General features: G+C 52.4%; 1 protein-coding gene across 1 annotated transcript; it reads right to left on the bottom strand.

The window, feature by feature from the left end:
• Positions 1-2,083: 2,083 nt before the first annotated feature.
• Positions 2,084-60,225, bottom strand: LOC137358997 (maestro heat-like repeat-containing protein family member 1). The gene is made up of 18 exons (XM_068025142.1): positions 60,143-60,225; positions 39,051-39,401; positions 27,948-28,093; positions 27,291-27,422; positions 24,279-24,441; positions 21,883-21,981; positions 20,259-20,410; positions 17,622-17,762; positions 16,646-16,738; positions 14,464-14,542; positions 13,368-13,481; positions 11,769-11,842; positions 9,835-9,957; positions 8,946-9,056; positions 8,178-8,322; positions 6,202-6,239; positions 4,363-4,504; positions 2,084-2,151 (listed from the first exon to the last, which is right to left on the bottom strand). Exons 2-18 carry the CDS (start codon positions 39,070-39,072, stop codon positions 2,084-2,086), a joined length of 1,842 nt encoding a protein of 613 aa, XP_067881243.1. The 5' UTR covers positions 39,073-39,401; positions 60,143-60,225.
• Between the last annotated feature and the right edge of the window lie 189 nt (positions 60,226-60,414).

Genomic DNA, 60,414 nt, shown 5'->3' with positions numbered 1-60,414 from the left:
TCCGGTTTACTTCTATTTCTGACAACTTTATGAGCCTTTTCTTTTAGTTTAGTTTAGAGATACAGCACTGAAACAGGCCCTTCGGCCCACCGAGTCTGTGCCGACCATCAACCACCCATTTATACTAATCCGACACTAATTCCATATTCCTACCACACCCCCACCTGTCCCTATATTTCCCTACCACCTACCTATACTAGGGGCAATTGCTAATGGCCAATTTACCTATCAACCTGCAAGTCTTTGGCATGTGGGAGGAAACCGGAGCACCCGGAGGAAACCCACGCAGACACAGGGAGAACTTGCAAACTCCACACAGGCAGTACCCAGAATTGAACCCGGGTCGCTGGAGCTGTGAGGCTGCGGTGCTAACCACTGCACCGCCCAAATCTTTTAATCTTATACAATCCTTAACTTCCTTTGTCATCCACAGTTGACGGCCTTTACTTTTGGTGTTTTTAAGCCTTGAAGGAACGTATAGTTGCTGTAAACTATGTAATATTACTTTAAAGACTATCCATTGCCTATGTTCTGTCAGACCTTTTAATGTATTTTCCCAATCCACCTCAGCCAATTTGCCCCTCATACCTTCATAATTTCCTTCGCTCAAATTTAGCACCCTGGCTTCAGATTGAACTACCTCATTTCCAAACATAATGTAACATTCTATCATATTATGGTCACTCATCCCTAAAGGTTCTTTTACAAGATTATTAATTAACCCTATCTCATTACATAATACTAGATCTAAAATAGTCTGTTCTCTAGTCGGTTCCTCAACATACTGCTCTAGAAAGCCACCCTAATACACTCCAGAAACTTGTCCTCCATAGCATTAGTGCTCATTAGGTTTACCCTATATATATGCAGATTAAAGTCACCCATGATTACTGTATTACCCATGCCACATGCTTCTTTAATCTCCTGATTAATACCATGCCCCACACTACCACTACTGTTTGGTGGCCTATAAACAACTCCTTCCAATGTTTGTCGCCCCTTGCTGTTTCTTAGCTCCATCCAAACGTATTCCACATTTTGTTCTTCCGATCTGAGGGGCTCCCTTACTAATACACTGATCCCACCCATCCCTTATCACTGCAACACCACCTCCTTTCCTCTTTTGCCTGTCTTTCCTAAATGTCGAATATCCTTGAATATTCAGTTCCCAGTCTTTGTCACCCTGCAGCCACGTTTCCGTTAAGGCAATTAGAGCACACACATTTACCTCTATTTGGGCCTTTAAATCATCTACCTTGTTGCGAATGCTGCATGCATTTTGGTAGAGTGCCCTTAACCTTGTCTTCTTGACATTATTCTGTATTCTAAGCCTAGTTGATGCTCGCCTTTGGTTTGCCCGTCTTCTAATGTCACTTGTTACTTTCTACCTCCTGTTACCAGCTTTACTTCCTTCCAATTTGAGCTACCCCTCAGGTTCCCATCCCCGACAAGCTAGTTTAAACCCTCCCCAACAGCACTAGCGTAGCCAGCCTTTTTAGTACCACACCCCTCAATTTTTTAACCCTTTCCATTGCCTCTGCTCTCTCCGCTTCTACCGATATTTTGCCAGATTCCTCTTCCTTAGTGAACACTGATACAAAATAGTCATCAAGTATTCTAGCCTAGTCCTGTGCCTCTGAGCATTAGTTACGTCTTTGTCCCTAATAGGCCCCACTCTATCTCTTACTATCCGCTTTCTATTTACATGCTGGTAGAAGATTTTTGGGTTCCCTTTTATGTTGACTACCATTCTATTCTCATTCTCTCTTTGCCAGTTTTATTTTCCTCTTCATTTCCCCTCTCAAATCTCCAGTAATCTCCTTTGCTCCAAGGAGAACAGCCCCAGAACTGTTCGCAGTACTCCAAGTGTGGTCTAACCAAAGTTCTGTAAAAGTTTAACATAACTTCTCTGATTTTCAATTCCCTTCCTCTAAAAATGAACCCCAATGCATTGTTTGCCTTTTTTTAAATGACCTTATTAACTGGCATTGCTACTTTTCATAACTTTTTTTTCCAAAGACTGTGTGTCACTTTTATTCTTCCTATCAAAAAGTACCATATTCACACTTAGCAATATTGAAGTTCATTTGCTAATGTCCATTCTACAGATAACGTCTTCCTGTACTTTGTCACAATCGTCCTTTGTACGAACTACACCCCAATTTGGTATCATCTTCAAATTTTGAAATTGTACTTCCAGTTCTCAAGTCCAAATCGTTCCTGTAAATGGTGAACAATAATCCCAACACCAATCCTTGTGGAACATCACTTCCCACCATTGCCAGTCTGTGGAATTGCCTGTAACTCCCTTCTCTAGTTTTGTTTTGTAGCCAACTTGCTATCAATTCTGTCACTTGTCCTCTGACTCCAAATGTTCTGACCTTAGTCATTATAACATGCAGTACCTTAACAAAGACTTTTGAAAAGCCAAATATATTACATCTACGACATTACCCTTATCTACCCTGTTAATTCTTCAAAGAATTCAATAGGGCTGGTCAAGTCTGACCTTCCCTTTTGGAAACCATGCTGACTGCTCTTTATTATAGTTTTGGTTTCTAGATATTTTCTATTACATTTTTGATTAAAGATCCCATTATCTTTTCTGTTGTTTCAAATCACACCAAAGAAACACAACCAACACCTATTTAGGGCATCTAGGGATGGACAAACTGCCAGCAACGCTCACATCACAATAATGAGGACCAATCATATGAATTAGGAGCAGGAGTAGACCACTCGGCCCCTCAAGCCTGCTCCAGCATTCAATAAGTTCATGGCTGAACGGATTACTCCACATTTCCACCTACTCCCGATAACCTTCCAACCCCTTGCTGATCAGGGTGGTGGTTTACAAGAGGAGTGAAACAACAATTTTTAATCTGACTCTCTCTAAACAGTTCCAATACAATACCATACTTTCAGCATTATGTAACAGCATCAGACATGGCTCAGTGGCAGCTTAGGTTCAAGGCCCACAGCACAGAATTGAGCTTATAACCAAGGCAATCAATCCAGTGCAGTGGCGAGGGAGCGGCACCCGGCCGGTCAGAGGGTGCGCGGTGAAGGAGCGCAGCCCACACCGTCAGAGGGTGCACAGTGAGGGAGCGGCACCCGGCCAGTCAGAGGGTGTGCGGTGATGGAGCGCAGCCCACACCATCAGAGGTACGTGGCAAGGGAGTGCAGCCCGCACGGTTGGAGGTGCCATCTTTCGGGTGAGACTATAAATCAAGGCCCGGGTTACTCTCAGATGGACGTAAAAGATTCCACGGCCACTGTTTCGAAGAGCAGGGGAGTTGGGGACTTTTCCAGCTGTGACATTTCCTAAATTACAACAGCGATGACACTTCAAAAGTACTTCATTGGCTGTAAAATGCTTTGTGACGTCCAGTGGCTGCAAAAGGCATTATAGAATTGCAAGTCTGTCTTTCTTTTGAAATGGACGGCCAGCACAAACACGGCTATATACAGCTGTCAGCTTGTTGAGAGAAGGATGTTGGCCAAATCTCCAGGAGAATTCCCTGCTTTTCTTCCGCCAGCATTGATGGATCTTCTTCCCCTTAGAATTTCACAGCATGGAAGGTGGCCATTCAGCCCATCGTGCCTGCGCTTGCTCTTTGAAAGAGTTTTGGAGTAATTTACAGCATAGCAGGGGGCAATTCGGCCCAACAAGTCTATACCTCTCTCCCAAGAGCAATCCATCAGTTCCATTCCCATTGAAATGGTGATGTCCAAATATAAAAGGAAAAACATTGGCACAAAAACAAGAGCAGCAGGTTTCACTTAATCTCACTCACCTGCTCTTTCCTCCACAACACTGTCAATCTTTCTCCTACATAGTTATTTATCCAATTCCCCGATTGAATTTGCTTCCACTGCCCTTGCAGACAGCACATTCCAAAGCATAACAACTCGCTGTGTAATAAACATTTCTCCACATCTCCCTCTCTGACTCTTTTGCCAATTAATCAGCATCACAGCAGGGCCCTCTGTTTGAAGCATTGGACAGAAACCACACGGACTGCCAGCCTAGATAATGTCCTGGGGAATCCACAAGCTCCTGACCAAGAGCAGCAATGTCATTCCTGTGTGTGCATCTCTTTCCACTCCTGCCCCGATCACGCAGCTCATGTTGCTGTAAAGGTGGAGTCTCTACGACCCCCACGATCCTGACCCAGCTCCTCCCCAGTTAGGCAGCTCCCTTCATTACCTCAAACAAGTGCCTATGCTTCTGCTGCAAACCAAGACAGAGTCCAGTTACCTCCCACACCTGATGATAGAGCGGGAGCTCCAGCATTTGCTGGTTTCTCTCTCCCATCCTTTTTAAACAATGGAGTGCCTCAGCATTCCGGAGACTTGTACCTTCCAAGTGTCGAATGAGTGGGGGAATCTCCTCTGCCCAAATCTGCACCACTCGGGGGTGGACGATGGGAGCCGCGACCTGCAGTAACCTCAGCGCAGGGACTCCTCGACCCCTCCCCCTGTACGGAAACGAAGATACCACCTAGGAGAGACAGGAGGAAAGCAGGGTTAGAGTGATCCTGACTGCTGCACTATCACACAGGGTGTAGACTGGGGAATTGCCAGGCTGATTAAACATCCACTTAGCCTCTCCTGGAAGACAAGGAGAAAATGCTGGAATCTATTAAGGAGGTTACAGCGGGGAACTCAGAAAATCTCAATATAATCAGGCAGAGTCAACATAGTTTTATGAAAGGGAAATCATGTTTGACTAAATTTTTGGAGTTCTTGGACCAAGTAACAAACAACGTGGATCATAGAATGTTTATGGCAAAGAAAGAGGCCACTTGGCCCATCGTGGCTGCACCAGCTGAAAAACGATCGACCCAGTCTAATCCCATCTTCCAGCATTTGGTCCGAAGCCCTGCAGATTACGGCACTTGAGGTGCATATCCAGACTGCTTTTAAATGAGTTGAGGGTTTCTCCCTCAACTACCCTTTCAGGCAGTGAGTTCCAGACCATCACCACCCTCTGGGCGAAAAACATTCTTCATCTCCCCTCTAATATTTGTACCAATCACTTTAAATCTATGCCCCCTCGTCACTAATCTCTCTGCTAAAGTGAATTGACCCTTCACCTCCACTCTATCCAGGCCCCTCAAAATTTTGTATATTTCAATCAGATCTCCCCTCAGCCTTCTCTGTTCCAAGGAGAACAACCCCAGCCTATCCAATCTTCCCTCATAGCTGCATTTTTCCAGTCCTGGCAACATTCTCGTAAATCTCCTCTGTACCCTCTCTAGTGCAATTACATCCTTCCTGTAATGAGGTGACCAGAACTGCACGCAGTACACAAGTTGTGGCCTAACCAATGAGTTACACAGTTCCAGCATAACCTCCCTGTTCTTGTATTCTATACCTCGGCTAATAATGGAAAGGATTCCATATGTGTTCTTAACCACCTTATCGAACTGTCCTGCTACCTTCAGGGATCTGTGAACATTCACTCCAAGGTCCTTCATTTCCTCTACACCTCAGGAGTGTGATGGAATACTCTCCACTTGCCTGGTTGGGTGCAGCTCTGACAACACTCAAGAAGCTCAACAATATCCAGGACAAAGCAGTCCGCTTGATTGTTTGTGGATGAGGTGCCAATCACTTGCTCCACCACCGACGCACAGTGGCAGCAGTGTGGACCATCTACAAGATGCACTGCAGCAACGCACCAAGGCTCCTTAGACAGCACCTTCCAAACCTGCGACCTCTACCAACTAGGAAGGACAAGGGCAGAAGATGCATGGGAACACCACCTGCAAGTTCCCCTCCAAGTCACACACCATCCTGACTTGGAACTATATCGCCGTTCCTTCACTGTCGCTGGGTCAAAATCCTGGAACTCCCTTCCTAACAGCACTGTGGGTGTACCTACGTCAGATGGACTGCAGCGGTTCAAGAAGGCAGTTCACCACCACCTTCTCAAGGGCAATTAGGGATGGATAATAAATACTGGTCTATCCAGTGATGCCTACATCCCATTAAAAAAAACGGTGACTACCAGCAAGATACTCAAATTACATAGGAATCAGAGCACAAACCCCGTCCCTCAATCGGACAGCAACACCTCAGAGGGTGTTCAGCTTACTGTGGGAGCAAGCTCGACACTGAACTAAAGACACAGCCTGCAGAAACACCAGGCCAGTAGCTATCGCACTGGGTGCCTACTTAGAGACATCAACTCACCATCAGCCGGGTCAGCAAGGCCTCGGGTTTGGGCAGATCTAAAGAAAGGAGGAAACAAATAAAAATATAAATGTAGCATCGCATGTTTCACATTAAACAGAGTTTGTACTTCCCACCGTGAAATATTTCACAAAGAACTCAACCCACAAAAAGTGACTCCATTTACTTTGTATCTAATCTGTTAAACTGTATGTTGGCAAATCGATCTCTGCCCGTCACTTTAAGGCTGAGATTTTCCTGAAACAAGCCCTGGAGTTTTATTCACTATTGGCTCCCAGACTTTGCATGTTCATTGAGGGAAGATGTTCTGGGAACAGAAAACTATTACAACTCGTCATCACACACTCCCAGGGCAGGTACAGCACGGGGTTAGATACAGAGTAAAGCACCCTCTATACTGTCCCATCAAACACTCCCAGGACAGGTACAGCACGGGGTTAGATACAGAGTAAAGCACCCTCTATACTGTCCCATCAAACACTCCCAGGACAGGTACAGCACAGGGTTAGATACAGAGTAAAGCACCCTCTATACTGTCCCATCACACACTCCCAGGGCAGGTACAGCACGGGGTTAGATACAGAGTAAAGCACCCTCTATACTGTCCCATCACACACTCCCAGGGCAGGTACAACACGGGATTAGATACAGAGTAAAGCACCCTCTATACTGTCCCATCACACACTCCCAAGGCAGGTACAGCACGGGGTTAGATACAGAGTAAAGCACCCTCTATACTGTCCCATCACACACTCCCAGGACAGGTACAGCACGGGGTTAGATACAGAGTAAAGCACCCTCTATACTGTCCCATCACACACTCCCAAGGCAGGTACAGCACGGGGTTAGATACAGAGTAAAGCACCCTCTATACTGTCCCATCAAACACTCCCAAGGCAGGTACAGCACGGGGTTAGATACAGAGTAAAGCACCCTCTATACTGTCCCATCACACACTCCCAGGACAGGTACAACACGGGGTTAGATACAGAGTAAAGCACCCTCTATACTGTCCCCATCACACACTCCCAGGGCAGGTACAGCACGGGGTTAGATACAGAGTAAAGCACCCTCTATACTGTCCCATCACACACTCCCAGGGCAGGTACAGCACGGGGTTAGATACAGAGTAAAGCACCCTCTATACTGTCCCATCACACACTCCCAGGGCAGGTACAGCACGGGGTTAGATACAGAGTAAAGCACCCTCTATACTGTCCCATCACACACTCCCAGGGCAGGTACAGCACGGGGTTAGATACAGAGTAAAGCACCCTCTATACTGTCCCATCACACACTCCCAGGGCAGGTACAGCACGGGGTTAGATACAGAGTAAAGCACCCTCTATACTGTCCCATCACACACTCCCAGGACAGGTACAGCACGGGGTTAGATACAGAGTAAAGCACCCTCTATACTGTCCCATCACACACTCCCAGGACAGGTACAACACGGGGTTAGATACAGAGTAAAGCTCCCTCTATACTGTCCCATCAAACACTCCCAGGGCAGGTACAGCACGGGGTTAGATACAGAGTAAAGCTCCCTCTACACTGTCCCCATCAAACACTCCCAGGGCAGGTACAGCACGGGGTTAGATACAGAGTAAAGCACCCTCTATACTGTCCCATCACACACTCCCAGGACAGGTACAGCACGGGGTTAGATACAGAGTAAAGCACCCTCTATACTGTCCCATCACACACTCCCAGGACAGGTACAGCACGGGGTTAGATACAGAGTAAAGCACCCTCTATACTGTCCCATCACACACTCCCAGGGCAGGTACAGCACGGGGTTAGATACAGAGTAAAGCACCCTCTATACTGTCCCATCAAACGCTCCCAGGGCAGGTAAGGATTTCATTGTCAGAATGAACGAGTAACTCAGTAGATTATGGGTGAACTAACTGATGAGCAGGATATCACCAGATCTCATCCAGATATAATCACATTACAATTCCCAATGCACAAACCTCTCTCCTGGTAGTCGAGCAGAAATCCTTTGCTGTTGGTTTGCTGTTTCTTAGCTCCCAGATACGCCAGACTGCGACAGACGGGAGCGAGGGCATTGAGGTACTGCACTGGGGTCACAAACTGCAGCAGGAAAGGCCACAGAACCTGTAGAGAGAGAGAGAGAGAGAGAGAGGGACAATGGGGAATGAGCAACAAACTCCGTGACCTCTGCAGAGTTCAGCCTACAGGGGGCAGCAATAGTGGAGCTAGGATTGGACAACTTAGTTTCAGCCTCGATTCAAACTCGCCTGAATCAGAGGGTCAACGGTACAACTCCCACGCCCGAGATGTGAGCACATAACCTGTCCGCGCCGGTGAACCGGCACCGAGGAAGGGCCTCGCCTTCGGAGGGTGGGCACCGAGGGAGTGATGCACTGTCAGAGGTCAGTGTTGGATGTCTCATCTTTAGGCTGAGGCCACATCTGCCCCCGAAGACGAACATAAAAACAGTCCCACAATACTATTGGAAAATCAGGGGCGTTCTCTCCGCTGCCCATTAAAGCATTAATCTAACAAATTTTCTGGTCATCCATCTCATTGCTGTTTGTGGGATCTTGCTGTGTGTAAATTGGCTGCTGCTATTCCTATTGCAACAGTGAGTACACTTCAAAAGTAAATTCAGTGACTGTAAAATGCTTGGGGACATCCTGAGGGTTTGAAGTGTCTGTGGAAATGTAATTTATCTTTTAAACAAATTTGTACGAAATGAAAAGGAGCAAGTTACTGACATCCTCCATTTTCATCACGGTGGTGGTCAGCAGGTTCAGGATGTTGTCACACATGTTCCTCAGATTCTCGTCCGTAACCTCGTCTGGGTCGTAGCTGCGAGGTTTGGGTGTCTGGAGAAGAGGTGAGGAGGTTCTGATTATTAAACAGACCCTCAGGATCAACGTAGCAATCGCAAAAATAAAACACTCCAGTATATTAAAATGTAAACCCTAGGGGATGGGGAAGGAGCTGCGGACGTGGGGTTGGTGGGGGAGGAGGAGGAGCTGCGGACGGGGGGTTTGGGGGGGGGGGGGGGGGGAGAAAAGGAGCTGGGGGGTGGTGGGGGGGGGGGGGGGGGAAGGAGCTGGGGTGGGTGGGGGTGGGAGGAGCGGGGGGGAAAGAGAGAAGGAGCGAAGCGAGAGAGGACGAGTGAGCTGAAGCTAATCCAGGTCTGGACCGGTGACCAGCAGTGCTCAGTGGGATGTGAAATGCAATGTGATGGTTCTGGGTTGATTTGACCCCCTCATTTGCCCTCGAGCAGATGAGGCCAGTTTTAGTAACTTTCCCTCCCTCCCCTGTCCCCCAGGTCAACTGATTCACAACCATCCAGGTGTTGTGGGGTGGGTGGGGGAGGGGGGGGCGTTGCAGCACTGTCGGCCGGGCCATCTTTTCAATGGAATGCTAAACTCGGAGGCTCCACCTGCCCTCTTACATTTGTGTAAAACATCCTACAGTGACTCCATTAAACGTATATTAGTCATTTCAACCACACTATTTGTGGGATCTTGCTGTGTACAAATTGGCTGCCACCTTTCCTACTGTAACAACATGGGCAATAAGGGGATGTCCTGAGACTGTGAAAGGCCCTGTATAACTGCAAGTTCAGCAGGAATTGGCAGTGGTTCGTACCCCCAGTTCACAGGCCAGCGCACACTGCCGAATGATGAATTCCACCATCAACTCCCCTCCCTCCAGCTCCAGGTAATTGTGGTGGGCCATGGCACTGATCACCTGTGCCACCATCCGCTTCACCTGCCGAGAGAGAGAGAGAGAGAGAGAGAGAAACAGCTGTCACTTTCACCAAGAAATCTCACACCAATATTGCGGTCGTCGAGGGGAGCAAGGGTCGTCATGGCAATCAACGGAGAGGGTCAGCGTTTCTGAGCGCTTTGCCCTAAAGAGGACATCAACAACACCAGGGGAAAATGGGGAAAAGCGGGAAGGAATCACGATGGGATTGGGTTGGACGAGGCAGTGAAGAAATGGGGACAAGAGGACAAGGAAATCATTCTGGAAAGTCAGCCTCGATTTCACTCTGCAGTTGGTATTTATCTATCTCAGTTTAGGTTTGTAGAATGATACAGCATAAGAAACCATTCGGCCCATCGTATCTGGACCAGCTATTTGAAAAGGGAATCGGAAAAAATACTTGAATAAATAACTGGATAGTTCTTTCCAAGTTATTATTGAACCTGCTTTCATCGCCCTTTCAAGCAGCAGATCCCCGATCACCAAAACGCACCGTGAAAAAAAATTCTCATCTCCCCCATTGGTTCTTTTTCCAATTATCTTAAATCTGTGCCCTCTGGTTACCGACCCTCCTGCCACTGGAAATATTACTTACTCTATCAAAACCTTTCATGATTTTAAACGCCTCTATTAATTCCCCTCTTAACCTGAAATAAAAACGAAAAGTGCTGGAAATACTCAGCAGGTCAGGCAGCATCCGTGGACAGAGAAGCAGAGTTAACGTCTCGCGTCTGATGAAAGGTCACTGACCTGAAACGTTAACTCTGCTTCTCCCTCCACAGATGCTGCCAGACCCGCTGAGTATTTCCAGCACTTTTTATTTCAGATTTCCAGCATCTGCAGTATGCTGCTTTTACTTTGCTCCTCTTAACCTTCTCTGCTGTAAGGAGAACAATGCCAGCTTCTCCAGTCTCTCCACATTAACTGAAGTCCCGCATCCCTGGAACCATTCTAGTAAATCTCTTCTGCACCCTCTCCAAAACCTTGACATACTTCCTAAAGCACAGTGTCTTGAGTTGAGCAGAATACTCCGTCTGCGGCCTAACCAGTGATTTATAAAGATTTTGTATAATTTCTTTGGTTTTGTACTCCTTGTCACAGTTTATAAAGCCACAGATTCCATATGCTTTTTAAAAAAAGACACAGCCTTAACTTGTCCTGCCAGCTTCAAAGATTTGTGTACACACACACACCCAGGCCTCCCCCCATCCTTGCACTCTTGTTTAAAATTCGTTTATTTTATATAGCCACCCCTCATTCTTCACACATTCCGGAAGTGGAGGGCGAAGGGAGATAGTTGGATTTCATATGTTTTTAAAGAGAGAAACACAACTTTTTTTTTTGTATTCCCTGGAGTTTAGAAGGTTGAGGCGTGATTGGATCGAGGCATTTAGCATGATAAAGGGATTCGGATAGGGTCGATAGAGAGAAACTATTTCCTCTGGTGGAGGGAATCCAGAACAAGGGGACAAAACCTTAAAATTAGAGCCAGACCGTTCAGGGTTGATGTCAGGAAGCATTTCTTCACATAAAGAGGAGTGGGAATCTGGAACTCCCCCCACCCTCCACCCAAAAAAAAAAGCTGTGGATGCTGGGGCTCAACTGGAGCTTTTAGGATTGAGAACATATTTTTATTGGGTTTCAGGGTACCGAGGGATACGGGGCAATGACGGGTAAATGTAGATGAGGTGCAGAGCAGCCATGATCTAACTGAATGGCTGAACAGGATTGAGGGGCTGAATGGCCTCCTCTTGCCCGTGTAGCTTTATAGGCCAAGGTCACTCAGCACTCAAAGGGTTAAGTACGCGGGTTACCTTGTTGTTGCTGTCCTGCATCGTGAGCTTCATGCCAGTCAGTATCAGAGGCTTCTTGCTCTCTAGTTGTGAAGCTGCAAAGATGGAACATGGGAGATAATAAAAATCCTGCCTATGACTGTCACATTTCAAAGTCTCAAAAGTATGTTGTTTAAAAAGAGAGGAAGACAATCATTTCCTGCTGGTTTGGCTGACGCAGATTTGCCAATCAGCAGGACTCAGCTTTCAAGCAGCCACCATCTACGGGTAACTCCTTGCAGCAATTAGCCTCCAACTGACCACAGGACATGCCTATTTTGACCTCCTTCCAAAGGGGGCGCCACAGCAGCAAGCTTAAAGCGACAGGCCACACTTAACACCTCAACGTACAACTAAACAACACACCAAACCTACCTATCAACAATTCCACAGAATTCCACCCAGTATAGCAATTAATGGTTAATTTAATAGAAATTAAATCCACCATCCTTCATATCTATTGTTAAAGAAGGCTGCACTCTAACCCTCCCTGCCCATTCCCCCTCGCCTCACTGTATCCATGCCCACAGTAGGACTGAGTCAGGCGTAACCTGGGAGGCCCAGGATTGAGGAGCTTGCTGACTCGAGCGGGTCCAGCAGCTGTGGACTGTGCTGAGCCCTGCTGATCCTGGATGGAGAAGGGGAAAAAGCAGAGAAGTAGGCAGTGACATTGTACGAGCTCCTTTCACCACCTCAGGATGTGTCAAAACACTTCACAACCAAGGAGCCCTTTAGAAGTGTATTCACAGTTGTAGGAAATGTGGCAGTCAATTTGCATGCAAGGCTCCAGACAGTAATGAAGTAAAAAAAAAATCTTTTTGTGATGTTGGTTAAGGGATAAACATTCGCCAGGATACTGGGATGAACTCCTCTGCTCTTTATCCAAAGATATGGGATGTTTTAACTCCCCACCAAACCAATATCCTACCTCCCCCAACCCCAAGGTGGCAAATGTGGTCTCTACTTCATGTCGCGCTCAGCGCTGCACCTCCGACGGTGCAGCACTCCATCTGCAGTGCCCCACAACAGTGAGGCGTTCCCCTGGCGCTCCCTCAGTACTGACCCTCCGACAGTGCAGCGCTCCCTCAGCACTGACCCTCCGACAGTGCAGCGCTCCCTCAGCACTGACCCTCCGACAGTGCAGCGCTCCCTCAGCACTGACCCTCCGACAGTGCAGCGCTCCCTCAGCACTGACCCTCCGACAGTGCAGCGCTCCCTCAGCACTGACCCTCCGACAGTGCAGCGCTCCCTCAGCACTGACCCTCCGACAGTGCAGCGCTCCCTCAGCACTGACCCTCCGACAGTGCAGCGCTCCCTCAGCACTGACCCTCCGACAGTGCAGCGCTCCCTCAGCACTGACCCTCCGACAGTGCAGCGCTCCCTCAGCACTGACCCTCTGAGCCTTGTCAAGTCTCTGGAATGGGACTTGAATTCAGGACATTCTGAATCAGTGGCGAGTGCGTGTTTCCACCCCCACCCTGAGCCATGGTTGACACCTTGACGGTGCCACCTCCCCAGCAGGCACATGGCCCTGACGCCGGTTACCAGCTGTGTGTTGCTGCACTCGACTGTTTTACATACAGATGGAGTTGATGAGGTGTTTGAGCACAGTCAGCGTCCCGATGCGAGTTCGCTCATTGTTGACCTCCAGCTTCTGGAGGAGGAAAGCGATGAGTCGGTCGGTGTAAGCTCGAGCTGAGAGAAAAAGAGATAAATCACCAGTCAATGCTGCCCCGGCTACCAAGTGCTGAACCTAACCTCTACCCTCGTCTCTGATTTACAACCATCGGCAGCTGAGAACGCTTTGGTTGTCCCCAACGGGCAGAGTAGACTGCAGTGTAGCTCGGGGAAGTTTGGACCTCTGGTTCGCAAAGCTCTCCATCCCTAGGGGTTTTCCTCACCACATGCCTGGGTCTGTTGGAGACTCTGATAGAGATGGATCACTGCGATTCATTAACAACTCCATCATCATTGTATCCTGGGACTATCGAGGTAGTAGGTGAACTGGATGGACTTCAGTCTTTTATTGAGCAGTAATTCCTGTGTTTGAGCCAGCGCGTAACAAGCTGAATTCTAAAAGGAGTGACTCAGCCTAGACACAAGTGCTAAATCTTTTCTCCCTCTCACCCGCTGGCCTCTTCTCTCTCGCACTGTTCTCCCTCTAGTTTATCAACCATGCTATGAATAAACAAACTTGCATTTCTATAGCACCTTTCCCAACCTCAGGACATCCCAAACACTTCACAGCCAATGAAATACTTTTTTTTTTAAAAAGTGTAGTCATTGATGTAATGTAGGGAACGTTGGAGCCACTTTACGCACAGCAAGATCCCGCAAAAAGCAATGCGGTAAATGGCCAGTTGGTTCAGAAGTAAATATTGGTCAAGACAGTGAAGAGAACTCCCCTGCACCTCTTCAAACTAGTGGCCATGGAATCCTTTACATCCACCTGATGGGGGGCAGACGAGCCCTTGGTTTGATGTCTCATCCAAAAGACGGCACCTCAGACAGTGCAGCACTCCTTCAGTACTGCGCTGAGGGGGTTAGCCTGGATTCTGGGTTCAAGTCTCTGGGATGGGTCATGAACCATGACCTTCTGACCCAGAGGTGAGATAGAGCCACCCATGGAGGTGGTGACGCGGGGAAGATTCCCAAGCACAGCCCAAGACGCTCTTACCCAAGACGGTGAAACAACGGAGAGCTTCATTGTGGTTCTTGATTGCCATGTGATTGGTATAATCCAATGGGGCGCAGACCTGCGAAGAGAGAGACAGACAGACAGAGTGACTGGTGTTGGCTGTGGGTAGTATGGGTGCCCCATTATCCTGGGGTGTCATAAGGGAGTGAGGGGGGATGCGCAGACCCCCCCACACCCCATGTGAGAGTGGGGGAGAATGTTGCCCCTTCACCTCAATGATCAGAGTTCCAATCTAACCCAGACCGACGGGCTGACGGTGCCCTCGGTCTGTAAGGGTGCTACACAGATCAGGTTCAGGGCTCCGTACCAACTGGACAAAATCCAGGAGGGGGAAAAATGTCCTTATATAAAAACAAGGAAGTTATGGCATACCTTTATAAACACTTGCTAGGCCCCAGTTGGACGACAGTGTCCAATTCTGGGTCCCACACTTTAGGGAGGATGTGAAGACATTAGAGAGGGTGCAGTGTGATTTACAAGGCGAGTGCAGCGGCTGAGAGTTGAATTACAAATGCCGACTCGAGAAATTGGGATGGTTTTTCTTTTAAGAGAAGGTTAAGGGGAGATTTAACAGGGATGTTCAAAAACAAGAAGAGTTTTGATAGAATAAGGAGAAACTGTTTCCAGTGGCAAGAGGGTCGGTAACCAGACGGACACAGATTTAAGATAATTGGCAAAGGAACTAAAGGTGAGGTGAGCAGACGAGGACAATAGCTTTAATGCAGTGAGTTGTTCAGTCCATTCTGTACCAGTTCCTCCTGCCCCGGATTGCTCACAATTATATGTACTGTGTCTCCCAGTCCCTCAACTGGGCGTGTAATATGTACAGTGTGTCTCCCAGTCCCTCAACTGGGCGTGTAATATGTACAGTGCGTCTCCCAGTCCCTCAACTGGGGGTGTAATATATACTGTGTGTCTCCCAGTCCCTCAACTGGACATGTAATATGTACAGTGTGTCTCCCAGTCCCTTAACTGGGCGTGCAATATGTACAGTGTGTCTCCCAGTCCCTTAACTGGGCGTGTAATATGTACAGTGTGTCTCCCAGTCCCTTAACTGGGCGTGTAATATGTACAGTGTGTCTCCCAGTCCCTTAACTGGGGGTGTAATATATACTGTGTGTCTCCCAGTCCCTTAACTGGGTGTGTAATATGTAGTGTGTGTCTCCCAGTCCCTTAACTGGACGTGTAATATATACAGTGTGTCTCCCAGTCCCTTAACTGGGTGTGTAATATGTAGTGTGTGTCTCCCAGTCCCTTAACTGGACGTGTAATATGTACTGTGTGTCTCCCAGTCCCTCAACTGGACGTGTAATATGTACAGTGTGTCTCCCAGTCCCTTAACTGGACGTGTAATATGTACTGTGTGTCTCCCAGTCCCTTAACTGGGCGTGTAATATGTACTGTGTGTCTCCCAGTCCCTTAACTGGGCGTGTAATATGTACTGTGTGTCTCCCAGTCCCTTAACTGGGCGTGTAATATGTACTGTGTGTCTCCCAGTCCCTTAACTGGGTGTGTAATATATACTGTGTGTGTCCTAGTTTCTTACCTGGGGGTGTAATATATACAGTGTGTCCCCTAGTCTCTTACCTGGGGGTGTAATATATACAGTGTGTCCCCTAGTCTCTTACCTGGGGGTGTAATATATACAGTGTGTCCCCTAGTCTCTTACCTGGGGGTGTAATATATACAGTGTGTGTCCTAGTCTCTTACCTGGGGGTGTAATATATACTGTGTGTGTCCTAGTCTCTTACCTGGGGGTGTAATATATACAGTGTGTGTCCTAGTCTCTTACCTGGGGGTGTAATATATACAGTGTGTGTCCTAGTCTCTTACCTGGGGGTGTAATATATACAGTGTGTGTCCTAGTCTCTTACCTGGGGGTGTAATATATACTGTGTGTGTCCTAGTCTCTTACCTGGGGGTGTAATATATACAGTGTGTGTCCTAGTCTCTTACCTGGGGGTGTAATATATACTGTGTGTGTCCTAGTCTCTTACCTGGGGGTGTAATATATACAGTGTGTGTCCTAGTCTCTTACCTGGGGGTGTAATATATACTGTGTGTGTCCTAGTCTCTTACCTGGGGGTGTAATATATACAGTGTGTGTCCTAGTCTCTTACCTGGGGGTGTAATATATACTGTGTGTGTCCTAGTCTCTTACCTGAGGGTGTAATATGCTGAGCAGATTGTCAATCTGTGTCTCCAGTATTCGACTGCCCATACTGACAGCAGCATCCAGCACGTGACACAGGCTCTGGAGGTGAAAAACAGTTTTATTTTGACTGTTCAGATCATCAGCACAATCCTGACCTTTCGCCAAACCACCATTTTTTAAAACACAACCAGTACGCTTTGATTCCCCTTCCCTCGCGTGCTTGAGAAGCCAGCCGACATTCAAACCCCATGCCCCATTCTTCCTCACCCCTAACCCGGAAAGCACCCCATCGCCTGCCCTTTCCACCACCCACTAACTAACGCTTGACAATCCGAACCAAAAATACCTGGAGATTAAAATGTTTGTCTCAGTAATGGTGCCATGGAACTACCCAATTGTTGCAAAAACCCATCTGGTTCACTAATGTCCTTTAGGGAAGGAAATCTGCCATCCTTACCTGGTCTGGCCGACATATGACTCCAGACCCACAGCAATGTGGCTGACCCTTAACTGCCGTCTGAAATCGCCGAGCAAGGTACTCAGTTGGACAAACCCTCTACCCGTGGTTCATGAAGCCGTCTGCACTGCCAGCTTCTCAACACACTTAGAAATAGTCAATGAATGTCGGCCTTGCCAGCAACGCCCACTTTCCTCTAAATTCCACTGGACTGCTGAGCTGATAGATTTGCCAAGCGTGAAGTGGATGGAAATTGCCGAAACCATTTCACATGGGAGCCTCAAGGAGCAGAGATGGGGAGGGACCTGGACCGCCTCCTCCCATTAGTAGAATAAATCCAGCTGCGTCTCAATCCCCCGCACACTCCAGCGCTCCTACTAAACGGTTGACAGGGAGAGGGTACGTGGGGCGGGGAGCATACACGGGGGTCGGTACACGATCCCAGTTATAGGAACGGAACAGAAACCACTGCGTCTTCGCTGCATGGTCGGGCAGTAGAGGGAAGTGTTTTGAGGAGGTGGTTACCTGGGTGATGTGAAAGTGCTCTGGATGTTTCTTGTACAGGTGCAGGACCCCGGGGATCAGTTTAGGCAGTTGCTCCTCCAGCTTGTCGTGGGGCATCAGGTACGCCATCTGGCCGATGGCATCCACTACACTCATCCTCAGCTGCCGAGGGAAACACAAGAATGAAAACTTAGCCCACAGAAAAACACATAGGCCGATTTATTGAGTGTTTGTCAAGGAGAGAAAAGTCAGTGCTAAGGAATCAAAGGTTGGTCATAGTGTCTGTAACATACAGCACGGGTTAGATACAGAGTAAAGCTCCCTCTACACTGTCCCCCATCAAACACTCTCAGGACAGGTACAGCACGGGGTTAGAAACTGAGTAAATCTCCCTCTACACTGTCCCCATCAAACATTCCCAGGACAGGGACAGTACGGGGTTAGATACAGAGTAAAGCTCCCTCTACACTGTCCCCATCAAACACTCTCAGGACAGATACAGCACGGGGTTAGATACAGAGTAAAGCTCCCTCTACACTGTCCCCATCAAACACTCCCAGGACAGGGACAGTACGGGGTTAGATACAGAGTAAAGCTCCCTCTACACATCGTGCCTGTGCTGGCTCATTGAAAGAGCTCTCCAATTAATCCCACTCTCTTGCTCTTTCCCAAGTATTTATCCAATTCTTTTTGCAAGTTATTATCCAATCTGCTTCCACCGCCCTTTCAGACAGCACATTCCAGATCACAACAACTCACTGTGTAAAAAAAAAGTTCTCAACTTTCCTCTGGTTCGTTTGCCAATTAATTTAAATCCCTCTGGTTACCAACCCTCCTATCACTGGAAATATTTTCTTATTTACTTTATCAAAACCCTGCATGATTTTGAACACCTCAATTTAATCCCCTTCGCCTTCACTGCTGTAAGAACAATCCCAGTTTCTCCACGTACGTTATCATTGGGCCTTTCCTACATCAGCCATTACACTACAAAAGAACTTCACTGGCTTCAGTTTGTGAAAGGCACTATAGAAATGCAATTATTTTCTTTTTAGCACTTGCAGCTCGGTTTGTAAGATTCATAGATTCAGAACAGTTACAGCACAGAACTAGGCCATTCGGCCTGTCCTGGCCGCGCCGGTTCTCTGCAAGAGCAACTCAGCTGGTCCCACTCCCCCACTTCTATCAAATCTCCTCTCAACCTTCTCCAAGGAGAACAACCCCAGCTTCTCCAATCTATCCACGTAACTGAAACTCCTCATCCCTGGAACCATTCGTGTGAATCTTTTCTACAGCCTTCTCTAATGCCGTAACAGACTTTCTAAAGTGGAACTAAACTGGACACAATGCAGTGTTTTATATAACTATCATAACTTAATTTTTGTATTCCATTGCCCCTAAATATAAAGCCCAGAATCCCGTATCCCCTATTAACTGCTTTGTCGCCCTGTCCTGCCACCTTTAAGGAATTATGCACATATGCACCCAGGTCCCTCTGCTCCTGCACCCTTTTTTAGAATTGTACCTTTTATTTTAGGCTGCATTTGCTGACAGGGCAACCACTGTGGGTGAAGTACTGGCACATGAGCAAATGCATGGAAATCGACAGAAACGTCACCGTCTGCGACGTCTCAGACAGCTGCCAGTATTAGAGATGGCGCGGCTCAATTTGTCACAAAGAAAACAAATTGAACCCAAACCCCATCACTGCCTCCACGCACCCCGCCCCCATCAGTTTCCCGTTCCCTTCTGCAATTGCACCTTCTCTTCACCGCTCCCTCCTGAGCCTGTCAGCTCACCGCATTCCCCTTGCTGGTCACTCCCTGCTTCATCCGCAGGGAAGCAGCCAAGGGGGGGGAGTGAGCCGCGAGAGGGGAATGCGGCGAGGGAACCACTGAGCAGTCAGGAGTGGAAGGAGGAATGGTGAAGAGAAGCAGTGAGTGAGGCAACAATCATGGTAGGAGCAGGGTACTGTTGGGTGGTGGGGTGCAAGTGGTGATTGCGGGGGTGGGGGGGGGTGGGGAGCGGGGAAGCAGTGATCGTGGGGGTAGGGGAGGGGGAACTGTTGGGAGGAGGGGGGGGGGGAGCGATGATCGCGGGGGAGGGGTGCTGTTAGAGGGGATGGAAGCGGAATTGTGACCATTGAGGGGTGAGGCAACGCTGACACGTGCTCGGATTCTCAGAGGCAAACGTTGAGACACACTGATGACACTGGCCATCGCTCCATGTTCTGTGTTGTCAGGAGACACTCCGGTATTTTATATCGTCTCTCCTCGTCCTTCCTACCAAAATGAATCACGTCACTTCTCCGCATTAAATCCTATCTGCCATGTGTCTGCCTATTCCACCAGCCTGACTTTATCCTCTTGAGGTTTATCACTGTCCTCCTCACAGTTCACAACACTTCCAAGCTTTCTTAGCCACAAATTCTGAAATCGTGTCTAAGCACATGAATCACCATCAGTGGCCAAGTGATGAACTGGAGTGAAAATAAGGAAACATTCAAATTAAAGTGTCCATAACCTGACTAAACAGGAGCAAGGAGAGCTCTCGCAGCTGGCCAGATGTTACTAGTTTTTTGGGGTACAGTAGGTGGCCTGTGGAACGCTATCCACCCGCACCCCCAAACCCCACCGCCAACAGGGGAGCCCCTCCAACCTTGGCTTCTTTATGCTGCAGCCACACGTTGAACAGAATATCGTAGGAGGCGTAGATCTCACTGGAGAAGGCGTCCTTCCTGACTGTGGGGTCCGGGGCCTTGTCCAGGTTGGCCAGGTACTCCAGGATACTCTCACTGAAATGTCCCAGAGCTACAACAGTGACACAAGGAGAGAAAATCAGCAGCACAACCACCAATAACAGACTGAGAATACAGAGTGAGTGACGCAGTGGTTAGCACCGCAGCCTCACAGCCTCAGCGACCCGGGTTCAATTCTGGGTACTGCCTGTGCGGAGTTTGCAAGTTCTCCCTGTGACCGTGTGGGTTTCCGCCGGGTGCTCCGGTTTCCTCCCACAGCCGAAGACTTGCAGGTTGATAGGTAAATTGGCCATTGTAAATTGCCCCTAGTGTAGGTAGGTGGTAGGAGAATTGAGGGAAGGTGGGAATGTGAGGGGGAAAAACGGGATTAATATAGGATTAGTATAAATGGGTGGTTGATGGTCGGCACGGACTCGGTGGGCCGAAGGGCCTGTTTCGGCGTTGTATCACTCTATGATAATAATACCATTAGGAAACATCTCAGGAAAAGGCTCAATGAACCCATCCCTTTTTCACAGTCATACACTAGCTCCACAAGCACCCAAACACTCCCAGGTACAGCATGGGGTTAGATACAGAGTAAAGCTCCCTCTACACTGTCCCCCATCAAACACTCCCAGGACAGGTACAGCACGGGGGGTTAGATACAGAGTAAAGCTCCCACTACACTGTCCCATCAAACACTCCCAGGACAGATACAGCATTGGGTTAGATAGAGTAAAGCTCCCACTACACTGTCCCCCATCAAACACTCCCAGGACAGATACAGCATTGGGTTAGATAGAGTAAAGCTCCCTCTACACTGTCCCATCAAACACTCCCAGGACAGATACAGCATTGGGTTAGATAGAGTAAAGCTCCCACTACACTGTTCGCCATCAAACACTCCCAGGACAGATACAGCATTGGGTTAGATAGAGTAAAGCTCCCTCTACACTGTCCCCCATCAAACACTCCCAGGACAGGTACAGCACGGGGGGTTAGATACAGAGTAAAGCTCCCACTACACTGTCCCATCAAACACTCCCAGGACAGATACAGCATTGGGTTAGATAGAGTAAAGCTCCCTCTACACTGTCCCATCAAACACTCCCAGGACAGATACAGCATTGGGTTAGATAGAGTAAAGCTCCCACTACACTGTCCCCCATCAAACACTCCCAGGACAGGTACAGCACGGGGGGTTAGATACAGAGTAAAGCTCCCACTACACTGTCCCATCAAACACTCCCAGGACAGGTACAGCACGGGGGGTTAGATACAGAGTAAAGCTCCCACTACACTGTCCCCCATCAAACACTCCCAGGACAGGTACAGTACGGGGGGTTAGATACAGAAAAAAAAAATCCAGTTAGATACAGAGTAAAGCTCCATCTACAAAAAAAAAAACGGGGTTAGATACAGAGTAAAGCTCCCCCTACACTGTCCCATCAAACACTCCCAGGACAGGTACAGCACGGGGTGTTAGATAAAGAGTAAAGCTCCCCCTACACGGTCACATCACGTTACAGATAAGGCTCTTACCGACGGTGAACACCGATTTCATCGCCTCCTGCTTCGCCATGCCTAGCATGGGCAGCATTGTCCCTAAGATGGCAGTCAGGAAGGGCACCATACCATACACTGGGGAACAAAGCCAACAGTCAGTTCATCAGCAAAGACCCAGGCACTGAGGTAGAATATTACACCAACATTCAAAACAAAACAGAAACCCAATGGTACAATTTTAAAGGAGGTGCTGGAACAGAGAGACCTGGGGGGTGTTTGTACACAGATCTTTGGAGGACAGGTGGAGAAGGCTGTTAGTAAGGCCTATGGGATCACTGGCTTTATAAATATAGATATAGCAAACAAAACAAGGAATTTATGAAGAATCATTATAAATCATTGGTTAGACTCCAACTGAAGTATTGTGTCCAATTCTGGGCTCCACACTTGAGGGATGTCAGGGTCTTGGAGATGGTGTGGAGGAGAGGAGATTTACTGGAATGGGTCCAGGGAGGAGGGACTTCAGTTAATATGGAGAGACTGGGGAGAAGCTTCAGGGGAGATTTAATCAAGGTGTTCAAAATCATGAGGGGTTTTGATAGAATAAATAAGGAGAAACCGTTTCCAGTGGCAGGAGGGTCAGTAAGCAGAGGGACACAGAGCTAAGATAATTGGAAAAAGAGCCAGAGGAGGTGGTGAGCAGGACTATTTTTTTTTTTTTTTACACTGAGTTGTTGTGATCTGGAACACGCTGCGTGGAAGCAGTTTCAATAATAACTTTCAAAAGGGAATTGGATAAATACTTAATTGGGGGGGGGGGGGAGAATTTGCAGGGCTATAGGGAAAGAGGAGTGTGGGACTAAATGGATAGCTCCTACAAACAGCTGGCACAGGCACAATGGGCTGAATGGCCTCCTCCCGTGCAGTAAAATGCTACGAACTGGATTTAATAAACAAAATCAAGACGCCTGATTGGTGAAGAGGAGGCGATAGAAGGGGGACCAGGAGAAAGTGGTGGAGCTGCAGAGAGGCAGCTAGACACTAGATGGCAGTCACTGAGCTCGCTGGTTCCTTTCCACATTAATCTAACGATTCTGTAAGTAAATAACATCCAAAAACCCAAATCACTACAAAGACGAGGAGATTGATCATCACGACACAGTGCTTTCTGACCCACTGTCAGAGTGTTCTCCCCTCCTCTGGGGCACTGACGTGGAGACTGGAGACACCCGGGGTTGGCAGGCTATTTGGTCACGGAGGCATCACGGAACGGGCCAATCCTGTTCTCACCTGACATCCACGTTCCAGCAGAGGATTTTCTTTAAGCATTAAAAGGCTGGTGCCTCGCAGACGGGCACTCAACACAGGACTGAAATGGGACTCTTTTTATTCATTCATTCATGGGACGCGGGCGTCGCTGGCCAGACCAGCATTTATTGCCCATCCCTAATTGCCCTTGAGATGGTGGTGGTGAGCTGCCTTCTTAAACTGGGGTTTATGTGGGTAAAGTTTCTCATAGCAGAATCTGACTTACTGAGTGCCTTACTTCATTTCAGAGGGTGGTTAAGGGTCAACCACATTGCTGTGGGTCCAGAGATTTCCTTCCCTAAAGGACATCAGTGAACCAGTTGGGTTTTAATGACAGTTTCATGGTCACTTTTACAGATCCGAGCTTTTTTTGCTTTATTTAATTTCTTACACCACTGGGCCATGTGGAAATCACAGGGAAGTTTAAAGATAATAAATGGTGGCCCTGCCCTGAAGTCACAGACATCTCCCTGTATAAGAAAAACACACCTGTGAGATACACAACATTCCTCAACAACGCGTGAAAGGACATGGCTTTCTCCCCCCAACATAGACCAAGGTTAAAAGTTGAAGGTCAGAGTGTCGGACTCGGGTTGTGAGTTAGTGGATGAAGTGGATCAGGAAGCAAGGCGGTGATGCAGAGTGGAGGTTTACAGGCCCGTTGGTAAATGTTTTTATTAAGCAATGAGGTTAAACTGGGCTTGCAGCCAAACTCACAAACATGTAGAGCAGCAGGATAGTCTGGGCTGGAAATACATTCTTGCACTGGTGAGGGGGAGCACAGTTGTACCAAACTGTTGCAGTTGCATGCGGTGGCTCACCACCCATTTCTCAAGAGCAATTGGGGATGGGTCTACATACTCAGTGACTGAACATCCAGAGCACTCTCGGGTCAAGAAATCTAAAAATTCACAACGCACCGAGTGAATAAATTTCTCCTCTCGGTCCTGAATGGCCGAGCCCTCATTCAGAGACTGTGACCCCGTGCTCCAGGCTCTTCCCAGTGTCTCACCAGGCACACACACAATGGAGCGGATAGGGAGGGTTCACACTCACCCCCTTCACCGGGGGGCGGGGGGGGGGGGGAGATAAACCAGGAAAGCAGTTAAAACAAATAGCCTCACCGTTTGCCGTGGAGAGACTGGCCAGTGTGTGAACCACGAAGAAGTGGGGCAGGACTCCGGGTTGGAATTTCTGCAGAATCTCCTCCATCACCTCATTGATAAACCTGCAGCCCAAAGCCACAAGCAGCTTACTGGCAGCTTCCTGCCACTCGGGAAGCACCTCCTAAAGCAGAGTGAACAAGGCACAGGGTGAACACACCAAAACTCGACTGCACAAAGACTGGGAGCGGGGGCGGGGGTCCTGTCCTCAGGGTGACTATAATCTAATCAAATCCACCCCCCCACCCAACACAATCACTGCACGGTGTGGGTTAGACTGACCAGTATGTGCACAAAGCTCAAGGCCCTGCATTTCTGTAGCGCCTTTCACAACCACAAGACCCAAAATGCTTCACACCCAATCCCAATGAAATGCTTTTGAAGTGTGGTCACTGTTGTAATATAGGAAAGTAGCACACAGCAAGACGCCACATGTTATAATGACATCATCTGTTAAGGGATGTTGGTGGAGGGAGAAACATCAGCCAGAGCAGGGCAGAGAACTCCACAACTCGTCTGAGATACGGACAGTGGGATCTTTTACATCCACCAACGAGGAGACAAGACTCAACATCTCACTTGAAAGATGGCATCCGTCTCACTGCAGCGCTCCCTCAGTACTGACCCTCCGACAGTGCAGCACTCCCTCAGTACTGACCCTCCGACAGTGCAGCACTCCCTCAGTACTGACCCTCCGACAGTGCAGCACTCCCTCAGTACTGACCCTCCGACAGTGCAGCACTCCCTCAGTACTGACCCTCCGACAGTGCAGCACTCCCTCAGTACTGACCCTCCGACAGTGCAGCACTCCCTCAGTACTGACCCTCCGACAGTGCAGCACTCCCTCAGTACTGACCCTCCGACAGTGCAGCACTCCCTCAGTACTGACCCTCCGACAGTGCAGCACTCCCTCAGTACTGACCCTCCGACAGTGCAGCACTCCCTCAGTACTGACCCTCCGACAGTGCAGCGCTCCCTCAGTACTGACCCTCCGACAGTGCAGCACTCCCTCAGTACTGACCCTCCGACAGTGCAGCACTCCCTCAGTACTGACCCTCCGACAGTGCAGCACTCCCTCAGTACTGACCCTCCGACAGTGTTAATGTAACCCCACTATTTAAAATGGGAAGTAGAGAGAAAACAGGGAATTATAGACCAGTCAGCCTGACGTCAGTAGTGGGGAAAATTCTAGAGTCCATTATCAAAGATTTTATAGCAGAGCACTTAGAGAACAGTGGTAGAATCGGACAGAGTCAGCATGGATTTACGAAAGGGAAATCATGCTCGACAAATCTACTAGAATTCTTCAAGGATGTAACTAGTAGAGTTAATGAGGGGGAGCCAGTGGATGTGGTTTATTTGGACTTCCAGAAGGCTTTCGACAAAGTCCACTTAAGAGATGAGCATGTAAAATTAAAGCGCATGGGATTGGGGGTAGTGTATTGCGATGGATAGAAAATTGGTTGGCGGACAGGAAACTAAGAGTAGGGACTTTGGGTCTTTTTCTGAATGGCAGGCAGTGACTAGTGGGGTACCGCAGGGATCGATGCTAGGACCCCAGATATTCACAATATACATTAATGATTTAGATGAGGGAACTAAACGTAATATCTCCAAATTTGCAGATGAGACAAAACTGGGTGGGAGGGAGAATTGTGAGGAGGATGCAGAGAGGCTTCAGGGTGATTTGGACAAGTTGAGTGAGTGGGCAAATGCATGGCAGATGCAGTATAATGTGGATAAATGTGAGGTTATCCACTTTGGTAGCAAAAACAGGAAGGCAGATTATCTGAATGGCTATAAATTGAGAGAGGGGAATATGCAGCGAGACCTGGGTGTTCTCGTACACCAGTCGCTGAAGGTGCAGGTGCAACAGGCTGTAAAAAAGGCAAATGGTATGTTGGCCTTCATAGCAAGAGGATTCGAGTACAGGAGCAGGGATGTCTTGCTGCAACTATACAGGGCCTTGGTGAGGCAGCACCTGGAATATTGTGTGCAGTTTTGGTCTCCTTATCTGAGGAAGGATGTTCTTGCTATAGAGGGAGTGCAGCGAAGGTTTACCAGACTGATGCACGGGATGGCGGGACTGACGTCTGAGTAGAGATCGAGGCAGTTAGGATTATATTCGCTGGAGTTCAGGAGAGTGAGGGGGGATCTCATAGAAACCTATAAAATTCTAACAGGACTTGACAGGGTAGATTCAGGAAGGATGTTCCCGATGGTGGGGGAGTCCAGAACCAGGGGTCATAGTCTAAGGATACAGGGTAAACCTTTCAGGACTGAGATGAGGAGAAATTTCTTCACCCAGAGAGTGGTGAGCCTGTGGAATTCACTACCGCAGAAAGCAGTTGAGGCCAAAACATTGTATGTTTTCAAGGAGTTAGATATACCCCTCAGGTCTAAAGGGATCAAAGAGTATGGGGCGAAAGCAGGAACAGGTTACTGAGTTGGATGATCAGCCATGATCATAATGAATGGTGGAGCAGGGTCGAAGGGCCGAATGGCCTACTCCTGCTCCTATTTTCTATGTTTCTAATCCCCGAGTACTGACCCTCCGACCCTGCGGCGCTCCCTCAGCACTGACCCTCCGACGCTCCCTCAGCACTGACCCTCCGACGCAGCGGTGCTCCCTCAGCACTGCACAGGGAGTGTCAGCCTCGATTATGTGCTCAAGTCTCTGGAGTGGGACTTGAACCCACAATCTTCTGAGTCAGTTAGTGGTCAATTTAGCTGATCTCTGCTGCGGAAGTGGTTTGAGGTCAGGAACTATATAATTTGTGCTAGCTAGATTAGAGTGGAGGGGAATAAACAGCATTCCTCTTCACTGACTCACAAACCTCTGCTGGGAGGTGTGAAGGCCCACCTGCCCCCCCCAAACACACCATTTGCACATGAAGCATAGGAACGAGTGCGATGAATTAACACCGTTGGGTTAACGGATGGGGGCGGAATGGGTGGAAGGGGGAAAAGTACCTTCGATCTGGTCATCTCTTCTGATGCCAAAGAGATGACCATCCTGGCCAGGGGTTGGTCCAATTGGTTGATGGTTTCCTTGACGATAGCCTCCATACTGTGGAGTATGATGATGCGATGAACCTGCACAAGCTGGAGAAACAAAAAGGCGATTTGATCGAGTCGATAGAGAAACCATTCCCATGGGCTGAAGGGTCCAGAATCAGAGGACACTGATTTAAGGTGATTGGCAAAAGAAGCAACAGTGACATGAGGAAAAACATTTTTACACAGCGAGTGGTCAGGATCTGGAATGCACTGCCTGAGAGTGTGGTGGAGGCACATTCAATCGAGACATTCAAAAGGGAACTGGATAATTATCTGAAGAGAAAAAATTTGCAGGGCTGCGAGGAAAAGGCAGGAGAGTGGGACTTGGTGAGTTGCTCTTGCAGAGAGCTGGCACAGACACGACGGGCAGAATGGCCTCCTTCTGTGCTGTAACTATTGTATGAATCTAACACAAGAGAGCCACCAGATACCAAATCTATCAAATTTACCGTGGTTAAGGTTTGGCAAACCACAATGCACTGAACAGCACAACGCAACATTTCAAGCTAGGGAATGGTATGTGACCGCTCGCTCTTCATGTGAATTTCAGTAACCGGCCCTCAGACCTACCTTGCTGTGCTTGCTGAGGTAGGAGTGACAGGCCAGGAGGACCTGCCGAGGATGATGGTAACCCAGCTCCCGAAGAGCCTGGGATATTTCCTGACGAACGCTCTCATCCTTGTCAAATGCAGCGTCGATCAGTGCAACAGAGAAAGCTGTATGGGGAATCAGAGAACAGAAGAGACCGGCAGTGTTAGAGAACTCATCACACTGCCTGATATACTTTCAACAATGCCAAGTGAACTCACACCTTTACCATGTTCAAATATCCCAAAGTGCTTCACAGGAGCCATTCTCAAAACAAAATTACACACCGAGCCACATAAAGCAATATTAGGACCGATGGTCAAAGGGAGTGTTTTATAGACGGAAAGCGAGGAGAGGTTTAGGGAATTCCAGAGCTTGGGGCCTCGGCAGCTGAAGGCACGGCCGATAATGGTGGAGGGACTAAAATCGGGAATGCTCAAGAAGCCAAAATTAGAGGAGCGAGGGGGGATCTGGGAGGGTTATAGGGATGGAGGTAATTAGGGATAAGGATTTGAAAACAAGGATAGGAATTTTAAAATCAAGCTATTGCTTGACTAATGTAGGTCAGCGAACACAGGGGTGAACAAGATTTTTTTTAAAAAATGAGTTCAGGGGATGGTCACCGGCCAGGACAGCATTTATTGCCCATCCCTAATTGCCCTTGAGAATGTGGTGGTGAGCTGCCTTCTTGACCCACTGCAGTCCATGTGGTGGAGGTACACCCACAGTGCTATGGTTTTTTGGTAGCTGTTTTGCTACAACTGAGCGGCTTGCAAGACCATTTCAGACATCGAGGGAGTGCCACCCTGCCGGGGGTTCTATCTTTCAGCTAAGATCCGAGATCCTGCCTGCCCATTCCGGGGGTTGCAAAAGATCCCATGGCCACTAGTGGAAGAGTCTGGGAATTCCTCTGGGGTGCATGGTGGGGAGGGGGATGTGTGGAGTGCAAAAGTTGAGAGATCAGTTGTTAAAACAACAACTTGGATTTATTGGCGCCTTTAACACAATCAAACAAAATTGCGACTGAGTCACATGAGGAGATATCTGGTCAAATGATGAAAAGCCTGGTCAAAGAGGTAGGTTTTAAAGAGTGTCTTAAAGGAGGAAAGCGAGGTGGAGAGGTGTAGGGAGGGAATTCCAGAGTTTGGGGCCGAGGTAACTGAAAGCACGGCTGCCAATGGTGGAGTGATTAAAATCCTGAATATACAAGAGGCCAGAATTAGAGAAGTGCAGATAATTTGGAGGGTTGTGGGGCTGGAGGAGATTAGAGATAGGGAGGGGCGAGGCCATGTAGGGATTTGAAAACAAGGATGAGAATTTTGAAAATCGAGGCGTTGTTTACCTGGGAGCCTCCTTGCCTCTTTCACTTTGTTCTGCGACTGATGTGGTTTAAGCAGCAGTAAAGGGTTAAAGTCTTGCCTGGAGCCGATCTCTCAGTGCAGCTGAGCCAATGGCCTGCCGAAGAGGCAGCACAACAAAGCAGAGTTACAAGGGGGAGGCTCCGAGTCCTGTTCAGCAGGGGGAGGCCTACCACGAACAGGTCACAGGTCACGGCCTAGTGGACCGGATGTTGGGAACAGGGGCTGGCATCAGGTTGGGATGTGTCACTCTCGCAAGTCCCAATGTCAGTAAAGGTCGGCCTACTCAGTCACAGGGGCAACAATCCACCTAGTGTGTTTTGGACTTGCATTTCCGTACAGCCTTTCACTACCTCAGGACATTCCAATTGAAATTGTAGTTACTGTCACGCACAGCAAGCTCCCACCATCAGCAATGAGATAAATGAGGGAATCTGTCGTTTTGAGGGTCAATGTGGGTCGGGACACCAGGGGGAGATGTCGGTCAGTCTGCTCTCTGACCGCATTAGGAGCTCCCCTAGATCGTCCAGTCTGTACGTCCCCTGGTGCCTGCTTTTTAAACAATGTTAAGTTTAAAACAGAACAGCAAAAGGGGGACTGGAGACAACTCATGCAACAGAATTCCCCCTTGCTCCACTCTCTTGAATGGAAAGCCCCTCAACTTGTGAGGGAGACAGTGACGCAGTGGTAATGTCACTGAACTAGGAATCTAGAGGCCAGGTGATGGCTCTGGGCACACGGGTTCAAATCCCACCACAGCAGCTGGGGGAATTTAAATTCAATTAAATAAAATAAATCTGGAAGTGAAAGCTAGTCTCATTAATGGTGGCCATGAAACTATCATTGATTGTTGTAAAAACCCATCTGGTTTAGGGAAGGAAATCTGCCGTCCTTACCTGGTCTGGCCTACATGTGACTCCAGACCCTCAGCAATGTGGTTGACTCTTAACTGCACTCTGAAATGGTCGAGTAAGCCACTCAGTTCAAGGGCAATTAGGGATGGGCAACAAATACAGGCCTTGCCAGTGATGCCCACATCCCATGAAAGAATAAAAAGAAAGCTGTTACCCCTGCCCTCTCAACAACTGGCATTTATATAGCACCTTAAAAATCAACCCAAGATGCTTCACAGAAGCATTATCAAAATCTGACCAAACCAAAAGCTTGGTCGAGGCGGTAGGTTTAAAGGGGGACAGATTTAGGGAGGGAATTCCAGAGCTTAGGACCAAGGCAGCAGAAGACACGGCCACCAGCGGTGGAGCGATGGAAGGGGAGGATGTACGAGTTGCGAGACTTTACCTCTTTAAAAGCAGCAGCAGTCTCTCACACTGAGCTGAAGAGATGAGCTTCCTCAGGCTAAATACTGAACAGAGTTAACCACAACAGAAGGGAAGTTCCTCCTGGGCAGGCACAGGCACAGCTGCGTGGGCCTGGAACCAAACCCTGCAATTCCACTTCTCCTTCCCTGCTCAGCCATGTTACCACAGCCAGTGGCAACAGGACTGCTGTCATTAACAGCTCCTGTCACCGTCCATAACTCAGCTTCCTGCACCGTCTCACTCAGCCGTTCCCCCTGTGCTTGCTGATCAACATCAACTCCCGGCCCAATTTAAAATTCTCATCCTTGTGTTCAAATCCCTCCATGGCCTCACCCTCCCCATCTCTGTAACCTCCTCCAGTCCCCTACAACCCTCCCCATCTCTGTAACCTCCTCCAGTCCCTACAACCCTCCCTATCTCTGTAACCTCCTCCAGTCCCCTACAACCCTCCCTATCTCTGCAACCTCCTCCAGCCCTCCCTATCTCTGTAACCTCCTCCAGCACCTACAACCCTCCCTATCTCTGTAACCTCCTCCAGTCCCCTACAACCCTCCCTATCTCTGTAACCTCCTCCAGCACCTACAACCCTCCCTATCTCTGTAACCTCCTCCAGCACCTACAACCCTCCCTATCTCTGTAACCTCCTCCAGCACCTACAACCCTCCCTATCTCTGTAACCTCCTCCAGCACCTACAACCCTCCCTATCTCTGTAACCTCCTCCAGCACCTACAACCCTCCCTATCTCTGTAACCTCCTCCAGTCCCCTACAACCCTCCCTATCTCTGTAACCTCCTCCAGCACCTACAACCCTCCCTATCTCTGTAACCTCCTCCAGCACCTACAACCCTCCCTATCTCTGTAACCTCCTACAGCACCTACAACCCTCCCTATCTCTGTAACCTCCTCCAGTCCCCTACAACCCTCCCTATCTCTGTAACCTCCTCCAGCACCTACAACCCTCCCTATCTCTGTAACCTCCTCCAGCACCTACAACCCTCCCTATCTCTGCATTCCTAAAATTTTATAAAATTTATTCGCAGGATGTGGGCGTCGCTGGCAAGGCCAGCATTTACTGTCCATCCCTAATTGCCCTTGAGAAGGTGGTGCTGAGCTGCCTTCTTGAACCGCTGCAGTCCATGTGGGGTAGGTACACCCACAGTGCTGTTAAGGGAGTTCCAGATTTTGACTCAGTGACAGTGAAGGAACGGCGATACAGTTCCAAGTCAGGATGGTGTGTGACTTGGAGGGGAACTTGCAGGTGATGGTGTTCCCATGTATTTGCTGCCCTTGTCCTTCTCGATGGTAGAGGTCGCGGGTTTGGAAGTGGCTGTCGAAGGAGCCTTGGTGCATTGCTGCAGTGATCTTGTAGATGGTACACACTGCTGCCACTGTGCATCGGTGGTGGAGGGAGTGAATGTTTGTAGATGGGATGCCAATCAAGCGGGATGCTTTGTCCTGGATGGTGTCTAGCTTCCTGTGTGCTGTTGCAGCTGCACCCATCCAGGCAAGTGGGCAGTACTCCATCACACTCCTGACTTGTAGATGGTGGACAGACTTTAGACAGTCACTCTCACCCCACCTCTGGAATTCAGCTCTTTTGTCCATGTTTGGACCAAGGCTGTAAGAGATCAGGAGCTGAGTGGTCCTGGCAGAACCCAAACTGAGTATTGGTGAGCAGGTTGTTCCTGAGTAAGTGCTGCTTGAAAGCACTGTCAACAACACCTTCCATCACTTTGCTAATGATCAAGAGTAGACTGATGGGTTAGGAATTGGGCAGATTGCATCAGGCCTGCTTTTTGTGGACAGGACATAGCGGGGCTTTGTCAGGTTCCTGTGCATCCTCCACTCTGCCGTTGTCAGCCTTGCTTTCCGTTGCCGAGGCACTCTGCTCTGAAATTCCCTCCCCAAGCGGAGTTAAGGAAAACTCACTGCCTGAAAGGGTGGTTGAGGCAGAAACCCTCATCACCCTTGGAAATGGAATTGAAATGCTGTAACCTATAAGGCTACGGACCAAGTGCTGCAAAGTAGGATTAGGCTGGATAACTCTTCCTCGGTCAGCATGGATGCAACGGGCCAAATGGCCTCCTTCTGTGCCACAGATTTTCTACGTTGCTATGTATACCTCTCCACTCCTCTCTCCTGCTTTCAGTCCCCCCCCAAACTTGAAATTTACCTCTTTAATCACGATTTTACTCACTCTAATATCACTTCCTATGGCTTTGTGTCAAATTCTCTCTGCTAATCGCTCCAGTGAAGTCCCTTGGGAGGGTTTACTATGTTAAGAGCCTATAGGAATGTCAATATACAGATATAAATAGAGGTGTTTAAGATTAGGAAAGGGTTTGATGGGGAGACCAGAAGTAGGTGGCTAGTTCTGACAGACAGCGAGGATGATACAAACCGCCTGCAACAGACATAGATAGGCTAGCAGAATGGGCAGATGGAAATTTAATACAGAGAAATGAGACGATGCATTTTGGCAGAAGGGATAGGGTGAGGCAATATAGAGTTAATGGCACAGTTCTAAAGAGTGTGCAGGAACAGAGGGACCTGGGGGTGCGTGTGCATCAATCTTTAAAGGTGGCAGGACATATTGAGAGAGTGGTTAGTAAAGCATGTGGAATCTTGGGCTTCATAAATAGAGGCATCGAGTACAAATGCAGGGAAGTTATACTGAACCTTTATCATGCTCTGGTTAGGCCCCAACTGGAGTATTGTGTCCAGTTCTGGTCACCACACTTCAGGAAGGATGTGAGGGTCCTTGAGAGAATGCAGGAGGATATTTACCAGAATGGTTCCAGGGATGGGGAATTTTAAGTTAGACAAGGAAAATCTGTTCCCATTAACAACAGTACAAGGACTAGGGGACACAGAGAGAAGGTTTTGGGCAAAAGATACATGGGGGCAGAACTTGGTTTACAGCGGGTGGTAATTGTCTGGAACTTGCTGCCTATGAGGAAGTGGAGACCATCAATAATTTCACAAGGAAATTGGATGGACACTTCAAGGAAACAAACTTGCAGGGCTACAGGGATAGAGCGAGGGAATGGGACTGACTGGATTGCTCTACAGAGAGCTGGCATGGACTCGATGGGCTGAATGGCCTCCTCTGTGCCATAATGACTACAGATATAAGACAGTCACTAATAAATCCAATCGGGAATTCAGGTGAAACTTCTTTACCCAGAGAGTGGTGAGAATGTGGAACACGACCACAGTAGAGGTGAATAGCAGAGATGCAACTATGGGGAAGTTAGATAAACACACGAGGGAGAAAGGAATATGCTGATAGGATGAGATGAAAAGGTGAGGGGAGGTTCATGTGGAGCATAAACACCAGCATGGAGCTGCTGGGCCAAATGGCCTGTGCTGTACCTCCTGTGTAAATATTTGTTTTGTATCCAACAGCTGACTGGAAATGTATGAGAGAGTGTCGGGGGTAAACAGGTTTTGGGTTTGCCTGTGTGCAGTGGGCCAGTCTTGCTGTAATGGGGTGGGGAAGATGAGGACTGCTGGGGTTCCATCACAACAATGATGGAGGCAAATCTCACAGCACTTTAGAGTCAATGAAATAGCTTTGAAGTCTAGTCACTAATTGTAATGTAGGAAACGTAGTATCCAATGTACGCACAGCAAGATCCCACAAACAGAAAATTCTCCACCCCCCCCCCCCCCCCCCGCCAACAAAAAAACCAGGTCAAACGCCACTGCACCTCTCCAAATAGTGGCCATGGGGTCTTTGACACCCACCTGAGAGGAAGGAGCGTAGTTTAACGTCGCATCTGAAAGATGGTGCCTCTGACAGTGCAGCACTCCCTCAGTACTGCACAGTGACTATCGGCCTGGATTAGGGGACCATTTGCTAGAAAATGCTGTTTTCAGGATGTGGGCGACACAGGAAAGCCCAGTTATTGCCCAGGCAGCGTGGGCACGGAGTCACGTGTAGGCCAGACCAGTTAAGGACAGCGTGCTTCTTTACCTGAAGGGCATTAATGAAGCGGATGAGGGTTTTACAACAATCTGGTATCTGTATGGTCACCATTACTGAGACTAACATTTTAGTCCACATTTATTAAACGGAATTTAAATTCCCCCAGCTGCCCTGGGGGAATTTGAACTCATGTCTCCAGATAATTAAATTCAGGCCTCTGGATCACTGGTCCAGTAACATCACTACTGTGCTACACTCTTCGGCCAATGAAGTAACCCCAGCACCGAAGGAACACTGCCTTTGGAAGGGGGAGGACAGAAATCAGCACCTCCCCAGCATAAGTAGTTTGTTCCAGTATCCTGACCAATATTTATCCCCTCACAAACAGATTATCTGTTCATTATTTCACTGCTGTTTGTGGGAACGTTGGTTGATTTACTTCCTACATTACAATTATCAGCTACCTCCGTCCTACTGGCCGGGCCACAGGAGACAGCTCACCTGCTCTCCTTTGAACAGAGTCTGTGGGATCTTTAACTTGCTCCTGAAGGGGCAGACAGGGGCCTCGGCTTAACACCTCATCCGAAAGACAGCCCCTCCGACAGTCGAGGCTCTGCCAACGGAGTAAGTGACAGTAACGAGATGGTCGGTAAATCGATAATGGCGGATCTCTTCCCCAGCATCCTTAGCTGGAACGAAAGCACTGTACCAGGCTGTAACGGAAGCTGTTTATGGGCCTGGGGTGGGGGAAAAAAAGAGGGCCAGGACATCTGGCAGGAGGAGCTCACAAAGATGAGATTCTCTTTCTCTCTTTGGCCTCCTTAACATAAGAACTAGGAGCAGGAGTAGGCCGTCCGGCCCCTCGAGCCTGCTCCACCATTCAATAAGATCATGGCTGATCTTTTCGTGGACTCAGATCCACTTACCCGCGTTCTCACCGTATCCCTTAATTCCTTTATTATTCAAAAAGATATCTACCTTAGCTTTAAAAACGTTTACTGAAGAAGCATCAACTACTTCACTGGGCAAGGAATTCCATAGATTAACAACCCTCTGGGTGAAGAACTTCCTTCTCAATTCAGTCCTAAATCTGCTCCCTCTAATCTTGAGGCTATGCCCTCTTGTCCTAGCTTCACCTGCCAGTGGAAACATCCTCTCTACTTGTATCTTATCTATTCCCTTCATGATTTTATATGTTTCTATAAGATCCCCCCTCATTCTTCTGAATTCCAATGAATATAATCCCAATCTACTCAGTCTCTCCTCATAAGCCAACCCCCTCAACTCCGGAATCAACCTAGTGAACCTCCTCTGCACCCTCTCCAGTGCCAGTACATCCTCTCTCAAGTAAGGAGACCAAAACTGCACACAGTACTCCAGGTGCGGCCTCACCAGTACCTTATACAGCTGCAACATAACCTCTCTGCTTTTAAACTCAATCCCTTTAGCAATGAAGGACAACATTCCATTTGCCATCTTAATTACTTGCTGTACCTGCAGACCAACCTTCTGCGATTCATGCAAAAGGACACCCAGGTCCCTCTGCATAGCAGCATGCTGCAACTTTTTACCATTCAAGTAATAATCCTTTTTACTGTTACTCCTACCGAAATGAATGACTTCACATTTATTAACATTGTATTCCATCTGCCAGTCCTTTGCCCACTCACTCAATGTATCTATGTTCCTCTGCAAAGTTTCAGTCATCTGCACACTTTGCTCTGCCACTCATCTTAGTGTCATCTGCAAACTTTGACACCCTACAAGTGGTCCCCAACTCCAAATCATCTGTATAAATTGTAAATAATTGCAGTCCCAACACCGATCCCTGAGGCACACCACTACTGACTGATTGCCACCCAGAATAGCACTCATTTATCCCCACTCTCTGCTTCCTGTTAGTCAATCAATCCTCTATCCATGCTAATACTTTACCCCTAACGCCATGCATCCTTATCTTATGCAGCAGCCTCTTGTGCGGCACCTTGTCTCGAGAGACAATGGGTAAGCGCCTGGAGGTGGTCAGTGGTTTGTGAAGCAGCGCCTGGAGTGGCTATAAAGGCCAATTCTAGAGTGCTTCCACAAGTGCTGCAGATAAAATTGGTTGTCAGGGCTGTTATACAGTTGGCTCTCCCATTGCGCTTGTCTTTTTTCCTGCCAACTAAGTCGCTCTCCCCACTCTTTAGCCCCGCCTTTATGGCTGCCCGCCAGCTCTGGCGATCGCTGGCAACTGACTCCCACGACTTGTGATCAATGTCACAGGACTTCATGTCGCGTTTGCAGATGTCTTTAAAGCGGAGACATGGACGGCCGGTGGGTCTGATACCAGTGACGAGCTCGCTGTACAATGTGTCTTTGGGGATCCTGCCATCTTCCATGCGACTCACATGGCCAAGCCATCTCAAGCGCCGCTGACTCAGTAGTGTGTATAAGCTGGGGATGTTGACCGCCTCGAGGACTTCTGTGCTGGAGATACAGTCCTGCCACCTGATGCCAAGGATTCTCCGGAGGCAGCGAAGATGGAATGAATTGAGACGTCGCTCTTGGCTGACATACGTTGTCCAGGCCTCGCTGCAGTAGAGCAAGGTACTGAGGGCACAGGCTTGATACACTCGGACTTTTGTGTTCCGTGTCAGTGCGCCATTGTGTCCACCAAAGCTACTAAGTATCATCACCTCATTCCATAACAATATGAAAGGCTCAATTCAGCATAGCGGCGTCTCATCAGACACCTTTCCTATCCTGAGTGGTGTGAAACAGGGCTGTGTTCTCGCACCTACACTGTTTGGGATCTTCTTCTCACTGCTGCTGTCACATGTGTTCAAGACTTCAGAAGAAGGAATTTCCCTCCACACAAGATCAGGGGGCAGGTTGTTCAACCTTGCCCGTCTAAGAGCGAAGTCCAAAGTACGGAAAGTCCTCATCAGAGAACTCCTCTTTGCTGACGATGCTGCTTTAACATCTCACACTGAAGAATGCCTGCAGAGTCTCATCGACAGGTTTGCGGCTGCCTGCAACGAATTTGGCCTAACCATCAGCCTCAAGAAAACGAACATCATGGGACAGGACGTCAGAAATGCTCCATCCATCAATATCGGCGACCACGCTCTGGAAGTGGTTCAAGAGTTCACCTACCTAGGCTCAACTATCACCAGTAACAAGATGAGATTGAGGAGAGATATAAAGGATTTTGAATTTGCTGCCTTGACAATGGTTTCAATGCAAAAAGAAAAGGCCAGATTGCTCATCAGCCGACAGTTACAATCACCTGCCCTGTTTAACCAGTTCGATCCAGCAGATAAAAGGCAGAAAGGACTTGTATTTATACAGCTCCTTATCTCTCACAGCAACATCACAATGGGTGACTCACAGTGCAGACTCCATTTGCACCAGAGTCCCTGACAGGGTCTGAGGGAATCCAGTTTGCTCCACTTTACCCCACACTAATCACATCAGGCTTTGTTCAAAGGTTTGCTGAAATACATTTGATACAATTAGTGTACTTACTGGTCAGCCCTGGCTCAGCGGGTAGCACACACTGTGGCCTCACAGACAGGAGGTAGAGGCTTCAAATCCCACTCCAGAGACTCAAGCACAAAATCCAAGCGCTGCCTCAGTGCAGCGCTCCTGTTAGGAGGGCAGCACTTAGGGGACGGTAGCATAATGGTAATGTTACAGGACTAGTACTTCAGAGGCTTGGACTAACATTCCACAGATAGGAGTTCAAATCCCACCACAGCAGCTGGAGAAATTTCAATTCAATTAATTAATAAAAATCTGGAATTGAAAGCTAGTCCCGGCAATGGTGCCTTGAAACTATCAGATTGTCATAAAAATCCATCTGGTTCACTGATGTCCTTTAGGGAAGGAAATCTGCTGTCCTTACCTGGTCTGGCCTACATGTGACTCCAGAACCTCACCTACACCACGTGGACTACAGCAGTTCAAGAAGGCAGTTCACCTCAAGAGCAATTAGGGATGGGCAATAAATGTCCATCCTGCTGTCGGAGCGGCAGGGCCCAGGGAGCGCCCCCCTGTCGGAGCGGCAGGGCCCAGGGAGCGCCCCCCTGTCGGAGCGGCAGGGCCCAGGGAGCGCCCCCCTGTCGGAGCGGCAGGGCCCAGGGAGCGCCCCCCTGTCGGAGCGGCAGGGCCCAGGGAGCGCCCCCCTGTCGGAGCGGCAGGGCCCAGGGAGCGCCCCCCTGTCGGAGCGGCAGGGCCCAGGGAGCGCCCCCCTGTCGGAGCGGCAGGGCCCAGGGAGCGCCCCCCTGTCGGAGCGGCAGGACTGAACCCACAAACTTCAGATTCAACAGCGAATGATTCCACTGAGCCACAGCGAAGACACATCGTGTGAAATTCTTTTTACACATAACTACTAGCTTTCTCTGAGCAGTAAACCGAGGCCAGTTGAGAGTGATGATAACCCGTGACATTAAAACACACACATTAGCAGCAAGGATTGAACAAGACAAAACTCACCTTCTGTGTAGTTACTTCCCATTCTGCTACCTCATCACTGTGGAGTATTTCCCCTCTCTGATTCCCTCCTCATTCAGGGCGAAGGTCCTCACAAATTAATTTTCCAGGTGTCGGATCCCACCTTTCTGCAGCAGCAATTCAATGCTGAGCTTTTTAATCCTACTTTTCTGCACACACACAACTTCACTCAGCCCTTCAGTAATTTCTAATGCAGAATCAATGCAGCTCCAGAGCCCGAGGGTCCACACAACGTGAAATAAGGAAAACGCCTTCTTTCCTCAGTGCAAGGTAAACCACTTCAAATAATGTCAAACTCGACTCGGTCTTCTGCTTACCAGGCCTCTCCAAAACCTGACCAGAATAAAAAAAAAACATTGAGAGAAGATTTCAACCAATCCTGGTTGTTGCTCCTCCCAGTTTTTGCACAGAATGCAGACACATCTACTCGCCCATGTCTGCCTGCCTCTCCCACACAGACAGTGATTGGAACCACTGCTGTTAAACACAAAGCTCAAACCTCAGTCCCATTACATACATTACATTAACAGGTCACCAAGACCTGACACTGCCAATCTTTCTACATACATCTAGCTGGCTCTGCATCTCTCCCCAAGCTCACACCCTCTCCCCCTGAATTCCCTCCTCCCCCACCCCCACTCCACATTCACCACTCTCCACCCCCCCACATTCCCCCCTCCCACTGCGCTCCCCTCCCCCACATTCCCCCCTCCCACTGCGCTCCCCCCCCACCAACATTCCCTCTGTTTCCCCCCCCCCCTCACATTCCCTCCTCCCTCTGCACGCCTCCCACACATTCCCCCCCTGTACTCCCCACACATTTCCCCCCTCCCTCTGCGCTCCCTCCCCACATTCCCCCCTCCCTCTGAGCCCCCCCCCCCACATTCCCCTCCTCTGGACTCCCCACACATTCCCTCCCCCCCCTCTCTGGACTCCCCACACATTCCCTCCCCCCCCTCTCTGGACTCCCCACACATTCCCTCGCCCCCCCTCTCTGGACTCCCCACACATTCCCTCCCCCCCCTCTCTGGACTCCCCACACATTCCCTCCCCCCCCTCTCAGGACTCCCCACACATTCCCTCCCCCCCCTCTCTGGACTCCCCACACATTCCCTCCCCCCCCCCCACCCCCCTCTCTGGACTCCCCACACATTCCCTCCCCCCCCCCACCCCCCTCTCTGGACTCCCCACACATTCCCTCTCTCTCCCCCCCCCCCCTCTCTGGACTCCCCACACATTCCCTAACCCCCCCCCCCCCTCTCTGGACTCCCCACACATTCCCTAACCCCCCCCCCCCCCCTCTCTGGACTCCCCACACATTCCCTCTCCCCCCCCCCGTTCTCTGGACTCCCCACACATTCCCTCCCCCCCCCCCTCTCTGGACTCCACACACATTCCCTCCCCCCCCTCCTCTCTGGACTCCACACACATTTCCCTCCCCCCCCTCTCTGGACTCCACACACATTCTCCCCCCCCCCCCCCCCTTTCTGGACTCCACACACATTCTCCCCCCCCCCCCCCCTTTCTGGACTCCCCACACATTCTCCCCCCCCCCCCCTCTCTGGACTCCCCACACATTCTCCCCCCCCCCCCCTCTCTGGACTCCCCACACATTCTCCCCCCCCCCCCCTCTCTGGACTCCCCACACATTCTCCCCCCCCCCCCCTCTGTGGACTCCCCACACATTCTCCCCCCCCCCCCCTCTGTGGACTCCCCACACATTCTCTCCCCCCCCTCCCCCCTCTCTGGACTCCCCACACATTCTCTCCCCCCCCCCCCCCTCTCTGGACTCCCCACACATTCTCTCCCCCCCCCCCCCCCCCTCTCTGGACTCCCCACACATTCTCTCCCCCCCTCTCTGGACTCCCCACACATTCTCTCCCCCCCTCTCTGGACTCCCCACACATTCTCCCCCCCCTCTCTGGACTCCCCACACATTCTCCCCCCCCTCTCTGGACTCCCCACACATTCTCCCCCCCCCCCCCCCTCTGGACTCCCCACACATTTCTCCACCCCCCCCCTGTACTCCCCACACATTTCTCCACCCCCCCTGTACTCCCCACACATTTCTCCACCCCCCCCTGTACTCCCCACACATTTCTCCACCCCCCCCCTGTACTCCCCACACATTTCTCCACCCCCCCTGTACTCCCCACACATTTCTCCACCCCCCCCCTTGTACTCCCCACACATTTATCCACCCCCCCCTTGTACTCCCCACACATTTATCCACCCCCCCCTTGTACTCCCCACACATTTATCCACCCCCCCCCCTTGTACTCCCCACACATTTATCCACCCCCCCCCTTGTACTCCCCACACATTTCTCCACCCCCCCCCTCTCTGTACTCCCCACGCATTCCCCCCCCTCTGTACTCCCCACGCATTCCCCCCCCTCTGTACTCCCCACGCATTCCCCCCCCCTCTCTGTACTCCCCACACATTCCCCCCCCCATCTGTACTCCCCACACATTCCCCCCCCCCCCTCTGTACTCCCCCACACATTCCCCCCCCCTCTCTGTACTCCCCCACACATTCCCCCCCCTCTCTGTACTCCCCCACACATTCCCCCCCCTCTCTGTACTCCCCACACATTCCCCCCCCTCTCTGTACTCCCCACACATTTCCCCTCCCCCTCTCTGTACTCCCCACACATTTCCCCTCCCCCTCTCTGTACTCCCCACACATTTCCCCTCCCCCTCTCTGTACTCCCCACACATTTCCCCTCCCCCTCTCTGTACTCCCCACACATTTCCCCTCCCCCTCTCTGTACTCCCCACACATTTCCCCTCCCCCTCTCTGTACTCCCCACACATTTCCCCTCCCCCTCTCTGTACTCCCCACACATTTCCCCTCCCCCTCTCTGTACTCCCCACACATTTCCCCTCCCCCTCTCTGTACTCCCCACACATTTCCCCTCCCCCTCTCTGTACTCCCCACACATTTCCCCTCCCCCTCTCTGTACTCCCCACACATTTCCCCTCCCCCTCTCTGTACTCCCCACACATTGCCCCCCCCACCCTCGAACCTGCTCCGTCATTCAATAAGATCATGGCTGATCTGATTGTCACCTCAACTCCATATTCCCACCTACCGCCAATAACCTTTCACCCCTTTATCAAGAATCTATCTACCTCTGCTTAAAAATATTCAAAGGGCGGCGCAGTGGTTAGCACCGCAGCCTCACAGCTCCAGGGACCCGGGTTCAATTCTGGGTACTGCCTGTGTGGAGTTTGCAAGTTCTCCCTGCGTCTGCGTGGGTTTCCTCCGGGTGCTCCGGTTTCCTCCCACAGCAAAAGACTTGCAGGTTGATAGGTGAATTGGCCATTATAAATTGCCCCTAGTATAGGTAGGTGGTAGGGAAATATAGGGACAGGTGGGGATGTGGTAGGAATATGGAATTAGTGTAGGATTAGTATAATATGGGTGGTTGATGGTCGGCACAGACTCGGTGGGCCGAAGGGCCTGTTTCAGTGCTGTATCTCTAAACTAAACTGAACTACTCTGCCTCCACCACCTTTTGAGGAAGAGAATTCCAAAGACTCACGACCCGCAGAGAAAAAAAAATCTCATCTGTCTTAAATGGGCGACTCCTTATTTTTAAACAGTGACCCCTAGTTCCAGATTCTCCCACAAGGGGAAACATCCTTTCCATATCCACCCTGTCAAGACCCCTCAGAATCTGACTCAGCAGGTCTGGCAGCATCTGTGGAGAGAGAAGCAGAGCTAACGTTTCAGGTCAGTGACTTTCATTAGAACTGGCAAAGGTTAGAAATGTAATAGGAAGATATATCAGAAGCTTCCTTTTCCTCAACCGAGGATTCCCCCCACTGTGGTTGACAGGGCCCTCAACCATGTCCAGCCCATTTCCTGCACCTCTACCCTCACCCCTTCCCCTCCCTTCCAGAACCGCGACAGGGTTCCCTTTGTCCTCACTTTCCACCCCACCAGCCTCCACATCCAAAGGATCATCCTCCGCCATTTCCACCACATCCAGCGTGATGCCACTACCAAACGCAATTTCCCCTCCCTTCCCCCGTCAGCATTCCGAAGGGATCGTTCCCTCCGCGACATCCTGGTCCACTCCTCCATTACCCCCACCACCTCGTCCCCTTCCCACGGCACCTTCCCCTACAATCGCAGGAGGTGTAATACCTGTCCATTTACCTCCTCTCTCCTCACTATCCCAGGCCCCAAACACTCCTTTCAGGTGAAGCAGCGATTTACTTGTACTTCTTTCAATTTAGTATTTGCTGCTCACAATGTGGTCACCTCTACAATGGGGAGACCAAACGCAGACTGGGTGACCGCTTCGCGGAACACCTCCACTCAGTCCGCAAGCAGGACCCCGAGCTTCTGGTTGCTTGCCATTTCAACACTCCCCCCTCCTCTCACGCTCACATCTCTGTCCTGGGATTGCTGTAGTGTTCCAGTGAACATCAACGCAAGCTCGAGGAACAGCATCTCATTTACCAATTAGGCACACTACAGCCTGCCGGATTGAACATTGAGTTCAATAATTTCAGAGAATGACTGGCCTCCCTTTTTCATTTTTAGTTTTATTTTTTATTTTTATTTTATTTTATTTTGTTTCATCATTCAATTTTTACCATGTGCCTGCCCACCTTTTTTTTTCATGTTTGTGCTTTTGGCCAGGGCTGTTCATTATTCCGTCATTTAACACCCTCTCTGCCCTAATGCTTTGTCTTTCACCACACTATTCACACACCCTTTGCCTTTGCTTCATGACCTTCTGGTCAGTTATTCTCTGTGGCCTTCTGTCCTATCAAAACCTTCCCTTGTGTTATCTTCTGTCCCACCCCCACATTATTTGCTTAAAATCTATTACATTTCCAACCTTTGCTAGTTCTGATGAAAGGTCACTGACCTGAAACGTCAACTCTGCTTCTCTCTCCACAGATGCCGCCCGACCTGCTGAGTATTTCCAGCATTTTTTGTTTTTATTTCAGATTTCCAGCATCTGCAGTATTTTTCTTTTATTACCTTCAGCATCTTATATGGTTCAATGAAATCACCTCTTACTCTTCTAAACTCCAGCAGATACAAGCCTAGCCTGTCCAACCTTTCCTCATAAGACAACCCACCCATTCCAGGTATCAGTCTAGTAAACCTTCTTTGAACAGCTTCCAACGCATTTATATCCTTCCTTAAATAAGGAGACCAATACTGTACACAGCATAATACAGTGCAGAAGAGGCCCTTTGGCCCATCGAGTCTGCACCGATGCATTAAAGACACCTGACCTGTCTACCAAATCCCATTTGCCAGCACTTGGACCACAGCCTTGAATGTTATGACGTGCCAAGTGCTCATCCAGGTACTTTTTAAAAGGATGTGAGGCAACCTGCATCTACCACCCTCCCAGGCAGTGCATTCCAGACCGTCACCACCCTCTGGGTACAAAAGTTCTTCCTCAAACCCCCCTTAAACCTCCCGCCCCTCACCCTAAACTTGTGACCCCTCGTAACTGACCCTTCAACTCCCCTCGCGATAAACAATAACATTCTATTAGCTTTCCTAATTACGTGCTGTATACTATCCTTTGGCGATTCATGCACTAGGACACCCAGATCCCTCTGCATCTCAGAGTTCTGCAATCTCTCACCATTTATGCTTTTTTATTCTTCCTGCCAAAATGGACAATTTCACACTTTCCCACATTATACTCCATTTGCCAGGTCTTTGCCCACTCACTTAACCTATCTATATCCCTTTGTAGCCCCCTTGTGTCCTCTTCACAACTTGACTTTCCTACCTATCTTTGTGTCATCAGCAAATTTAGCAACCATACCTTCAGTCCCTTCATCCAAGTCATTTATATAAATTGTAAAAAGTTGAGGCCCCAGCACTGATCCCTGTGGCACACCACTCGTTACATCTTGCCAACCAGAAATGATCCATTTATTTTTACTCTGGGGCATAGATTTAAAGTGACTGGTAGAGAGATTAGAAGGGAAATGAGGGAAAATGTTTTCACCCAGAGTGTGGTGGGTGTCTGGAATTCACTGTAGGACCACAGACCAAATGCTGGAAGATGGGATTAGAATGGGTGGTTCGTTTTTCGGCCGGCACAGACATGATCGGCCACGTTGCCTCTTGCTGTGCTGTAAACTTTCTATGATTCTATGATCCTGTTAGCTAACCAATCTTCTATCCATGCCAATATGTTACCCCCTACACCATGCGCTTTTATTTTCCGCAATAACCTTTGATGTGGCACCTTATCAAATGCTTTCTGGAAATCTAAGTACAGTACATCCACCAGTTCCCCTTTATCCACAGCACATGTTACTTCTGCAAAGAACTCCAATAAATTGGTTAAACATGATTTCCCTTTCACAAAACCATGTTGACTCTGCCTGATTACCTTGACTTTTTCTACGTGCCCTGCTATAACGTCTTTAATAATAGCTAACATTTTCCCCAAGACAGATGTTAAGCTAACTGGCCTGTAGTTTCCTGCTTTCTGTCTCCCTTTTTGAATAAAGGAGTGACATTCACTATTTACCCATCTAATGGAATCTTAATTATTGCTAAACCTTTCTGACAAGCTCCCATTACTTCTTCCTTTATACTCCATCCTACAGTGTGGTTAATGTTAGGGGGCCTGTACACCACTCCCACAAGTAACTTCTTGTCTTTATCATTTCTCATGTCTATCCAAACTGCTTCTACATCCTGGTTTCTTGAATTTAGGCCATCCCGATTATGCTAACACCATCATTAATTGACAGAGCTACCCCTCCACCTTTTCCTAGCTTCTTGTCCTACATAAAATGTCATGTACCCATCAATATTCAGGTCCCAATCGATGCATTCCCCCCCCCCCCACTGCACACCTGCGTCTACTCTCTGCGTAGCCCGACACCCCCCTCCCTCCATCCACCCCCCTCACCCCCTCCCTCCATCCACCCCCCTCTCCCCCTCCCTCCATCTTCTCCCCCTCTCCCCCTCCCTCCACCCCCCCCTCTCCCCCTCCACCCCCCCCCTCCCCCTCCATCCATCTTCTCCCCCTCTCCCCCTCCATCCATCTCTCCCCCTCCCCCCTCCATCCATCTTCTCCCCCTCTCCCCCTCCATCCATCTCTCCCCCTCTCCCCCTCCATCCATCTCTCCCCCTCTCCCCCCATCCATCTTCTCCCCCTCTCCCCCTCCATCCATCTTCCCCCCCTCCCCCTCCATCCATCTTCTCCCCCTCTCCCCCCTCCATCCATCTTCTCCCCCTCTCCCCCTCCATCCATCTTCTCCCCCTCTCCCCCTCCATCCATCTTCTCCCCCTCTCCCCCTCCATCCATCTCTCCCCCTCTCCCCCTCCATCCATCTTCTCCCCCTCTCCCCTCCATCCATCTTCTCCCCCTCTCCCCCTCCATCCATCTTCTCCCCCCTCTCCCCCTCCATCCATCTTCTCCCCCTCCCCCCCTCCATCCATCTTCTCCCCCTCCCTCCCTCCACCCCCCTCTCCCCCCTCCATCCATCTTCTCTCCTCCCTCCCTCCATCCATCTTCTCCCCCTCCTCCCTCCACCCCCCTCTCCCCCTCCCTCCCCCTCCCTCCCCCCCACCCCCTCTCCCCCCCTCCACCTCCACCACCCCCCCTCCACCTCCTCCCCCCACAACCTCTACCTCTCCCTCTCCCTCTCCCCCCCTCCCTCCCCCCTCTACCTCTCCCTCTCCCCCCCTCCCTCCCCCTCCCCCCCCTCTACCTCTCCCTCTCCCTCCCCCCCCCCCCTCTACCTCTCCCTCTCCCTCTCCCTCCCCCCCTCTACCTCTCCCTCTCCCTCTCCCCCCCCTCCCCCACCTCTCCCTCTCCCTCTCCCCCCCCTCCCCCTCTACCTCTCCCTCTCCCCCCCTCCCTCCCCCCCTCTACCTCTCCCACTCCCCCTCCCCTCCCCCCCTCACCTCTCCCACTCCCCCTCCCCCCGCCTCTACCTCTCCCCCCCCTTCTACCTCTCCCCCCCCTCTACCCTCTCCCCCCCCCCCTCTACCTCTCCCTTTCCCCCTCTACCTCTCCCTTTCCCCCTCTACCTCTCCCTTTCCCCCTCTACCTCTCCCTTTCCCCCTCTACCTCTCCCTTTCCCCCTCTACCTCTCCCTTTCCCCCTCTACCTCTCCCTTTCCCCCTCTACCTCTCCCTTTCCCCCTCTACCTCTCCCTTTCCCCCTCTACCTCTCCCTTCCCCTTCACCCCCCTCCTCCCCTCTATCTCTCCCTTCACCCCCCCCCTCCCCTCCCCTCTATCTCTCCCTTCACCCCCCCCCTCCCCTCCCCTCTATCTCCCCTTCACCCCCCCCCCTCCCCTCCCCTCTATCTCTCCCTTCACCCCCCCCCCTCCCCTCCCCTCTATCTCTCCCTTCACCCCCCCCTCCCCTCCCCTCTATCTCTCCCTTCACCCCCCCCTCCCCTCCCCTCTATCTCTCCCTTCACCCCCCCCTCCCCTCCCCTCTACCTCTCCCTTTCCCCCTCCCCCCTCAACCTCTCCCTTCCCCCTCCCCTCCCCCCTCCCCTCTATCTCTCCCTTCCCCCTCCCCCCCCTCCCCTCCCTCTATCTCTCCCTTTCCCCCTCCCCCCTCTATCTCTCCCTTCCCCCTCCCCCCCTCCCCTCCCTCTATCTCTCCCTTTCCCCCTCCCCCCCTCCCCTCCCTCTATCTCTCCCTTTCCCCCTCCCCCCCTCCCCTCCCTCTATCTCTCCCTTCCCCCTCCCCCCCTCCCCTCCCTCTATCTCTCCCTTTCCCCCTCCCCCCCTCCCCTCCCTCTATCTCTCCCTTTCCCCCCTCCCCCCCTCCCCTCCCTCTATCTCTCCCTTTCCCCCTCCCCCCCTCCCCTCCCTCTATCTCTCCCCTTTCCCCCTCCCCCCCTCCCCTCCCTCTATCTCTCCCTTTCCCTCCCCTCCCTCTATCTCTCCCTTTCCCCCCACTCCCTCTATCTCTCCCTTTCCCCTCCCCCCCTCTACCACTCCCTTCACCCCCCCCACCCCACCCCTCTATCTCTCCCTCACACCCCCCCCTCACCCTCCTCTATCTCTCCCTTCACCCCCCCCTCCCCTCCCCTCTATCTCTCCCTTCACCCCCCCCCCTCCCCTCCCCTCTATCTCTCCCTTCACCCCCCCCCCTCCCCTCCCCTCTATCTCACCCTTCACCCCCCCCCCACCCCACCCCCTCTATCACTCCCTTCACCCCCCCCCCTCCCCACCCCTCTATCTCTCCCTTCACCCCCCCCCTCCCCCTCCCCTCTATCTCTCCCTTCACCCCCCCCCACCCCTCCCCTCTATCTCTCCCTTCCCCCCCCCACCCCTCCCCTCTATCTCTCCCTTCCCCCCCCCTCCCCTCCCCACTATCACTCCCTTCACCCCCCCCACCCCCCTCCACTCCCTCCCTCAACCACACCCTCACCCCCCTCCTCTCCCTCCCTCAATCTCTCCCTTCCTCCTCACCCTCCCTCTATCACCCCTTCCACCACTCCTCCCTCTATCACTCCCTTTCCACCTCACCCACCCACAACACTCCATCCACCCTCCCCCTCTACTCTCCCTTCCTCCTCTCCCTCCCTCTATCTCTCCCTTTCCTCCTCTCCTCCCTCTATCTCTCCCTTTCCTCCTCTCCCTCCCTCTATCTCTCCCTTCCTCCTCTCCCTCCCTCTATCTCTCCCTTTCCTCCTCTCCCTCCCTCTATCTCTCCCTTTCCTCCTCTCCCTCCCTCTATCTCTCCTTCCTCCTCTCCCTCCCTCTATCTCTCCCTTTCCTCCTCTCCCTCCCTCTATCTCTCCCTTCCTCCTCTCCCTCCCTCTATCTCTCCCTTTCCTCCTCTCCCTCCCTCTATCTCTCCCTTCCTCCTCTCCCTCCCTCTACTCTCCCTTTCCTCCTCTCCCTCCCTCTATCTCTCCCTTCCTCCTCTCCCTCCCTCTATCTCACCCTTTCCTCCTCTCCCTCCCTCCTCTCCCTCCCTCTATCTCTCCCTTTCCTCCTCTCCCTCCCTCTCCTCCTCTCCCTCCCTCTATCTCTCCCTCTCCTCCTCTCCCTCCCTCTCCCTCCTCTCCCTTTCCTCCTCTCCCTCCCTCTATCTCTCCCTTTCCTCCTCTCCCTCCCTCTATCTCTCCCTTTCCTCCTCTCCCTCCCTCTCCTCCTCTCCCTCCCTCTATCTCTCCCTTCCTCCTCTCCCTCCCTCTCCTCCTCTCCCTCCCTCTATCTCTCCCTCTCCTCCTCTCCCTCCCTCTATCTCTCCCTTTCCTCCTCTCCCTCCCTCTATCTCTCCCTTTCCTCCTCTCCCTCCCTCTCCTCCTCTCCCTCCCTCTATCTCTCCCTTTCCTCCTCTCCCTCCCTCTCCTCCTCTCCCTCCCTCTATCTCTCCCTTTCCTCCTCTCCCTCCCTCTATCTCTCCCTTTCCTCCTCTCCCTCCCTCTATCTCTCCCTTCCTCCTCTCCCTCCTCTCCTCCTCTCCCTCCCTCTATCTCTCCCTTTCCCTCCTCTCCCTCCCTCTCCTCCTCTCCCTCCCTCATCTCTCCCTCTCTCCCTCCCCCTCTCCTCTCCCTCCCTCTATCTCTCCCTCTCCTCCTCTCCCTCCCTCTATCTCTCCCTCTCCTCCTCTCCCTCCCTCTATCTCTCCCTTTCCTCCTCTCCCTCCCTCTATCTCTCCCTTTCCTCCTCTCCCTCCCTCTATCTCCCTTTCCTCCTCTCCCTCCCTCTATCTCTCCCTTTCCTCCTCTCCCTCCCTCTATCTCTCCCTTCCTCCTCTCCCTCCCTCTATCTCTCCCTTTCCTCCTCTCCCTCCCTCTATCTCTCCCTTTCCTCCTCTCCCTCCATCTCTCCCTTTCCTCCTCTCCCTCCCTCTATCTCTCCCTTTCCTCCTCTCCCTCCCTCTATCTCTCCCTTTCCTCCTCTCCCTCCCTCTATCTCTCCCTTTCCTCCTCTCCCTCCCTCTCCTCCTCTCCCTCCCTCTATCTGTCCCTCTCCTCCTCTCCCTCCCTCTATCTCTCCCTCTCCTCCTCTCCCTCCCTCTATCTCTCCCTTTCCTCCTCTCCCTCCCTCTATCTCTCCTTTCCTCCTCTCCCTCCCTCTATCTCTCCCTTTCCTCCTCTCCCTCCCTCTATCTCTCCCTTTCCTCCTCTCCCTCCTCTATCTCTCCCTTTCCTCCTCTCCCTCCCTCTATCTCTCCCTTTCCTCCTCTCCCTCCCTCTATCTCTCCCTTTCCTCCTCTCCCTCCCTCTATCTCTCCCTTTCCTCCTCTCCCTCCCTCCTCTCCCTCCCTCTATCTCTCCCTTTCCTCCTCTCCCTCCCTCCTCTCCCTCCCTCTATCTCTCCCTTTCCTCCTCTCCCTCCCTCCTCTCCCTCCCTCTATCTCTCCCTTTCCTCCTCTCCCTCCCTCTATCTCTCCCTTTCCTCCTCTCCCTCCTCCTCCCTCCCTCTATCTCTCCCTTCCCTCCTCTCCCTCCCTCTATCTCTCCCTTTCCTCCTCTCCTCCCTCTATCTCTCCCTTTCCTCCTCTCCCTCCCTCTATCTCTCCCTTTCCTCCTCTCCCTCCCTCTATCTCTCCCTTTTCCCCCGCTCCCTCCCTCCACCCCTCCCTCTTCCCCCGCTCCCTCCCTCCACCCCTCCCTCTTCCCCCGCTCCCTCCCTCCACCCCTCCCTCTTCCCCCGCTCCCTCCCTCCCTCTTCCCCGCTCCCTCCCTCCCTCTTCCCCGCTCCCTCCCTCCCTCTTCCCCGCTCCCTCCCTCCCTCCCTCTTCCCCGCTCCCTCCCTCCCTCCCTCTTCCCCCGCTCCCTCCCTCCCTCCCTCTTCCCCCCTCCCTCCCTCCCTCTTCCCCTTCCCCCTCTCCCTCCCTCTTCCCCTTCCCCCTCTCCCTCCCCCCTCCTCTCCCTCCCCCTCCTCTCCCTCCCCCTCCTCTCCCTCCCTCCCCCCTCTCCCTCCCTCCCCCCTCTCCCTCCCTCCCCCCTCTCCCTCCCTCCCCCCCTCTCCCTCCCTCCCCCCTCTCCCTCCCTCCCCCCTCTCCCTCCCTCCCCCCTCCCTCCCCCCTCTCCCTCCCTCCCTCCCCTCCCTCCCTCCCTTCTCCCTCCCTCCCTCCACCTCTCCCTCCTCCCCCCACCTCTCCCTCCTCCCCCCACCTCTCCCTCCTCCCCCCACCTCTCCCTCCCTCCCCCACCTCTCCCTCCCTCCCCCACCTCTCCCTCCCTCCCCCACCTCTCCCTCCCTCCCCCACCTCTCCCTCCCTCCCCCACCTCTCCCTCCCTCCCCCACCTCTCCCTCCCTCCCCCACCTCTCCCTCCCTCCCCCACCTCTCCCTCCCTCCCCCACCTCTCCCTCCCTCCCCCACCTCTCCCTCCCTCCCCCACCTCTCCCTCCCTCCCCCACCTCTCCCTCCCTCCCCCACCTCTCCCTCCCTCCCCCACCTCTCCCTCCCTCCCCCACCTCTCCCTCCCGCCACCCCTCCCTCCCGCCACCCCTCCCTCTTCCACCTCTCCCTCTTCCACCTCTCCCTCTTCCACCTCTCCCTCTTCCACCTCTCCCTCTTCCACCTCTCCCTCTTCCACCTCTCCCTCTTCCACCTCTCCCTCTTCCACCTCTCCCTCTTCCACCTCTCCCTCTTCCACCTCTCCCTCTTCCACCTCTCCCTCTTCCACCTCTCCCTCTTCCACCTCTCCCTCTTCCACCTCTCCCTCTTCCACCTCTCCCTCTTCCACCTCTCCCTCTTCCACCTCTCCCTCTACCACCTCTCCCTCTACCACCTCTCCCTCTACCACCTCTCCTCCCGCTACCTCTCCCTCTACCACCTCTCCCTCCCGCTACCTCTCCCTCTACCACCTCTCCCTCCCGCTACCTCTCCCTCTACCACCTCTCCCTCCCGCTACCTCTCCCTCTACCACCTCTCCCTCCCGCTACCTCTCCCTCTACCACCTCTCCCTCCCGCTACCTCTCCCTCTACCACCTCTCCCTCCCGCTACCTCTCCCTCTACCACCTCTCCCTCCCGCTACCTCTCCCTCTACCACCTCTCCCTCCCGCTACCTCTCCCTCTACCACCTCTCCCTCCCGCTACCTCTCCCTCTACCACCTCTCCCTCCCGCTACCTCTCCCTCTACCACCTCTCCTCCCGCTACCTCTCCCTCTACCACCTCTCCCTCCCGCTACCTCTCCCTCTACCACCTCTCCCTCCCGCTACCTCTCCCTCTACCACCTCTCCCTCCCGCTACCTCTCCCTCTACCACCTCTCCCTCCCGCTACCTCTCCCTCTACCACCTCTCCCTCCCGCTACCTCTCCCTCTACCACCTCTCCCTCCCGCTACCTCTCCCTCTACCACCTCTCCCTCCCGCTACCTCTCCCTCTACCACCTCTCCCTCCCGCTACCTCTCCCTCTACCACCTCTCCCTCCCGCTACCTCTCCCTCTACCACCTCTCCCTCCCGCTACCTCTCCCTCTACCACCTCTCCCTCCCGCTACCTCTCCCTCTACCACCTCTCCCTCCCGCTACCTCTCCCTCTACCACCTCTCCCTCCCGCTACCTCTCCCTCTACCACCTCTCCCTCCCGCTACCTCTCCCTCTACCACCTCTCCCTCCCGCTACCTCTCCCTCTACCACCTCTCCCTCCCGCTACCTCTCCCTCTACCACCTCTCCCTCCCGCTACCTCTCCCTCTACCACCTCTCCCTCCCGCTACCTCTCCCTCTACCACCTCTCCCTCCCGCTACCTCTCCCTCTACCACCTCTCCCTCCCGCTACCTCTCCCTCTACCACCTCTCCCTCCGCTACCTCTCCCTCTACCACCTCTCCCTCCGCTACCTCTCCCTCTACCACCTCTCCCTCCCGCTACCTCTCCCTCTACCACCTCTCCCTCCCGCTACCTCTCCCTCTACCACCTCTCCCTCCCGCTACCTCTCCCTCTACCACCTCTCCCTCCCGCTACCTCTCCCTCTACCACCTCTCCCTCCCGCTACCTCTCCCTCTACCACCTCTCCCTCCCGCTACCTCTCCCTCTACCACCTCTCCCTCCCGCTACCTCTCCCTCTACCACCTCTCCCTCCCGCTACCTCTCCCTCTACCACCTCTCCCTCTACCACCTCTCCCTCCCGCTACCTCTCCCTCTACCACCTCTCCCTCCCGCTACCTCTCCCTCTACCACCTCTCCCTCCCGCTACCTCTCCCTCTACCACCTCTCCCTCTACACCTCTCCCTCCCGCTACCTCTCCCTCTACCACCTCTCCCTCCCGCTACCTCTCCCTCTACCACCTCTCCCTCCCGCTACCTCTCCCTCTACCACCTCTCCCTCCCGCTACCTCTCCCTCTACCACCTCTCCCTCCCGCTACCTCTCCCTCTACCACCTCTCCCTCCCGCTACCTCTCCCTCTACCACCTCTCCCTCCCGCTACCTCTCCCTCTACCACCTCTCCCTCCCGCTACCTCTCCCTCTACCACCTCTCCCTCCCGCTACCTCTCCCTCTACCACCTCTCCCCTCCCGCTACCTCTCCCTCTACCACCTCTCCCTCCCGCTACCTCTCCCTCTACCACCTCTCCCTCCCGCTACCTCTCCCTCTACCACCTCTCCCTCCCGCTACCTCTCCCTCTACCACCTCTCCCTCCCGCTACCTCTCCCTCTACCACCTCTCCCTCTACCACCTCTCCCTCCCGCTACCTCTCCCTTACCACCTCTCCCTTCCACCTCTCCCTCCCTCTACCTCTCCCTTACCCTCTCTCCCTCTACCACCTCTCCCTCCCGCTACCTCTCCCTTTACCACCTCTCCCTCCCGCTACCTCTCCCTCTTACCACCTCTCCCTCCCGCTACCTCTCCCTCTCCCTCCGCTACCTCTCCCTCTACCACCTCTCCGCTACCTCTCCCTTACCTCTCCCTCCCGCTACCTCTCCCTTTACCACCTCTCCCTCCCGCTACCTCTCCCTTACCACCTCTCCCGCTACCTCTCCCTTTACCACCTCTCCCTCCCGCTACCTCTCCCTTTACCACCTCTCCTCCCGCTACCTCTCCTTACCACCTCTCCCTCCCGCTACCTCTCCCTTTACCACCTCTCCCTCCCGCTACCTCTCCCTTTACCACCTCTCCCTCCCGCTACCTCTCCCTTTACCACCTCTCCCTCCCGCTACCTCTCCCTTTACCACCTCTCCCTCCCGCTACCTCTCCCTTTACCACCTCTCCCTCCCGCTACCTCTCCCTTTACCACCTCTCCCTCCCGCTACCTCTCCCTTTACCACCTCTCCCTCCCGCTACCTCTCCCTTTACCACCTCTCCCTCCCGCTACCTCTCCCTTTACCACCTCTCCCTCCCGCTACCTCTCCCTTTACCACCTCTCCCTCCCGCTACCTCTCCCTTTACCACCTCTCCCTCCCGCTACCTCTCCCTTTACCACCTCTCCCTCCCGCTACCTCTCCCTTTACCACCTCTCCCTCCCGCTACCTCTCCCTTTACCACCTCTCCCTCCCGCTACCTCTCCCTTTACCACCTCTCCCTCCCGCTACCTCTCCCTTTACCACCTCTCCCTCCCGCTACCTCTCCCTTTACCACCTCTCCCTCCCGCTACCTCTCCCTTTACCACCTCTCCCTCCCGCTACCTCTCCCTTTACCACCTCTCCCTCCCGCTACCTCTCCCTTTACCACCTCTCCCTCCCGCTACCTCTCCCTTTACCACCTCTCCCTCCCGCTACCTCTCCCTTTACCACCTCTCCCTCCCGCTACCTCTCCCTTTACCACCTCTCCCTCCCGCTACCTCTCCCTTTACCACCTCTCCCTCCCGCTACCTCTCCCTTTACCACCTCTCCCTCCCGCTACCTCTCCCTTTACCACCTCTCCCTCCCGCTACCTCTCCCTTTACCACCTCTCCCTCCCCGCTACCTCTCCCTTTACCACCTCTCCCTCCCGCTACCTCTCCCTTTACCACCTCTCCCTCCCGCTACCTCTCCCTTTACCACCTCTCCCTCCCGCTACCTCTCCCTTTACCACCTCTCCCTCCCGCTACCTCTCCCTTTACCACCTCTCCCTCCCGCTACCTCTCCCTTTACCACCTCTCCCTCCCGCTACCTCTCCCTTTACCACCTCTCCCTCCCGCTACCTCTCCCTTTACCACCTCTCCCTCCCGCTACCTCTCCCTTTACCACCTCTCCCTCCCGCTACCTCTCCCTTTACCACCTCTCCTCCCGCTACCTCTCCCTTTACCACCTCTCCCTCCCGCTACCTCTCCCTTTACCACCTCTCCCTCCCGCTACCTCTCCCTTTACCACCTCTCCCTCCCGCTACCTCTCCCTTTACCACCTCTCCCTCCCGCTACCTCTCCCTTTACCACCTCTCCCTCCCGCTACCTCTCCCTTTACCACCTCTCCCTCCCGCTACCTCTCCCTTTACCACCTCTCCCTCCCGCTACCTCTCCCTTTACCACCTCTCCCTCCCGCTACCTCTCCCTTTACCACCTCTCCCTCCCGCTACCTCTCCCTTTACCACCTCTCCCTCCCGCTACCTCTCCCTTTACCACCTCTCCCTCCCGCTACCTCTCCCTTTACCACCTCTCCCTCCCGCTACCTCTCCCTTTACCACCTCTCCCTCCCGCTACCTCTCCCTTTACCACCTCTCCCTCCCGCTACCTCTCCCTTTACCACCTCTCCCTCCCGCTACCTCTCCCTTTACCACCTCTCCCTCCCGCTACCTCTCCCTTTACCACCTCTCCCTCCCGCTACCTCTCCCTTTACCACCTCTCCCTCCCGCTACCTCTCCCTTTACCACCTCTCCCTCCGCTACCTCTCCCTTTACCACCTCTCCCTCCCGCTACCTCTCCCTTTACCACCTCTCCCTCCCGCTACCTCTCCCTTTACCACCTCTCCCTCCCGCTACCTCTCCCTTTACCACCTCTCCCTCCCGCTACCTCTCCCTTTACCACCTCTCCCTCCCGCTACCTCTCCCTTTACCACCTCTCCCTCCCGCTACCTCTCCCTTTACCACCTCTCCCTCCCGCTACCTCTCCCTTTACCACCTCTCCCTCCCGCTACCTCTCCCTTTACCACCTCTCCCTCCCGCTACCTCTCCCTTTACCACCTCTCCCTCCCGCTACCTCTCCCTTTACCACCTCTCCCTCCCGCTACCTCTCCCTTTACCACCTCTCCCTCCCGCTACCTCTCCCTTTACCACCTCTCCCTCCCGCTACCTCTCCCTTTACCACCTCTCCCTCCCGCTACCTCTCCCTTTACCACCTCTCCCTCCCGCTACCTCTCCCTTTACCACCTCTCCCTCCCGCTACCTCTCCCTTTACCACCTCTCCCTCCCGCTACCTCTCCCTTTACCACCTCTCCCTCCCGCTACCTCTCCCTTTACCACCTCTCCCTCCCGCTACCTCTCCCTTTACCACCTCTCCCTCCCGCTACCTCTCCCTTTACCACCTCTCCCTCCCGCTACCTCTCCCTTTACCACCTCTCCCTCCCGCTACCTCTCCCTTTACCACCTCTCCCTCCCGCTACCTCTCCCTTTACCACCTCTCCCTCCCGCTACCTCTCCCTTTACCACCTCTCCCTCCCGCTACCTCTCCCTTTACCACCTCTCCCTCCCGCTACCTCTCCCTTTACCACCTCTCCCTCCGCTACCTCTCCCTTACCACCTCTCCCTCCCGCTACCTCTCCTTTACCACCTCTCCCTCCCGCTACCTCTCCCTTTACCACCTCTCCCTCCCGCTACCTCTCCCTTTACCACCTCTCCCTCCCGCTACCTCTCCCTTTACCACCTCTCCCTCCCGCTACCTCTCCCTTTACCACCTCTCCCTCCCGCTACCTCTCCCTTTACCACCTCTCCCTCCCGCTACCTCTCCCTTTACCACCTCTCCCTCCCGCTACCTCTCCCTTTACCACCTCTCCCTCCCGCTACCTCTCCCTTTACCACCTCTCCCTCCCGCTACCTCTCCCTTTACCACCTCTCCCTCCGCTACCTCTCCCTTTACCACCTCTCCCTCCCGCTACCTCTCCCTTTACCACCTCTCCCTCCCGCTACCTCTCCCTTTACCACCTCTCCCTCCCGCTACCTCTCCCTTTACCACCTCTCCCTCCCGCTACCTCTCCCTTTACACCTCTCCCTCCCGCTACCTCTCCCTTTACCACCTCTCCCTCCCGCTACCTCTCCCTTTACCACCTCTCCCTCCCGCTACCTCTCCCTTTACCACCTCTCCCTCCCGCTACCTCTCCCTTTACCACCTCTCCCTCCCGCTACCTCTCCCTTTACCACCTCTCCCTCCCGCTACCTCTCCCTTTACCACCTCTCCCTCCCGCTACCTCTCCCTTTACCACCTCTCCCTCCCGCTACCTCTCCCTTTACCACCTCTCCCTCCCGCTACCTCTCCCTTTACCACCTCTCCCTCCCGCTACCTCTCCCTTTACCACCTCTCCCTCCCGCTACCTCTCCTTTACCACCTCTCCCTCCCGCTACCTCTCCCTTTACCACCTCTCCCTCCCGCTACCTCTCCCTTTACCACCTCTCCCTCCCGCTACCTCTCCCTTTACCACCTCTCCCTCCCGCTACCTCTCCCTTTACCACCTCTCCCTCCCGCTACCTCTCCCTTTACCACCTCTCCCTCCCGCTACCTCTCCCTTTACCACCTCTCCCTCCCGCTACCTCTCCCTTTACCACCTCTCCCTCCCGCTACCTCTCCCTTTACCACCTCTCCCTCCCGCTACCTCTCCCTTTACCACCTCTCCCTCCCGCTACCTCTCCCTTTACCACCTCTCCCTCCCGCTACCTCTCCCTTTACCACCTCTCCCTCCCGCTACCTCTCCCTTTACCACCTCTCCCTCCCGCTACCTCTCCCTTTACCACCTCTCCCTCCCGCTACCTCTCCCTTTACCACCTCTCCCTCCCGCTACCTCTCCCTTTACCACCTCTCCCTCCCGCTACCTCTCCCTTTACCACCTCTCCCTCCCGCTACCTCTCCCTTTACCACCTCTCCCTCCCGCTACCTCTCCCTTTACCACCTCTCCCTCCCGCTACCTCTCCCTTTACCACCTCTCCCTCCCGCTACCTCTCCCTTTACCACCTCTCCCTCCCGCTACCTCTCCCTTTACCACCTCTCCCTCCCGCTACCTCTCCCTTTACCACCTCTCCCTCCCGCTACCTCTCCCTTTACCACCTCTCCCTCCCGCTACCTCTCCCTTTACCACCTCTCCCTCCCGCTACCTCTCCCTTTACCACCTCTCCCTCCCGCTACCTCTCCCTTTACCACCTCTCCCTCCCGCTACCTCTCCCTTTACCACCTCTCCCTCCCGCTACCTCTCCCTTTACCACCTCTCCCTCCCGCTACCTCTCCCTTTACCACCTCTCCCTCCCGCTACCTCTCCCTTTACCACCTCTCCCTCCCGCTACCTCTCCCTTTACCACCTCTCCCTCCCGCTACCTCTCCCTTTACCACCTCTCCCTCCCGCTACCTCTCCCTTTACCACCTCTCCCTCCCGCTACCTCTCCCTTTACCACCTCTCCCTCCCGCTACCTCTCCCTTTACCACCTCTCCCTCCCGCTACCTCTCCCTTTACCACCTCTCCCTCCCGCTACCTCTCCCTTTACCACCTCTCCCTCCGCTACCTCTCCCTTTACCACCTCTCCCTCCCGCTACCTCTCCCTTTACCACCTCTCCCTCCCGCTACCTCTCCCTTTACCACCTCTCCCTCCCGCTACCTCTCCCTTTACCACCTCTCCCTCCCGCTACCTCTCCCTTTACCACCTCTCCCTCCCGCTACCTCTCCCTTTACCACCTCTCCCTCCCGCTACCTCTCCCTTTACCACCTCTCCCTCCCGCTACCTCTCCCTTTACCACCTCTCCCTCCCGCTACCTCTCCCTTTACCACCTCTCCCTCCCGCTACCTCTCCCTTTACCACCTCTCCCTCCCGCTACCTCTCCCTTTACCACCTCTCCCTCCCGCTACCTCTCCCTTTACCACCTCTCCCTCCCGCTATCTCTCCCTTTACCACCTCTCCCTCCCGCTATCTCTCCCTTTACCACCTCTCCCTCCCGCTATCTCTCCCTTTACCACCTCTCCCTCCCGCTATCTCTCCCTTTACCACCTCTCCCTCCCGCTATCTCTCCCTTTACCACCTCTCCCTCCCGCTATCTCTCCCTTTACCACCTCTCCCTCCCGCTATCTCTCCCTTTACCACCTCTCCCTCCCGCTATCTCTCCCTTTACCACCTCTCCCTCCCGCTATCTCTCCCTTTACCACCTCTCCCTCCCGCTATCTCTCCCTTTACCACCTCTCCCTCCCGCTATCTCTCCCTTTACCACCTCTCCCTCCCGCTATCTCTCCCTTTACCACCTCTCCCTCCCGCTATCTCTCCCTTTACCACCTCTCCCTCCCGCTATCTCTCCCTTTACCACCTCTCCCTCCCGCTATCTCTCCCTTTACCACCTCTCCCTCCCGCTATCTCTCCCTTTACCACCTCTCCCTCCCGCTATCTCTCCCTTTACCACCTCTCCCTCCCGCTATCTCTCCCTTTACCACCTCTCCCTCCCGCTATCTCTCCCTTTACCACCTCTCCCTCCCGCTATCTCTCCCTTTACCACCTCTCCCTCCCGCTATCTCTCCCTTTACCACCTCTCCCTCCCGCTATCTCTCCCTTTACCACCTCTCCCTCCCGCTATCTCTCCCTTTACCACCTCTCCCTCCCGCTATCTCTCCCTTTACCACCTCTCCCTCCCGCTATCTCTCCCTTTACCACCTCTCCCTCCCTCTATCTCTCCCTTTACCACCTCTCCCTCCCTCTATCTCTCCCTTTACCACCTCTCCCTCCCTCTATCTCTCCCTTTACCACCTCTCCCTCCCTCTATCTCTCCCTTTACCACCTCTCCCTCCCTCTATCTCTCCCTTTACCACCTCTCTCCCTCCCTCTATCTCTCCCTTTACCACCTCTCCCTCCCTCTATCTCTCCCTTTACCACCTCTCCCTCCCTCTATCTCTCCCTTCCTCTATCTCTCCCTTCCTCTATCTCTCCCTTCCTCTATCTCTCCCTTTTCCCCCTCTCCCTCTATCTCTCCCTTTTCCCCCTCTCCCTCTATCTCTCCCTTTTCCCCCTCTCCCTCTGTCTCTCCCTCTATGTGTCTTTGCCTCACCTGAAGCTCCAGGTTTCTTCACTTCTTGTTTGGTCACAAGCGCCCACTGAACAGGATCACGTGAGTCTGTGATCACGTGTTGGTCACGAGGTATCGGCCCAACCCGCGGTCCGGAGTATGCGCATGCTCCGTTCCCACTCCGTGATCATTTGAACGGGAAGACGCCATCTTTAATACAGGCAACCGGACGCTGAGTGTGGCGCCACCTGGCGGCTGTGTGAGGCAAGTCGTGTGTCAGCCTCCATCCTCACTCCTTCTCTCCATCCTCACCT

This window comes from Heterodontus francisci, unplaced genomic scaffold, assembly GCF_036365525.1.
Source record: "Heterodontus francisci isolate sHetFra1 unplaced genomic scaffold, sHetFra1.hap1 HAP1_SCAFFOLD_1636, whole genome shotgun sequence".
Lineage (NCBI taxonomy): Eukaryota > Metazoa > Chordata > Chondrichthyes > Heterodontiformes > Heterodontidae > Heterodontus > Heterodontus francisci.
Note: the sequence above shows the minus strand (reverse complement) of the source record. Positions and strands in the feature narration are given on the sequence as shown.

Coding starts and splice junctions, on each gene's coding strand:
- LOC137358997 (XM_068025142.1), bottom strand. CDS start 39,072: ATGGGAAGTAACTACACAGAAG. Junction 16,739..17,621: donor AGCACTTTCACATCACCCAG/GTAACCACCTCC, acceptor TTTCACCTCCAG/AGCCTGTGTCACGTGCTGGA. Junction 2,152..4,362: donor ACTCATTCGACACTTGGAAG/GTACAAGTCTCC, acceptor ATTGGGGTGTAG/TTCGTACAAAGGACGATTGT.